This window comes from Anomaloglossus baeobatrachus, chromosome 1 (assembly GCF_048569485.1).
Source record: "Anomaloglossus baeobatrachus isolate aAnoBae1 chromosome 1, aAnoBae1.hap1, whole genome shotgun sequence".
NCBI classification, from domain to species: domain Eukaryota; kingdom Metazoa; phylum Chordata; class Amphibia; order Anura; family Aromobatidae; genus Anomaloglossus; species Anomaloglossus baeobatrachus.
Window position 1 is genome coordinate 72,407,887 of NC_134353.1, and position 72,089 is coordinate 72,479,975.

Genomic DNA, 72,089 nt, shown 5'->3' on the forward strand with positions numbered 1-72,089 from the left:
TATGTAGGACTATGTGGGGCCCATTATTCTGTATGGAGGGCTATGTGGGGCCCATTATTCTGTATGGAGGGCTATGTGGGGTCCATTATTCTGTATGCAGGGCTATGTGGGGTCCATTATTCTGTATGGAGGACTATGTGGGGTCCATTATTCTGTATGGAGGACTATGTGGGGTCCATTATTCTGTATGGAGGACTATGTGGGGCCCATTATTCTGTATGGAGGGCTATGTGGGGCCCATTACTCTGTATGGAGGGCTATATTGGGCCCATTATTCTGTATGGAGGGCTATATTGGGCCCATTATTCTGTATGGAGGGCCATGTGGAGCCATTATTCTGTATGGAAGACTATGTGGGGCCCATTATTCTGTATGGAGGACTATGTGGGGCCCATTATTCTGTATGGAGGACTATGTGGGGCCCATTATTCTGTATGGAGGGTTATGTGGGGCCCATTATTCTGTATGGAGGGCTATGTGGGGCCAATTATTCTGTATGGAGGGCTATGTGGGGCCCATTATTCTGTATGGAGAACTATGTGGGGCCAATTATTCTGTATGGAGGACTATGTGGGGCCCATTATTCTGTATGGAGGACTATGTGGGCCCATTATTCTGTATGGAGGACTATGTGGGCCCATTATTCTGTATGGAGGACTATGTGGAGCCATTATTCTGTATGGAGGACTATGTGGTGCCCATTATTCTGTATGGAGGACTATGTGGTGCCCATTATTCTGTATGGAGGACTATGTGGAGCCCATTATTCTGTATGGAGGACTATGTGGTGCCCATTATTCTGTATGGAGGACTATGTGGGGCCCATTATTCTGTATGGAGAACTATGTGGGGCCCATTATTCTGTATGGAGGGCTATGTGGGCCCATTATTCTGTATGGAGGACTATGTGGGGCCCATTATTCTGTATGGAAGACTATGTGGGGCCCTTTATTCTGTATGGAGGACTATGTGGGGCCCATTATTCTGTATGGAGGACTATGTGGGCTCATTATTCTGTATGGAAGACTATGTGGGGCCCATTATTCTGTATGGAGGACTATGTGGGGCCCATTATTCCGTATGGAAGACTATGTGGGGCCCATTATTCTGTATGGAGGACTATGTGGGGCCCATTATTCTGTATGTAGGACTATGTGGGGCCCATTATTCTGTATGGAGGACTATGTGGGGCCCATTATTCTGTATGGAGGACTATGTGGGGCCCATTATTCTGTATGGAGGGCTATGTGGGGCCCATTATTCTGTATGGAGGGCTATGTGGGGTCCATTATTCTGTATGCAGGGCTATGTGGGGTCCATTATTCTGTATGGAGGACTATGTGGGGTCCATTATTCTGTATGGAGGACTATGTGGGGTCCATTATTCTGTATGGAGGACTATGTGGGGCCCATTATTCTGTATGGAGGGCTATGTGGGGCCCATTAATCTGTATGGAGGGCTATATTGGGCCCATTATTCTGTATGGAGGGCTATATTGGGCCCATTATTCTGTATGGAGGGCCATGTGGAGCCATTATTCTGTATGGAAGACTATGTGGGGCCCATTATTCTGTATGGAGGACTATGTGGGGCCCATTATTCTGTATGGAGGACTATGTGGGGCCCATTATTCTGTATGGAGGGTTATGTGGGGCCCATTATTCTGTATGGAGGGCTATGTGGGGCCAATTATTCTGTATGGAGGGCTATGTGGGGCCCATTATTCTGTATGGAGAACTATGTGGGGCCAATTATTCTGTATGGAGGACTATGTGGGGCCCATTATTCTGTATGGAGGACTATGTGGGCCCATTATTCTGTATGGAGGACTATGTGGGCCCATTATTCTGTATGGAGGACTATGTGGAGCCATTATTCTGTATGGAGGACTATGTGGTGCCCATTATTCTGTATGGAGGACTATGTGGTGCCCATTATTCTGTATGGAGGACTATGTGGAGCCCATTATTCTGTATGGAGTACTATGTGGTGCCCATTATTCTGTATGGAGGACTATGTGGGGCCCATTATTCTGTATGGAGAACTATGTGGGGCCCATTATTCTGTATGGAGGGCTATGTGGGCCCATTATTCTGTATGGAGGACTATGTGGGGCCAATTATTCTGTATGGAGGGCTATGTGGGGACAATTATTCTGTATGGAAGACTATGTGGGCCCATTATTCTGTATGGAGGACTATGTGGGCCCATTATTCTGTATGGAGGACTATGTGGAGCCATTATTCTGTATGGAGGACTATGTGGTGCCCATTATTCTGTATGGAGGACTATGTGGGCCCATTATTCTGTATGGAGGACTATGTGGGCCCATTATTCTGTATGGAGGGCTATGTGGGCCTATTATTCTGTATGGAGGGCTATGTGGTGCCCATTATTCTGTATGGAGGACTATGTGGAGCCCATTATTCTGTATGGAGGGCTATGTGGTGCCCATTATTCTGTATGGAGGGCTATGTGGGGCCCATTATTCTGTATGGAGGACTATGTGGGGCCCATTATTCTGTATGGAGGACTATGTGGGCCCATTATTCTGTATGGAGGACTATGTGGGGCCCATTATTCTGTATGGAGGACTATGTGGGCCCATTATTCTGTATGGAGGGCTATGTGGGGCCCATTATTCTGTATGGAGGACTACGTGGGCCCATTATTCTGTATGGAGGGCTATGTGGGGCCCATTATTCTGTATAGAGGGCTATGTGGGGCCCATTGTTCTGTATGGAGGACTATGTGGGGCCCATTATTCTGTATGGAGGACTATGTGGGGCCCATTATTCTGTATGGAGGACTATGTGGGCCCATTATTCTGTATGGAGCGCTATGTAGGACCCATTATTCTGTATAGAAGACTATGTGGGGCCCATTATTCTGTATGGAGGGCTATGTAGGGCCATTATTCTGTATGGAGGGCTATGTGGGGCCCATTATTCTGTATGGAGGACTATGTGGAGCCCATTATTCTGTATGGAGGGCTATGTGGGGCCCATTATTCTGTATGGAGGACTATGTGGGCCCATTATTCTGTATGGAGGACTATGTGGGGCCCATTATTCTGTATGGAGGACTATGTGGGCCCATTATTCTGTATGGAGGGCTATGTGGGGCCCATTATTCTGCATGGAGGACTATGTGGGGCCCATTATTCTGTATGGAGGACTATGTGGCGCCATTATTCTGTATGGAGGGCTATGTGGGGCCCATTTTTCTTTATGGAGGACTATGTGGGGCCCATTATTCTGTATGGAGGACTATGTGGGGCCATTATTCTATATGGAGGACTATGTATGGCTCATTCTTCTGGATGGAGGGCTATGTGGAGCCATTATTCTGTATGGAGGACTATGTGGGGCCCATTATTCTGTATGGAGGACTATGTGGGGCCCATTATTCTGTATGGAGGACTATGTGGAGCCCATTATTCTGTATGGAGGACTATGTGGGGCCCATTATTCTGTATGGAGGACTATGTGGGCCCATTATTCTGTATGGAGGACTATGTGGGGCCCATTATTCTGTATGGAGGACTATGTGGGGCCCATTATTCTGTATGTAGGAATATGTGAGGCCCATTATTCTGTATGGAGGACTATGTGGGCCTATTATTCTGTATGGAGCACTATGTGGGCCCATTATTCTGTATGGAGGGCTATGTGGGCCCATTATTCTGTATGGAGGGCTATATGAGGCTCATTCTGTATGGAGGACATTGTGGGCCCATTATTCTGTATGGAGGGCTATGTGGGGCCCATTATTCTGTATGGAGGACTATGTGGGTCCATTATTCTGTATGGAGGACTATGTGGGTCCATTATTCTGTATGGAGGACTATGTGGGCCCATTATTCTGTATGGTGGACTATGTGGGGCCATTATTCTGTATGGAGGACTATGTGGGGCCATTATTCTGTATGGAGGACTATGTTGGGCCATTATTCTGTATGGAGGGCTATGTGGGGCCCATTATTCTGTATGGAGGGCTATGTGGGGCCCATTATTCTGTATGGAGGGCTATGTGGGGCCCATTATTCTGTATGGAGGGCTATGTGGGGCCATTATTCTGTATGGAGGACAATGTGGGGCCCATTATTCTGTATGGAGGGCTATGTGGAGGCCATTATTCTGTATGGAGGGCTATGTGGAGGCCATTATTCTGTATGGAGGGCTATGTGGAGGCCATTATTCTGTATGGAGGGCTATGTGGGGACCATTATTCTGTATAGAGGGCTATGTGAGGCCTATTATACTGTATGGAGGACTATGTGAGGCCCATTATACTGTATGCAGGAGTATTTGGGGCCTGAGACTAGGCTTTCATTGCTGCTGTTAGAGGCATTTGATGTCTCTTTAACCAGCCCTGTATGGAAGGAGCGTTCTTAGCTTTCTTCATCTCGTAAAAGATATGTCCACACAGTTCCTCTGTGTGGCGGTTTTTCCCATTGGTTTTATGCAAATCAATGCTATTAAAATGCTGCTTTTAGGGAATGTGCGCACGTTGCGTTCTGTGCAATGCGGAAAAGAACGCACCCTCTAGTAGACTGGACAACTGTAAACACTCCATTTGTCAAAACAAAATGCATCCAAAACGCATGCATTTTGGATGCATTTTGCATGCGTTATGCATGCATTTTTTACAGTGCGGTCCCACGGCAATTCAGCTCTATTACATGCCCGCTGACAGCAGACACAGATAGTCGCGCGATGAGAATGAACTCGGATGAACTTCACCTGACTTCATTGTCATCCTGTGGCTCTGTCTGTGTGTCACGTCCTGATTAGCGGTCACCCGTGAAGTAGTGATGGGCAGTCCGGCTCTTTTTGGTGATCCGGTTCACATGGCTCCATTCACCAAAAAGAGCTGGCTCATTCGGATCGTTCTCAGCTCCTTATTAAATATATGTGTTCACCCCAAGGTGAACACATATTTAAGATTATAGTGACTCCGCTGAAACCACGCCCACCCGTGGCTAAACCATGCCCACTTACAATAGACCAATTAGATCGCTGAGTGGGCAAGGTTTAGCTGTGGGTGGGCGGGGTTTAGCGATTTTAGTGGCTCACTTTGATGATCCGGCTCCTGTCAGTCACAGCAGGGAGAGGATCGTTCGCGACCGACACATCACTACCGTGAAGGACTCACCGGTGACCGCAAATCCCCTGAGTGAGCAGCGCGATCAGCGGTGCCGTCACTCGTTACCCGTGGCCAGCCTGAGTCCTCCACCTGTGACGTCATCGCTGACCGCGCAGCTCACTTCAGTCACTCGGGCGACTTCCTGTTACAGTTGGAGGATCCAGCGGTAGCCGCGGGTAACCTGAGGGACGTCATCACTGATCGTGCGGCTCACTTCAGTTGCTGCATTGAGCTGACAGAGAGCGGTCGTGGTCTGTGGTCGCTCGCTGTCAGCTTCATGTAGCAGAGCTGAAAGCGTTGTGGGACCTCATGTGGAGATGCCTGCCATGATTAACCTAAGACTTAGTGGCAGCTATGGGATGCCACTTATTACCCCGATTGCCACCGCACCAGGACAATTCTGGATGAGCCGGGTAGAGTCCCGGGACTGTCTCATCTAATGGATGTGGCAATACCGGGCAGCTGCTCGCTGATATTGTTAGGCTGGGAGGCTCCCCATAACGTGGGGCCCCCAATTGTAAAGGCCGCTTTACATGCTACGATATCGTGACCAATATCGCTAGCGTCGGTACCCGCCTCCATCGGTTGTGCGACATGGGCAAATCGCTGCCCGTGGCGCACAACATCGCCCAGACCTGTCACACTACTTACCTGCCCTGCGACGTCGCTGTGACCGGCGAAACGCCTCCTTTCTAAGGGGGCGGTTCGTTCAGCATCACAACGACGTCACAGCTGCGTCACTGAACCGCCGCCCAATAGAAGCGGAGGGGCGGAGATAAGCGGGACGAACATCCCGCCCACCTTATTCCTTCCGCATTGCGGGCGGGAGGCAGGTAAGGAGAGGTTCCTCGTTCCTGCGGTGTCACACGGAGCGATGTGTGCTGCCGTAGGAACGAGGAACAAAATCGTTAGTGCTGCAGTAACGATATTTGAGAATGGACCACCCATGTCAATGATGAGCGATTTTGCACGTTTTTGCAACGATGCAAAATCGCACAAAGTTGTCACACGCAACGGCATCGCTAAAGCGACCGGATTCCGTGACCCCAACGAGATCGCTTGAGCGATGTCGCAGAGTGTAAAGCGGCCTGTAGAATACCAGCCTTCAGCCGTGTGGCTTTATCTTGGCTGGTATCAAAATTGGGGGAGGACCACACGCCGTTTATTGTTAATTATTTATTTATTTATTTTACTGCATGATATAAACAGGCGGCTGTGATTGGTTGCAGTGAGACAGCTGTCACTCAGTGTGGGGGCGTTTCTGACTGCAACCAATCATAAACCCAGCCCCACTCACACCTATTGCCAGTCCACATTATACGCATATAGCATATATAGCCTGGGTCTCAGCTTCCCATACACAGTAAGTTTTTTAACTGCATGAGAGGACACACAGGCTGGGGACCCCAACGTAGAGAAATACTTTGACGTAGTGTTGGGGCTCTATTGCATTGATCAATTAAATGGCTAAAATTCTCTTTATTCATATGTTCATGGCAGTAATGCAGATTCCATTTTCATATTTTCACTCTTACATATAGCTATTGGATTTTTCATGTCAGTATTCACACAGCAGTTTCTGCTTTTCATATATTCCCCTTACATAGTCACTGGTGTGCATACCTTCTCTCCATATAGTGTAGATTTTTTAGGTTTTTGCACCCAGTTCAGACTCAGAATTGGTGTTCCAGACGTTATTTCTTGATTGATTTGCAACCAATCATAGGCGCCGGTGTGCGGGAGAAGCAGGGAATACGAGATGGAATAATGAGCGGCCTGTATTTTCAAAAGAGGAAAAGCCGCCGGAGCAGTGTGACAGCCATGCAGCGCCGCGCCGGTAATCGGTCAGTGATCGGTGAGTATGAGAGATTGGGTGGGAGAGACCGACAGAGAGAGAATAGAGACCGAGAGGGAGAGATCGACTGACAGAAAGAGACCGACCGACAGAGAGAGAGAGACTGAAAGACCTGCGTTTTGTTTGTCAAGAAAGCATGCGGAACGCAACAAAAATACAGTCCAAGTGCATTTTGGTTGTTTTGACCCACATCATTGATTTCAATGGGTGGAGAACGCAGCTACAACCAGGGCTGTGGAGATCGTAAGCCAAACCTTTTACTCCGACTCCGACTCCTCAATTTCCCTTGCACGGACTCCAACTCCCACATATATTGCTTATAGTTAAGTGAAAAATGTATTTTAGTACAATGTGAACATCAGACATTTAATAATTTTTATGATACCATAATCAAAATATTTAGATGGAACATAAAATATATTTATTGGAATACAACTTTAGAACACAAAAAACTGTAATAAATTGTAAATATTTAATGCACTATGTAATATACATTAGATTGCATATATATATCTTGTGTGTATATATAAATATTTATATATATATTACATATACGCGGTGTTGGATGTTGATCTCCCTAAGGTAACTATCCTTGGTTATGTAGTCTTCTACTAGGCAATGCTCCCACTAGCCAGTTTCCTACTCCACACTGATGAGGGGCAAATACCCCGAAACAGCTGTCTGTGGATGGATACTATGTTTGGCATAGGTGGTCTCCTTGACTGGAGACTGCCCTTCCCGTGGTTGTTCCTTCCCGGTGAAAGACCTGGCTAGTTTCCTGCCAGCGTTGAGAAACATGTGATGGTGTCTCCGCAGGCTTTCTTGTTTTGAAAGAGGCTTTATGTAGGAGACGACATGAACAAAACTAGAATTATGGCCTTAATTATTATTATTATTATTGATGCCGTTATCATGCCAGATAAATTAGGTGATAGGTGTATACTTTGGGTTGTTGCTCTCTTTGCTTTCAATTATGTTTCATTTTAATTTTTGTTATTATTTTGTTACTATTTATTTTTTTTATTATTTTTTCTTTAACCCCTTCACGACTGAGGACGTAAGTGTAGATCCTAAATCATGAAGGGGTAATCACCTCAGGCTGCGGCGGTGATCCCTGCACATGTCTGCTGATTTCTACAGCAGACATGTGTCTTACCACGTCAAAGTAACAGTAGCGGATACGTAATACGTATATACGAGCCCTTACTTACGTAGCGCTCACTAATATACAAATTAGGCACACTGAATACAGTTTTATGGCAAAACAATAATGTAACAATTTATTAAGATAGCATCAGGATAATGTTCAATTATGGAATCACAGAAACAATATTACCCTGTTCTATTGATTCAATTCATTTAAATCATAGTATATAGAGAAATAAAGCATCAATACATTACCAAGTATTGTAGCATCCCTTCCCCACCGGAAGGACCACGGTCAGCGAGAAGGAAATACTCTGGTATCACCATCACAGAAGAAGTGTGTCCACTAACTCTGGAACGTCTCTCCCTCGCTGAACAGGGTCCCCTTTTTTATACACAGCTCTCACATCCTCCTCCATCACTGCTGCGTAGTTTTAGTAAAATCATCAGTAACTTTAACAAAGTTAAAGTTTTACTTAAGTTTTATGATTAACCACCACACAATGCTTTAAGGTTTACTCTTAGGCTATGTGCGCACAGTGCGTTTTTCGCGGCGTTTTTGCGCGTTTTTCGGTGCGTTTTTGGCCTCAAAACTGCAGGACTTTGCTTCCCCAGCAAAGTCTATGAGTTTTCATTTTTGCTGTCCGCACACATCTGTTTTTTTTACCTGCGTTTTTGAGTTAAAAAAAAATGGACATGTCAGTTCTTTCCTGCGTTTTTCTGTGTTTTCCGCCCATGCAATGCATTTGAAAAACGCAGCAAAACGCAGAGATCAAAAACGCAGCAAAACGCAGCTAAAATGGCACCAAATCGCGGCAAAAACGCATGCGTTTTTTGATGCGTTTTTTTCGATGCAGGTGCGTTTTTGTGTGTTTTTAGCGGCCAAAAACGCACAAAAACGCAGCGTCAAAAAGACGCAGTGTGCGAACCTAGCCTTACTAACATAACCCAAAGTTTGTTGGTAAGGTTTGTTTGCTATTGTCTAACATCTCAAAGTTCACTGGTATGTTGTTTTCACCAAGTTAACTCCTCATGTTCAGGCATAACGCTCTAAGGCTCTGTGCACACTAGAAAAGTGATTTTTCTCAAGAAAATTTCTTGAGAAACTTCTGGGAGTTGAAGATTTCCGCACCTGCGGAAAAATCCGCGGGAAAAACGCATGCGGATTTGCCGCGGATTTGCCGCGGATTTACCGCGATTTTACCGCGGATTTACCGCAGGTTGGTCCCTGCGGTTTTGCAATAAATAATATAGATAATCGATAGACAGATAATGGATAGAGTGAAAGATGGATAGATGAATAGATAGATAGGCCTGTTTCACACGTCAGTGATTCTGGGACGTTTGTGCTTTTTTTAAACGTACCAGAATCACTGACATACGCAGACCCATTATAATGAATGGGTCTGCTCACACATCAGTGATTTTTCACTGCACGTGTCTCCGTGCGGCGTACCCGCGTGTGCGTGATTGCCGCACGGAGACATGTCCATTTTTTCTGGCATCACTAATGTCCCACGGACCACGCAGTGGTGTGATCCGTGAAACACGTGCCAGAAAAAAACGTGCTTTTAAAATAAAAAACATTTTTACTCACCCGGCTTCAGCGGCGCTCTCTGCAGCCTGTTCTCCCTGCTGCTTCTGAGCTGGCTCATTACTGTCGCGCATATTCATGATGCACGACACAGCCGACCCGGAAGCAGCTGCTGCGGGGGTCAGCGCCGCCTGGATGCTGCACCGCGGGAGCGATCAGCACCATGGAGAGCCGGAGCGTGCACAGGTGAGTTGATTTCTAAGTGCAATCACAGGCCATGGAGAACGGAGCCTGGATTGCACTTAGACAACCCACGAGTGCCGTAATTCACGGCACACGGAGGGACATGTGCGTGTTTTACACGCCAGTGAAAAACGTCAGTGTTTTTCACTGACGTGTGAAACGGGCCATAGATAGATAGATAGATAGATGAGAAAGACCTATAGAATGTCCCACCTCCCTGCATTTTCTAAGCTGGCACCCTTTAGTGACTTTCATGTGGCACTAAAGGGTGCTTAGCCTTGTATTTAGCCATAAAATAAATAAATAATTAAAAAAAAACCGACGTGAGGTCCCCCCATCTTTTGTAGCCAGCTAGGGTAAAGCAGACGGCTGCAGCCTGCAAACCACAGCTGGCAGCTTCACCTTAGCTGGTAATCCAAAATAGAGGGCACCCCACGCTGTTATTTTACATTAAATAAATAATTTAAAACAAAAAACGTGGGGTCCCCCCCAAATTGGATCACCAGCCAAGGTAAAGCGGACAGCTGTGGTCTGGTATTCTCAGACTAGGGAGGTCCACTGTTATTGGACACTCCCCAGCCTAAAAATAGCAGGCCACAGCTGCCCCAGAAGTGGCGCATCCATTAGACCTGCCAATCCTGGCGCTTCGCCCCAGCTCATCCCGTTGCCCTGGTGCGTTGGCAAACGAGGTAATATATGGGGTTGATGCCAGATGTGTAATGTCACCTGGCATCAAGCCCTGGGGTTGGTGAGGTCAGGTGTCTATCAGATACCCGACATCACCAACCCAGTCAGTAAGAAATAAAAAATAGACAACAAAAAAAGTTTTATTTGAAAAAACACTCCCCAAAACATTCCCTCTTTAACCAGTTTATTGAAAAGAACAATCAATTCCACGTCCGGCGTAATCCAATAAGGGGGGGGGGGAGGGGGGCACGGCGAGCCATACCATAGTCGCTGTCCCAGTCAATGAAGAACAGAATGTTCCCCATTGGCTGGGAGAGCAATGCAGTGACCTGAGCTAACATCAATAGGTCAGCCCAGGTCACTGCAGGGGATGCCGAGCGCTGCCATCAGGAGCATAGATGAGATCATTACCTTCTGTGATCATCTCCTGTACTGCTGACGTCAGCGCTGTCACTGGCTTCTATGCCCGCCGCGTTGTCAGAAGTATCGCGAGAGCCCGTGACGTCACCGCTAGTGACAGTCTCGGGCCGCTCGCGAGATGGGCATAGACAGCAGTGACAGCGGTGACGTCAGGAGGCAGGAGATCATCACAGCAGGTAATGATCTCACCTCCTGACAGCAGCGATCGTCATCCCCACGGCTCCCAGCACTGCAGGGTGTCAGTGTCTGCCTGCGCTGCCGCGTGACAAGCTGCTGACACTGCGGGCAGACACTGACACCCTGCAGTGGAGTGTCAGTGTCTGCCTGTGTCAGTGTCTGCCTGCGCTGCAGTGTGACAAGCTGCTGACACTGCGGGCAGACACAGACACTGCAGTGCAGGCAGCCGCGAGGCTGGAGCAGGACAAAGACTGCACGGGCACCTGGAGGTCGCACGGAAGTGCTTCTGTGCGGCGTCCAGGGAGTGTAACGTCTGTGTTTACTCTGCTCCGCTTCCTCTTCCTGGCATAATGACATCGCTTCCTGCAAAACCGCAGGCAGTGATGAGCATTACCGCAGGTAAATCGCGGCTATACCGGGGGTATACCGCACATCATTTGCTACCTGCGGTATACCCCCGGAATTTCACGATTACATTACAGTGAATGGAGTGAAATTCCGGGGGTATACAGCAGGTACCTGCGGAAAATAATGGACATGCTCATTTTCTCAAGAAATTTTCTCAAGAAAATTTTCTCAAGGAAATTTCTTGAGAAAAATCCGCACAGTGCGCACAGCTATTTTTTTTTCTCATAGGATTTGCTGGGAAATGTCTGCACAAAGATTGCAGACATTTCTCAAGAAATTTCCGCAGCAAATCCGCGGGTAAATCCGCGGGCAAAACGGCCTAGTGCGCACAGAGCCTAAGATGGTAGCATATGGACATCATGACCTCCATAATCACCTATTCTGAAGACTGGATACCTATTCTAATCTAATCACACACTCATATTTGTCTCATTTGTATCACAATCGGTCCTTGATTATTGATGTTATGCATGACCATTGCTACATGAAACCATCAAAACGTTTTGGTCTCTTTTGTCTCCGAGCATCATACCATTATTGAACACAAGACCCACTTGTTCAAACAACATAAACATTCATTGTTCATACAGTTTTTATCTTTTCTATTAATGTTGCAATATTAATCGATGAACTAAATCACACCAACCAGGACTTTGACCTTTTGACTTTGACAATAACCCACATCTGGATTAGCACAAGTTTCTTGTCCTGGTGTGTATTCAGACGACTCAGTACACATCAAATTCCCTTGAATATTACTACAAGATTCATTAGTCCTGTTCACAAACATTTTAGTAAATGTCCATGAATTATTGTGAATAAACCTTGCCAGCAATATAGGTTTAAAAGCATCCGCCGTATTTAAAGTTGATTTGAAACTTATTTGAATGTTGTCCGTGGTTACAGTTCCCAATTTAGTCAATCCTGTTTTTTTTTTCTTGGCACCCATGATCCTCCTTTGAATGCCAAGTATTGTAAGTTTGTATTAGTTCCGCTCATGTTTCCTTGCCACCAAGGAAGATTTACCCATCCGGAGAGTGGGTGCATATCCAGCAATTCGTATGTTGACTGCTGTTCAATGCCTCAAAAATCACTTGATGATGTATTAAGAATCGATTGGCCATTGGCTACTCCTGGTAGAAATTCTTCCATCCATCCATCCACAAAAGGGAGTACCAGGACCCATAGCCACTACATCTGACACTTCATTTTCTAGATTGACCAACAATTCTGCACCAAGGATTCCATAAACTGATTTTCACTTCTGTAATCAAGAGACACAAGTATTATTCCCGCAAATAACATTTTTCTTGAGGAACATACTCCCACTTCTCAACCCGAGATCTCATTACTAATAGGGTACGATCTTTCCCTACTGCAATGACCTCAGCCTCAGAAGGCGGTCCTTGAACATTTTGGATCCAGATTTTGGCACCTACATTCGTGATATTTGAGGACCCAAAGCCTTTGTCTCCTCTAAGGGTTAATTCAGTAGGAGCGCTTCCTTCCTGAGGCTGGGCTAAAGATACAGGTATCAGCAGCATCTGTGCCATTCGCTGATCCTTTTCAATAATCAAAGGTTCTTCACCCACATTGATCATTATTACTTTAATTTCACCTTGATAATCTGCATCAATTACTCCACCCACCACCACTGCTACTTTTAAGGCAAAACTAGATCTTGTAGCTATTTTCCCATAATGTCCTTTCGGAATATGACATCCCAAACTTGTGGGAATAACCCCCACCTTACCTGGTGCTATTAACACAACCTTAGAAGAATGAAGATCCAACCAGGCAGACTAAGGGGTAGATCTCTCTGGTACTACTGCTTTTTCTCCTTCAGTGGTTGTTTTGAGTATTGCAGCTGCTTTATCTGCTTTGGAATTAAACAGATGTTCAAGTGAGTCAATAGGTACATGTGCATCTACAGGAAATACAGTTGTTTTGGTATTCTGAATTAGTTCCTCAAGAATTTGCCATACCTCTTTGCCCCACACCTTTTTACCATAGATCAACCAATTATGTCTTTTCCACCCATCATCCAGGTGGCTAATCTATTTGCCACTGACCAGGAGTCCGTGAACAAATGACATTCATGTCCTTGCTCAAAACTTACAGCAAGGAAGACAGCATACAATTCAGCATACTGACTGCTCTCGCCCTCTCCCTCCATGGTAATGTGTTTTTCCAACTTTGGATAGTATGCTACATACACTTTTCCACTGTCTTTTTCCATTGACATACCTGGCAGATCCATTCGTGAACCAGGCGTGCCTCTGTTGATCTTCTGACAAGTCAGAATAGCTTTGTCCCCATTTGACTGGAGATTCTTCCATTTGTGCTGGTTGGAGAGGATTCACTCCTAAATCCTCTGATATTTCAGCTATTTTTTAATGTAAGGTGGCAACTCCACCTTCTCCTTTCTTTGCCCTATATGAAGTGTATCATTTCCATTTAATGATACTTTGTTCCTGGGCATGTCCGACCCTGTTGATTTTAGGTTTTGATAATACCCATTGCATTATGGGCATCTGAGGTCTTAATAGGACTACATGTCCTATTGTCATTGTTCAGTATCCAGTAGCGCCCAGTAACACGCTAGTACCTGTTGCTCGAATGAGGTATATTTTTCTCCTGCATTTGGCAATTTACGGTTCCAAAAGCCAAGGGGAACTCTCTTTGCCCGTTGCTTTTTCCACAATGATCAATTTGCATACAGGTGTTGCACGGAAACATGTAATTCAATATCCCCTTTCTTAATTGGCCACAAGTCTACAGTTGTTGAATGGCCTCTTTGGCCATTTCAAAAGCATTTTGTTGTTCCTCACCCCATTCAAATTCATACTTTTTCCGAGTCACTTTGTACAATGGAGCCATCATTTGCCCCAAATATAGGATATGCTGTCTCCAGAAGCCAAAAAGACCAATGTATGATTGGGTCTCTTGTTTTGACTTTGGAATAAGGAAATTAATTATTTTCTGTCTTGCCTTGGGTAAAATTTCCCTATGTCCCTTGTTCCATTGGATACCTCGGAACTTGACCGACTGAGCCGGTCCTTGGACCTTAGCATCATTAATCTCCCACCCTTTGGATCTCAGTGAGAGTAATTTGGTCAGCTGATCTTTTACAGACTACTCATCTTTTCCCTGTATCATTATATCATTGATATAATGAGAAAACTGCATTTATGCAGACAATGGGAACTCATCTAAGTGTTCAGCCACCATCCGGTAACAGATAGTTGGACTATGAATCCAACCCTGAGACAACCTAGTGAAAGTGTACTGCCTCCATAGCCATGTGAAGGCAAACTGATCTTGCGCCTTCTCCTCTATGGGTGTTGCAAAAAAGACATTAGCCAAGTCTATCACAGCATACCAGGTACCATCATGACTTTGAATATTTTCAACAATAGTGATAGTATCAGGAACAGCAGCGGTCAAGGGAGGAGTATGCTTATTCAACTCTCGGTAATCCACTGTCATTCTCTATGATACATCACTTTTTTTACTGGACAGATTGGGTTATTCCATGCAGTGGTTGTAGGACACATTACTCCTACTCCCACCAATTCTTTCATGGTTTCCCCAATTTCTTTATAACCCCCTGGGATCCTGTACTGTTTCATAGCCACCATTTTAGTAGCTGGGGGAACATGAAATGGTGGCATTTTTACTTTGCCCACCTTTATTGTATTACAATGTACAAGATCCTGTTTTTGGACCCCAAAGGAAAATTTTCCTTCCTTCAGATACAGGGTCATTCCCTTCAATATATCTATGGACCAAGATATATTCAGGGATAGGGACAACCAACGCACTGTATTTTCTGATGAGTAAATTCCCTATTTTTAAAGCAACCTGGGTTTGTACACCCATTGTCACTTTTCCTCCTAGCCCAGCAATTTTTTTTTTTTTCCAAAACGTTTTTTATTGATTTTTCAAATTTGTAAAAACATGACAAGTATCATTGCAAAAGAAGAACATTCGTCTGACAAAATGTGACATAGAGGTGGGTGATACCCCAATTTGGAGTTCCATGTTGCTGTTCGATTTAAGATAGTATACAGTAACATTAAACCAAAACATAGGTAATGAAATATAATATAACATATGCAATACAATTCGTTAAATCTCTGTGTCGTCCCTGAATGATTTCAATTTTGCTAGCGTGTCTTGGTATTCCCAACCGTCTCGTCTCCCCCTCCCGCCAGAGCCCCCTCCTAGGTGATTCTCAGTTTACCCAGGCTGTCCTGAATATCGCTCAGGATATACCACTCCGAGTGAACAAAAGGTGCCATCAGGTTAATTATTTCTCCCTGTGTGAATTGGCTTTCAATAAAATGTCTCCATCTCACAAAAAACTTGGCTGTCAACCCATCTTTATCCCTCTCCGCTTCTAGTTTTTCCCACTTCAGAAGGTTGTGTAGTTCGCCCACAACCTCCTTTATGGATGGGCCCTCCCTTTGAATCCAGTGTTTTAAGATGCAACGCTTAGCTATCATGGCTATGTCATGCATTATTGCGTATTTCCTCTTTTCCTGCGTGCTCGGTCCTCCTCCTACTCCTCCCTCAAAGGAGTGGAAAATCCACACCATTAAGTCTAGTTTGCTGAAAATTCCCCATGTTGACTGGGCAAATAGTCTGACTTGGTTCCAGAACCTAGCGATTGTCTCACATTCCCATAGCCCATGCAGCATATCCGTTTTCTCTTTTTGACACTTAGGACACCACCTATCCCTACCTGGTATGTTGAAACCTATAATGGCCCTATGTAGAATTCTGAATTGAGTGTCTCTCCATCTCTCATTGGTAATATGTTTCCGCACTTGTACCCATCCTCTCAGTATATCATCCACCACTTCTTCCCTTCCCAATTGTTTCCCCCACGCTTTTAAAGTCCGACTATCCTCCCGTGAGATAAGCACCCCCCTTAGCGATCGATAAATTTTAGAGACATTTATACTTGTTACATCACATTCCAGTAACTCATCAATCGAACTTCTGTTCAGCTCTCTTCCAACCACACCCAGGTCTCCTATTATTCCATGTTTCAATTGTTCATACTGGATGACATGTGAGCTATTAAGGTTGTACTTATCCAACACTTCCCGACCTGTCATCCACCTCCTGTCCTCCACATTCATAACATCTATCATTCTCCTGACTCCCCTCTCTTTCCATCTAGTAAATAGCTTGTTTTCTCGTCCCAGGGGAAAATTTGGGAATGCCCAGGGGTTCAAGTACTTGGACACTTTCCATGAGAGCCCCAGTTTTTTCCTTACCGACTTCCATGTTAGCATGGTGTCTCGGAATATAATTGAGTTCCTTATGTGCCCTTCAACCCTGGATAGTGGGGAGTGCAGAATGGACGTCAGATCCCACGGTGACGCATATTTAGTTTCCATCGCATGATCTGAGTGCCTACTCGTTCCTCTCACCCAATCGATTACATGCCTCATGATACATACAAGATTATACCCTTGGACATCTGGAAAGTTTAGACCTCCCTCCTCTGCTGACTTCATCAGCGTACGCAGCTTTATTCTGGGTTTCCTTCCCCTCCACAGAAATTCTGTATACGCGGAGTTGAGCTTATTCACATCCTTTAGTTTTAGCAATAGCGGGATTGTCTGGAAGGGATACAGCAGCCTAGGAAAGCTCATCATTTTTATCAGGTGGCATCTTGCCAGTAATGGAAGTGGCAGACCTTTCCATCCCTTTAATTGAACTATAATTTTCCTGATTAGCGGTCCATAATTCAAGTTATAGATTGTTTCCACCGATCTTCCTATATGCACTCCCAGGTATTTAATTGAAGATTGTGCTATAGGAATTCCACATAGACAGCCATCCCTTATTTGTCCCCCCATTGTCCCATGATGCCCCTTTAGGAACATGATCTCGCATTTTTTTTTGTTCAGAGAAACCGGAGAATGAGCCAAATTTTTCAATCAAGGCAAGAGTCTGTGGCAAATCCGCACCGGGGTCCCCCATATAAAGTATGATGTCATCAGCAAAAAGCGCTGTCTTTACTTCTGAACCCCTTATCTTGATTCCTTTAAAGCTATTTTGTCCCTGTAGTATTCTTGACAACGGCTCGATTGCCAGGTTGAATAAAAGAGGAGATAATGGGCAGCCCTGTCTTGTTCCCTTCATCAAAGGGAACACGTCTGATAGAAAGCCCGGAGTGTGTACCCTAGCTCCCGAGTTGGCATAAAGGTTTCTAATGTAAAGTCTCATCTTGCCTACAATCCCTATGGCCTCCATTACCCTGTCTAACCACCCCCAATTTACATTATCAAACGCTTTTTCTGCGTCAAGTGTAACTAGGGCAGGTCTAGCCCCTCCCTCAGTGAGACCCAGTCTAACCGCGTCTACCACTAGAATTGTCTTTCGGATATTGGTAACGGCATTTCTCCCCTTGATAAACCCCACCTGGTGATTCGTAATGATCCTAGGTAAGATCTCGGCCAGTCTATTAGCCATGATCTTGGACATAATTTTTAAATCCTGATTTATGAGCGATATAGGTCTATAACTAGAGGGATCATCCAGGTCCTTGGTTCCCTTGGGGAGTAATTTAATATATGCTATGTTGGAATTTTTGGGTATTTCCGCCCCTCCCAGGAAAGCATTAAAGACTGAGGTTAGATCCGGCGAGATCAGATCCTTCAGAGCCTTATAGAATTCACTATTGAAACCGTCAGGTCCCGGTGCCTTGTTGGTGTTAAGCTCCCCAATTGTTCTCGTCACCTCCTCTACTGTGATATCTGCGTTTAAGGCACTCAAATCTTCCTCCGTCAAGCTAGGCATTTGGGCTTGTCTTAGCCACTCTGCCTCATCAGTCATGTCGTTATTCCCTGACCCATATAGTTTTCTATAGTAATCTCCCAACAGTTTATTAATGTCCTTAGGATCCGTAGTCACCTCTCCCCCCTTTGTTTTCAGTTTAGAGATCACTGTCATCTTTCTGCTGCCCCTTGCCAGATTGGCCAACATCCTTCCCGCCTTGTTGCCAAACCTATGTAAGTCAACCTCCTTGTGCGACCAGAATAGTTGTTCCTTTTTTTTGGCCCATTCGTCAAATCCCTCTTTTGCCTCCAACCATCTGCCTTTTGTCATGGGAGATCTATTTGTCACATAATTTGTATATGCTACCCGTACTGCTTCACTATGGAAATTATAATTCTCATTGGTTTTCCGTTTGATCATGGCTGCGTACCCCACCAGACGGCCCCTTAGGACCGCTTTTGCCGTTTCCCAAAATATCACTGGGGACTCTCTATGTTCCTTATTGTCCTCTGCGAATTCTCCCCACCACTCCTGTAGCACCTTATGGAAATTATCTTGCCTGAGAAGGAACGATGGGAATCTCCATATGATATCTGTACCTCTCCTGAATTTCTCTCTAATGCCCAATCTCACCGGACTATGATCAGAGATCACCATATTCTCTATCACACAATCTTGCGTTCCACTCAGTAAGTCTTGCGAGATCCAGAACTGATCAATACGTGACCAGCTATCATGAGGGTGAGAGAAGTGTGTATACTCTCTGTCATGTGGGTGAGTTAGTCTCCAGATGTCTTTCAGTCCTACGTCTTCTAATGTTACATCCCTATTGTCTAAACTCCTGCCCACATTAGCTGTCCCCTCCTCGCCCCTCCTCCTATCTTCAGCTGAGTCTGGGACAGTGTTAAAATCGCCTCCCACTATAATGTTAGCCTCCCCATCTGCTAATATGGTGGCCTTTATGTCATCATGAAATGTGATTTGTTGTGAATTTGGGCCATAGACATTATAAATACTGAGTTTACCCGCTGGACTAACGATTGTTAAGTGCTGCCACCTTCCATGGTCGTCTGCCTCATGTGCCACTACCTCATGACTGAATTGTTTATTTATTAGAATCATAGTGCCCGCTTTTCTACCTTGTGCCGCTGCCCCGTAAACGGTGCCCACCCAATGTTTCTTCATGCGGAAAAAGTCCTCCCCCCCCAAGTGGGTTTCCTGTAATAAGGCAATGTCTGTCTTTAGTCTTTTCAGATGTCTCAATATCATTGCTCGTTTGTTAGGTGATCTCAGCCCTTTAACATTCCACGTAGTTATCTGTATCATGTTAACCTGTGTATTCTGCTTTTACTACTCCCTCCCCTATGGGCCCCTGCATCAAGGAAGACGAGATGTTCGACACTAGAATCACAGTTGGTACCACAAAATCGACACTCCCTTTCCCCACCTTGCAAATATAACAAATACAACAAAAAGCATGTAACTGTAAAACATATTTTCCCTTCCGAGAAATCCACGGCGCTTCCCGCCACGTTGGTGAGCTCCCCTATTCCTAGCCAAAATATGTAGCTCCCTAATCACCCCCCAAAAAATATATGTTCTATCCCCGGACTAACTTGAATAAGCCTTTGAAAATTATGCAAAAATTAGCACAGTATGTCAAAACCTCAGCAAGATTCTCCAGTCCTACTTATCTCTGACTCCAGGTAGCCATCAGTCCGCCCAGAACAGGCCCACTTCATTTGAATTTGGATGATGTTCCTGGACAAAGGAGAAAAAGAAAAAAATAAAAAAAAAGACCAAGGGGAGAGAAGATGGAGAAAGAAAGGAGAAGAACAAAAAAAAAAAAAAGAGGGGGGGAAGAGGACCCAGACTTTGGGATGTTTTCCTCTCTTTTCTCCCTTCCCCCTCCTCCTCTCACCTCCCCAACCCTCTCTCCGTAATGCATCCTCCTCAACGCCTCTCCCTGTTTGGGAAGAGAGAAAAAAAAAAAAAAAAACAGGCAAAAAAAGGAAAAACAATGAGCGAGTTCCAGTTCAGGTATCATGGTTTCTCTCCAAGGGTTGGTTCCTGTGTTCCAGGCGAGAATTATGCTGTCGACCCGGGCTTGGCCTCCTTTCCTCCCTGGTCTCGACTTGCTTTTGTCCCCCAAAACGTCCCACATCTCTTCCTGAGCTTGTGGGGGATCTTCTTCTATTATTCCCTTCTCCACTAGCTCCTTTTTCTTGCCTTTCTGACTAGTGATGAGCGAGTACTAAAAAGCTCGGGTGCTCGAAGCTCGGGCCGAGCCTCCCAAGATACTCGTGTACTCGGCCCGAGCAACGAGCCCAATGTTATCCTATGGGAGACCCGAGTATTTTTGTGAAATGACCTCCCGGCAGCATGGAGAAACCCTAAAAATGTCACAAAAGTCTCAGAAGAGTGCTCAAATGACATGGCAACAGCATGGGGAAGACCCCTTGAAGCATTTATCACTCAAAAGTCACAGCTGTGAACAATTTTGTCCGCGTTTTACGCCATTTTTACGGACTCACCAGAAAACCTTCCAAAATGACCCCAAAATGATTTTTCATGGCGGAAATGTTAAGGGCACATACCCAATAGTGAGATAGAGCTGGTGTATGTTACTTTTTGAGATCAATACATGAAAGATTTTACGTGAAAACATTGTGTGGCACTCCGATGTCCCTGAGAAGAGACGTACATGAAGGCCTCTTGAGTCTAATGTGCCCATTTTGAGGAAGTGAGTCTTTGTAGTATTTTCCTTTGCCAGGGCAGTCCTAAATTGTGAGGTTCACCAATGCCCCTGCATACAGACGTGCATGAGGGCCTCAAAACATTAAGTGTCCATTGTCAGGAAGTGGGTGTATTATAGTATAGCCCTTAGGCAGGGCAGCCAAAAATTGGGAGGCTCCACATTGTCCCTGGGTAGAGACGTGCATGATGGCCTTTAAACCTGAAGTGCCCATTGTAAGGAAGTGGGTCTATTTCAGTATAGCCCTTTGCCAGGGCAGCCAAAAATTGGGAGGCTCCACATTGTCCCTGGGTAGAGACGTGCATGAGGGCCTCAAAACATTAAGTGTCCATTTTAAGGAAGTGGGTGTATTTCAGTATAGCCCTTAGGCAGGGCAGCCAAAAATTGGGAGGCTCCACATTGTCCCTGGATAGAGACGTGCATGATGGCCTTTAAACCTGAAGTGCCCATTGTAAGGAAGTGGGTCTATTTCAGTATAGCCCTTTGCCAGGGCAGCCAAAAATTGGGAGGCTCCACATTGTCCCTGGGTAGAGACGTGCATGAGGGCCTCAAAACATTAAGTGTCCATTTTAAGGAAGTGGGTGTATTATAGTATAGCCCTTAGGCAGGGCAGCCAAAAATTGGGAGGCTCCACATTGTCCCTGGATAGAGACGTGCATGATGGCCTTTAAACCTGAAGTGCCCATTGTAAGGAAGTGGGTCTATTTCAGTATAGCCCTTTGCCAGGGCAGCCAAAAATTGGGAGGCTCCACATTGTCCCTGGGTAGAGACGTGCATGAGGGCCTCAAAACATTAAGTGTCCATTTTAAGGAAGTGGGTGTATTATAGTATAGCCCTTAGGCAGGGCAGCCAAAAATTGGGAGGCTCCACATTGTCCCTGGATAGAGACGTGCATGATGGCCTTTAAACCTGAAGTGCCCATTGTAAGGAAGTGGGTCTATTTCAGTATAGCCCTTTGCCAGGGCAGCCAAAAATTGGGAGGCTCCACATTGTCCCTGGGTAGAGACGTGCATGAGGGCCTCAAAACATTAAGTGTCCATTTTAAGGAAGTGGGTGTATTATAGTATAGCCCTTAGGCAGGGCAGCCAAAAATTGGGAGGCTCCACATTGTCCCTGGATAGAGACGTGCATGATGGCCTTTAAACCTGAAGTGCCCATTGTAAGGAAGTGGGTCTATTTCAGTATAGCCCTTTGCCAGGGCAGCCAAAAATTGGGAGGCTCCACATTGTCCCTGGGTAGAGACGTGCATGAGGGCCTCAAAACATTAAGTGTCCATTTTAAGGAAGTGGGTGTATTATAGTATAGCCCTTAGGCAGGGCAGCCAAAAATTGGGAGGCTACACGTTGTCCCTGGGTAGAGACGTGCATGAGGGCCTCAAAACATTGTTCCCATTGCAAAGGAGCGGGTCTCCTGTCGTTGTAATGTCCATTCTGCAAAGAATGGGCGAAAAAATTTACCACTGGGGGTATACCTGAAACAAAGACCTAACTATTGTAACGGTCATCATGATGGCGCATGAGGAGAAGGAGGAGCAGTCCAGCGATTATCCAAAGTCGAGAAGTGTACCCATGGGTGAGTGGAGGTACATGGCAAACTTTAAATTCCGCTCTCATTTGCTGGTGGTGTGGTGAAGTCTGGCCCAATCCAACCCTTGTTCATCTTTATCAGAGTCAGCCTGTCAGCATTTTCAGTTGACAGGCGGGTGCGTTTATCTGTAATGATTCCACCTGCGGCACTAAAAACACGCTCTGACAAAACGCTAGCAGCAGGGCAGGCCAGGACTTCCAAGGCGTAGAGAGCCAATTCATGCCACGTGTCCAGCTTGGATACCCAATAATTGTAAGGCACAGAGGAATGTCGGAGTACAGTTGTTCGATCTGCAAGGTACTCCTTCAGCATCTGGGCAAACTTAGGATTTCTTGTGGCACTACCCCGCACCTCAGGGGCTGTGGTACGTGAGGGGCTGAGAAAACTGTCCCACATCTTAAAGACTGTTCCCCTACCTCTGGCGGATTGGACTTGTGCCTCTCTCGGCTGTACGCCTCGGTTGTCCACTGATTCCTGACCTATGCCGCTAGCGTTTTGTGAGGGGAATGCTTTGCCTACTTCCGTGAGTATGGCCTTCCGAAACTGCTGCATTTTGGTTGACCTCTCATCCACGGGAATAAGAGACAAAAAGTTCTCCTTGTAGCGTGGGTCTAACAGTGTTACCAACCAGTAATGATTGTCGGCCAAGATGTTCTTAACGCGAGGGTCACGAGACAGGCAGCTTACCATAAAGTCAGCCATGTGCGCCAGACTCTTAACAGCCAGGACTTCAGTAGCCTGACCAACAAGATGACTGAACATGCTGTCCTCCTCCTCCTCCTCCTCCTCCTCCTCCTCCTCATCTACCCTGTCCTCTGGCCAGCCACGCTGAATCGAGGATATGACTGGTGTGCATGTCATATCCTCAATTTGGCCGGAGAGTTGCTCCATGTCTTCATCCTCCTCCTCGTCATAGTCCTCCACTGCACGTTGTGATGAGACGAGGCTGGGCTGTGTGTTATCACCCACACCCACTACTGTTTCTTGCTGCAACTCATCGCGCTCCGCCTGCAATGCATCATGTTTGTTTTTCAGCAGGGACCGTTTTAGAAGGCAGAGTAGCGGTATGGTGACGCTAATAATGGCGTCATCACCACTCACCATCTTGGTGGAGTCCTCAAAGTTTTGGAGGATGGTACATAGGTCTGACATCCATCTCCACTCCTCAGGTGTTATGTGTGGAGTTTGACCCATTTCCCGACGGCTTAGGTGATGCAGGTACTCAACAACTGCCCTCTTCTGCTCACATATCCTGACCAACATGTGCAGAGTTGAATTCCAACGCGTGGGGACATCACACACCAGTCTGTGAGCCGGAAGATGCAAACGGCGCTGAAAGCCGGCAAGGCCGGCTGAAGCAGTAGGTGACTTTCGAAAATGTGCAGACAGGCGGCGAACTTTTACCAGCAGATCAGACAGCTCTGGGTATGACTTTATAAACCGCTGAACCACGAGGTTGAGCACATGGGCCACGCATGGAACATGTGTCAGCTGGCCTCGCCTCAAAGCCGCCACCAGGTTCCGGCCATTGTCACAAACGACCTTTCCTGGCTTTAGGTTCAGAGGTGTGAGCCAGTGATCTGCCTGCTGTTTCAGAGCTGTCCACAGCTCTTCTGCATTGTGGGGTTTGTCACCTATGCAGATTAGCTTCAGCACAGCCTGTTGCCGCTTCGCCGAGGCAGTGCTGCAGTGCTTCCAGCTTGTGACTGGTGTGGAGGGCACAGTGGATGAGGATGCGCAGGAGGAGGAGGAGGCTGAAGAGCATGACATTCCGGAGCTGTAGAGTGTGGGTGAAACACTGACTGAGGTAGGGCCTGCAAACCTTGGTGTGGGAAGGACGTGTTCCGTCCCTCGCTCAGACTGGGTCCCAGCTTCCACAATATTAACCCAGTGTGCCGTCAACGAGATGTAGCGGCCTTGCCCACAAGCACTTGTCCACGTGTCTGTGGTTAGGTGGACTTTGGGTGAAACAGCGTTGTTCAGGGCACGTGTGATGTTTTGTGACACGTGGTTATGCAACGCGGGGACGGCACACCGGGAGAAATAGTGGCGGCTGGGGACCGAGTAACGTGGGACAGCTGCCGCCATCAGGTCACGGAATGCTTCTGTCTCCACCAGCCTAAAAGGCAACATTTCCAGCGCAAGCAGTCGCGAAATGTTAGCATTTAGAACTGTGGCATGTGGGGTGTTGGCAGTGTATTTGCGCCTGCGTTCAAAGGTTTGCTCAATGGATAACTGAACGCTGCGCTGGGACAAGGACGTGCTTGATGATGGTGTTCTTTCTGCGTAGGCAACTGCAGGTGCAGGAGTGGAGGAGGCTTGTTCGCAGGCAGCATGGACAGAGGATTGGCTCGCATGCACAACCAGCGAAGACGTAGCAGTGACATCAGCAAGCACTGCTCCTCGACTCTGTTGTACTTCCCACAAAGTCGGGTGCTTGGCTGACATGTGCCTGATCATGCTGGTGGTGGTCAGGCTGCTAGTTTTGGTACCCCTGCTGATGCTGGCACGGCAGGTGTTGCAAATGGCCTTTTTTGAATCATCTGGATCCAACTTAAAAAACTGCCAGACTCGTGAAGACCTAACATTTGTACAGGCACCTTGTGTCGTCGTGTTGTTACGGGGAACGGTTGCCTGACTTCTGCCTGGGGCCACCACCCTGCTTCTTACTGCCTGTTGTGATGCTACGCCTCCCTCCCCCTGTGCACTGCTGTCCTCGCTCTGCATATCCTCCTGCCAGGTTGGGTCAGTTACTGGATCATCCACCACGTCGTCTTCCTCTTCCGCACCCTGCTCCTCCTCCTGACTTGCTGACAATTGTGTCTCATCATCGTCCACCACTTGTTGAGACACGTTGCCAACTTCGTGAGAACGTGGCTGCTCAAATATTTGGCTATCTGTACAGACGATCTCCTCATGACCCACTTCAATATGAGCTGGCGAGAGGCCAGAATGTGTGAATGGAAACGTGAACAGCTCTTCCGAGTGTCCAAGTGTGGGATCATTAATGTCCGAGGAGGACGTGTACTCAGCCTGGTGGTAGGAAGGAGGATCAGGTTCAGAAATGTGCGGTGCAGTATCACGGCTACTGACACTTGACCGTGTGGAAGACAGAGTGTTTGTGGTGGTGCCAATCTGACTGGAAGCATTATCCGCTATCCAACTAACAACCTGTTGACACTGGTCTTGGTTCAAGAGCGGTGTACTGCTGCGGTCCCCAAGAATTTGGGACAGGACGTGCGAGCGACTAGATGTGGCCCTTTGTTGTGGCGAAATTAGAGCTTGCCCACGACCTCGGCCTCTGCCTGCACCACCATCACGTCCACTTCCTTGTTCCTTGCCAATGCCCTTGCGCATTTTGCAATGCTGTGCACTGCTGACGTGTATATTCACTACTTGTGCGTTATATAATAGTTTGGTAAACGCACACCAGTGCACCTGTACGCTGCCACCAACAGGCACACACGTGCGGTTTTAAAAACCAAGCACGGACGCAATAATAACCTAACACAGGTTTTAGGAGCAAAAATTAAGAACTCTGACACTATCAGCCACTGCTGACTGACGTGTATTATACACTACACTTGTGCGTTATATAATAGTTTGGTAAACGCACACCAGTGCACCTGTACGCTGCCACCAACAGGCACACACGTGCGGTTTTAAAAACCAAGCACGGACGCAATAATAACCTAACACAGGTTTTAGGAGCAAAAATTAAGAACTCTGACACTATCAGCCACTGCTGACTGACGTGTATTATACACTACACTTGTGCGTTATATAATAGTTTGGTAAACGCACACCAGTGCACCTGTACGCTGCCACCAACAGGCACACACGTGCGGTTTTAAAAACCAAGCACGGACGCAATAATAACCTAACACAGGTTTTAGGAGCAAAAATTAAGAACTCTGACACTATCAGCCACTGCTGACTGACGTGTATTATACACTACACTTGTGCGTTATATAATAGTTTGGTAAACGCACACCAGTGCACCTGTACGCTGCCACCAACAGGCACACACGTGCGGTTTTAAAAACCAAGCACGGACGCAATAATAACCTAACACAGGTTTTAGGAGCAAAAATTAAGAACTCTGACACTATCAGCCACTGCTGACTGACGTGTATTATACACTACACTTGTGCGTTATATAATAGTTTGGTAAACGCACACCAGTGCACCTGTACGCTGCCACCAACAGGCACACACGTGCGGTTTTAAAAACCAAGCACGGACGCAATAATAACCTAACACAGGTTTTAGGAGCAAAAATTAAGAACTCTGACACTATCAGCCACTGCTGACTGACGTGTATTATACACTACACTTGTGCGTTATATAATAGTTTGGTAAACGCACACCAGTGCACCTGTACGCTGCCACCAACAGGCACACACGTGCGGTTTTAAAAACCAAGCACGGACGCAATAATAACCTAACACAGGTTTTAGGAGCAAAAATTAAGAACTCTGACACTATCAGCCACTGCTGACTGACGTGTATTATACACTACACTTGTGCGTTATATAATAGTTTGGTAAACGCACACCAGTGCACCTGTACGCTGCCACCAACAGGCACACACGTGCGGTTTTAAAAACCAAGCACGGACGCAATAATAACCTAACACAGGTTTTAGGAGCAAAAATTAAGAACTCTGACACTATCAGCCACTGCTGACTGACGTGTATTATACACTACACTTGTGCGTTATATAATAGTTTGGTAAACGCACACCAGTGCACCTGTACGCTGCCACCAACAGGCACACACGTGCGGTTTTAAAAACCAAGCACGGACGCAATAATAACCTACTAACAGGTTTTTTTGGGGAGCGACAATTACAGTACAGACAAGTCAGACACTATCTGGACTGTTTTACACTGTGTACACCAGCCCCAGATATGAAGGCTGGTATACGGTCACCACTACCCTGCCTGCCTGCCTGCCTGTATACTGCTACAATAGTCCTGACAAGGACTCTTTTGGTCACTAGCCTGTATTCAGACCTGGCTATACCCTGCCTGTATATAGCAACAATAGTCCTGAGAAGGACTCTGCTACTGTACTCCGACCTGGCTATACCCTGCCTGCCTGTATACAACTAGAATAGTCCTGAGAAGGACTTTTGGTCACACTGTTTGCAGCCCTGCAACTGAAAAAGCTATAAAGGGCCGCAAAGCTTTCCCTGAATCAGCGACACTCTCCCTACACTCACTGTCAGAATAGCTGTGAGCAGAGCACAGCGCGCCGGCCGATATAAAGGCTCGGTGACGCTGTGCAGGCCGGCCAATCACTGCAATTCCACAACTAACAGGGCTGTGGCATTGCAGTGGTCTGCCAGCCAATCCCTGCATGAGGGCTGGCTCTCAAAAGAGCGCCAACATGCAGAAATGAAGACCACGAGTAAAGCACGAGTATCGCGAGATTACTCGGTCCCCGCCGAGCAGCCCGAGTACAGTGATACTCGTGCGAGTACCGAGTAGTGACAAGCATGCTCGCTCATCACTATTTCTGACCTAGTCTTGTCGAGCTCTGCCATGAGAATGTTTTCTGCTTCTTTGTAGTCCTTGTAGTATACAAACGAGCCATTGGGGTTTCTAACTTTCAGTGTAGCAGGGTATAATAGCTGGCACTTTACTTTTTTGTTGTACAGAAATGAGCAAATTTTGGTAAATTCTTTTCTCCTTCTGGATACTTCTGCTGAATAATCCCCAAAAATTAGCAGTCTGTTGCCTTGATATTGTAGTGGACGCTTTCGTTCTCTAAAGGCCCTCAATATTTCCTCCTTATGCTTATAATCAAGGTATTTGACAATCACCTGCCTGGCTCTTATCGGGGTATTCTTGTTTGAGTTTTGGCCCTCTCCCTTATTCGCCTCCTGGTGTCTCAGTGGACCCACTCTGTGGGCTCTTTCAACTCTGAATTTCGCCTTTATGCCCAGGGCCTGCGGTAGCTCCAACTCGCATATATTATCCAACTGTCCAATCGATACAGACTCTGGCAACCCGACTATACGTAGGTTGTTTCGTCTCGATCTGTTTTCCAAATCGTCTGCTTTATCCTTCAAGTATTCATTAGATTTTGCTAGAGCTGCTATTTGTGCCTGCATAGCCAGTATTGTCTCCTCGGAGTCAGATATTCTCTGCTCTGATTCTGCCAGTCTAGAGGCATGGGCATTTATCTGTTTTTGCATATTAGCTAATGATGTTTGTATGGCTGCCTCAATAGCCACTTTAACCTCTTTTGACAAGTGTGATGTCACTTCTTCAGCCAGTTTTTTATAGTCCACATTAAGCTTTTGTGTGTACTTGTCTTGGCCTGCAGGTGGTGCTGTTTTCTTAGTTCTCTTTGTCTGGACTGGGCCACCACCTCCATCCCCCAATAGCTTGCAGGCTTGTGATGTTGGTGTAGTAGGCTGCTTTTTGTTTCCTTTGGAAGGGGTACTATGAATTCTTGCATTTGACTTCCTGTGAGTCTGAGTGGGATTAATCTCCCTGTGCTGTTTGTCAGTTTCATCCTCCAACACTGCTGTGTCTCTGAGCTGCCCTGCTTTGTCTGCATCTTCTCTCCCCTCTGCCTCCATATCTCCTTCATCCTCCCATTGCGATCCACCGTCATCAGTCCCCTGCATCCACCTCTCTCCTGCTGTGTCCTCCTGTGACTCCTCGCTCATATCTTCCTTATCTCCTGTCTCCTCGCTCATATCTCCCTTATCTCTCCCCTTCCAGCTCTGTGTTTGCTTTTCTGTGTCTCTCACCATGCGTTCAGGCTCCTCCCCCATCAGGCTCGGCGCCATTATCTTATCTTCTCCTCTGTCCATATCAAAGCTTCTCCAGGCTGATTCACCGCTCCCAGCACTTCTCAGGAGGTACCTTTCCATAGCTGTCTGCTTTAGGTAACCTCCTGTGCTGCTCTCTGTTTGGTGGCTCGTCCGGGGGGTCTGTTTTTAGTCGGTTTCTGTGAGGGGTGGCAGGAGATTCTCCTCTAAGCTTCCACCTCAGCCAGGACAGGAACAGGAAGTCCAGCCCAGCAATTTTAACCTTGGGGCTTTTATACTTCTGTGCATTTCCATAAATCAAAGTAGCCTCCGCCCCTATATCAATTAAAGTGGGGACTCTTTGAACATCCCCCCTTTCCAATGAATTTGCAAATTTACATAGGGACGTTCATCACTTTTTATCCAAATAGGGGCTTGGCTGGCTACCTATGCATCACTATCTGATGCAGACTATAGCTCGTGAGTAGGGGCAGATTCTGCCACACTCTTCCCCACTTGCTCTGTACCCAAGCGCTTCAAGATATCATCTATCTCATTTTGGGAAAAATCTTCCACAGTCATTCGACTGCGAATATGAGGTTTTACATCCTCTACCTAGATGGGCTGTCCATCCTCATCATATTGAGGATTTCCCCCACCGTCCCGTGCTTGGACTCGTGTTGTTTCATATTCTGCTCTTTCAGATCTCTTTTTAATGGATTTCACAGTAATCCTCCCGGGTGGATCAATAATAGGATCTGGGAAAGCTTCCCAGTCCTCATCAGAGAAGGTGGTATTCCACACATCCCCATCCCAATGATCCAGATCCCAGGCTACAGAGGCTGATGCAATACTTTTATGCACCTTTTCTTTGTTAACTCTACCTCTTCATTTTTTATTCTTGTTTTGAGCTACCTTTACTGCAGCTTTTTCTGCAACATTCTGATAATGTTCCAGCTTGTCACAGAGTAAGCGAGTATTACATTCTAACACCACTTTTTGTTCTCCGATCTCAACTACTTTTTGTTCCATTTGTGAACTCTTTCTTTGTATATTAGTATTCCGCTCATGCATAACTCGGTAGGCACTGAGTAAAATCAACATACATCGTTGTAAAGACACTACATCACCCGCCTTGCGGGGACCCGAATGAGTACAGAAACAACATCATGGGGTTCTGAGGCTGACGCCCAATTGTGTCTCCTCAATGAAACTGCATCACCTGCCTTTGCAGGGAAACTCTCGAGTAATTTAACAACATTGAGAGGCTAATTGCGTCTCCCCAATAAAACTGCATCACCTGCCTTTGCAGGGACCCCCCATGAGTACAGAAACAACATCATGGGGGGTTCCATCACCTGCCTTTTGCAGGGACCTCCATGAGTACAGAAACAACATCATGGGAGGTTCCATCACCTGCCTTTGCAGGGACCCCCATGAGTACAGAAACAACATCATGGGGTTCTGATGCTGACGCCCAATTGCATCTCCCCAATGAAACTGCATCACCTGCTTTTGCAGGGACCCCCATGAGTACAGAAACAACATCATGGGGGGTTCCATCACCTGCCTTTGCAGGGACCCCCATAAGTACAGAAACAACATCATGGGGGGTTCCATCACCTGCCTTTTGCAGGGACCTCCATGAGTACATAAACAACATCATGGGGTTCTGATGCTGACGCCCAATTGCATCTCCCCAATGAAACTGCATCACCTGCCTTTGCAGGGACCCCCATGAGTACAGAAACAACATCATGGGGGGTTCCATCACCTGCCTTTTGCAGGGACCTCCATGAGTACAGAAACAACATCATGGGAGGTTCCATCACCTGCCTTTTGCAGGGACCTCCATGAGTACAGAAACAACATCATGGGAGGTTCCATCACCTGCCTTTGCAGGGACCCCCATGAGTACAGAAACAACATCATGGGGTTCTGATGCTGACGCCCAATTGCATCTCCCCAATGAAACTGCATCACCTGCTTTTGCAGGGACCCCCATGAGTACAGAAACAACATCATGGGGGGTTCCATCACCTGCCTTTGCAGGGACCCCCATAAGTACAGAAACAACATCATGGGGGGTTCCATCACCTGCCTTTTGCAGGGACCTCCATGAGTACATAAACAACATCATGGGGTTCTGATGCTGACGCCCAATTGCATCTCCCCAATGAAACTGCATCACCTGCCTTTGCAGGGACCCCCATGAGTACAGAAACAACATCATGGGGGGTTCCATCACCTGCCTTTTGCAGGGACCTCCATGAGTACAGAAACAACATCATGGGAGGTTCCATCACCTGCCTTTGCAGGGACCCCCATGAGTACAGAAACAACATCATGGGGTTCTGATGCTGACGCCCAATTGCATCTCCCCAATGAAACTGCATCACCTGCCTTTGCAGGGACCCCCATGAGTACAGAAACAACATCATGGGGGGTTCCATCACCTGCCTTTTGCAGGGACCTCCTTGAGTACAGAAACAACATCATGGGAGGTTCCATCACCTGCTTTTGCAGGGACCCCCATGAGTACAGAAACAACATCATGGGGGGTTCCATCACCTGCCTTTGCAGGGACCCCCATGAGTACAGAAACAACATCATGGGGTTCTGATGCTGACGCCCAATTGCATCTCCCCAATGAAACTGCATCACCTGCCTTTGCAGGGACCCCCATGAGTACAGAAACAACATCATGGGGGGTTCCATCACCTGCCTTTTTCAGGGACCTCCTTGAGTACAGAAACAACATCATGGGAGGTTCCATCACCTGCTTTTGCAGGGACCCCCATGAGTACAGAAACAACATCATGGGGGGTTCCATCACCTGCCTTTTGCAGGGACCCCCATGAGTACAGAAACAACATCATGGGGGGTTCTGAACCTTTGAGCTTATTCTCCCAGGGTTCTGCCAATCCACAACAACGCATCTCCTGTGCCAGAACAATTATTCCAGCCAGGGATCTCCACACAATCGTCCTCCTTCTTTTTCCCTTTCTTAAACATTTTTCCTGGCTTTGTGCCAACAAATTATTCTCTTGCTTGAAAATAAATTAGGAAAGGAGGATTATTTCTTATAAAAAATTTTCTTGAAAATTTTATACTTCTGGAATTATAAAGATCTGGATTGGTGCCAAAAGGAAACAACCTACAAAATCAATCTATTCCATGGATTATATTACATAACGTTCACCTTCTTCTAATATACCACTCAAATGCACCCTTCCAGATATTCACTATCCTGCCGACTACGCCAATTTATGTCTTACCACGTCAAAGTAACAGGGCAGATACGCCCTTACTTACGTAGCGCTCACTAATATACAAATTAGGCACACTGAATACAGTTTTATGGCAAAACAATAATGTAACAATTTATTAAGATAGCATCAGGATAATGTTCAATTATGGAATGACAGAAACAATATTACCCTGTTCTATTGATTCAATTAATTTAAATCATAGTATATAGAGAAATAAAGCATCAATACATTACCAAGTATTGTAGTATCCCTTCCCCACCGGAAGGACCACGGTCAGCGAGAAGGAAATACTCTGGTATCACCATCACAGAAGAAGTGTGTCCACTAACTCTGGAACGTCTCTCCCTTGCTGAACAGGGTCCCCTTTTTTATACACAGCTCTCGCATCCTCCTCCATCACTGCTGCGTAGTTTTAGTAAAATCATCAGTAACTTTAACAAAGTTAAAGTTTTACTTAAGTTTTATGATTAACCACCACACAGTGCTTCAAGGTTGTCTCGTACTAACATAACCCAAAGATTGTTGGTAAGGTTTGTTTGCTATTGTCTAACATCTACTTAAGTTTTATGATTAACCACCACACAATGCTTTAAGGTTTACTCTTACTAACATAACCCAAAGTTTGCTTGTAAGGTTTGTTTGCTATTGTCTAACATCTCAAAGTTCACTGGTATGTTGTTTTCACCAAGTTAACTCCTCATATTCAGGCATAACGCTCTAAGATGGTAGCATATGGACATCATGACCTCCATAATCACCTATTCTGAAGACTGGATACCTATTCTAATCCAATCACACACTCATATTTGTCTCATTTGTATCACAACATGTGCGGCTATCTGGTGCATCCACCCGCACCTGTTAACCTCTTAAATCGTGCTGTCAAAATGTGATTGGGCATCGCACCTTTCCTCGCCACCATCTGAAGCCCCGTGATGCGATCACAGGGAGCTGATGGTTGCCATGGTAGCACACGGTCATGTGATGACTCATGTCACTATCATGACATAGTTTCTGTTAGAGCCGGCAAAGCAGCGGCTGTAACAGCAATGCAGCATTTCTGCTGATCAGAGCTATGCAGCCCCGATCAGCAGAAATTAATCTTCAATCAGACTGCTGATCCTTATAGTCCCCTAGAGGGACTAGTAAAATAAAATAAAAAACTAAAAAAAAATACAAAAGTTCAAATCACCCCCCATTTGCCACATTGAAAATTAAAAGGTTCAAAAATTAAAAATACACACACATTTGGTATCGCCGCGTTCAGAAACGCCTGATCTATCAAAATATAAAATCAATTAACCTGATCGGCAAACAGCGTAGCAGCAAAAAATTCCAAACACCAAAATTAAATACACCTGTAAGATCCACCCATAACAATATAGCAAAGGAGTCACTAAATACGCCAGAATTAGGTGAGGCTGGTCCTGACCCTGAGATTATGGATTTAATGAACTCCTCCATTTTAACTCTTCATGACACCCAAGAAATAATTAGATCTGATTCCTCAACTTCCCAGGGAGATCTAAAGGTGGCTTTACACACTGCAACATCGCAAACGACATCGCTGTAACGTCACCGGTTTTGTGACGTTATAGCGACCTCCCCAGCGACATTGCAGTGTGTGAAACACATCAGCGACCTGGCCCCTGCTGTGAAGTTGCTGATCGCTACAAATCGTTCAGGACCATTCTTTGGTCCTTTGTTTCCCGCTGGGCAGCAAAGTCTCAGTGTGTAAAGGGGACTTTACAGCGACTTTGTTAGCGACTTCCCTTTCAAAAAGCTGCTTTACAACGTCCCCAATGACTAGCTAGGTCGTTCTGCAGGTCCGGATCACTGTTGCGTCGTTGGCCAGGTCTGCCTGTTTGACAGCTCACCAGAGACTTTGTAGCGATCCCGGCCAGGTTGGGATCGCTGGTGGGATCGCTAGAAAGGCTCAGTATGTAAAGGGGCCTTAACATCCAGTAATAGGGTCACATCACCTTTATCTTCAAAAGGTCCCATTCAATTGCGGAGGGAAATAAATCACATTATCATGGAACCACCCCAAACTAACGTACAGTCATGGCCAAAAGTTTTGAGAATGCTACAAATATTAATTTTTACAAAGTTTACTGCTTAAGTTTTTCTAATGGCAATTTGCAAATACTCCAGAATGTCATAAAGAGTGATCAGCTTAACAGCAATTACTTGCAAAGTCAATATTGGCTAAGAAAATGAACTTTAACCCCCAAAACACATTTCAACATCATTGCATTCCTGCCTTAAAAGGAGCAGCTAACATTGTTTTAGTGATTGTTCCATTAACACAGGTGTGGGTGTTGATGAGGACAGGGCTGGCGATCAATCAGTCATGATTAAGTAAGAATGACACCACTGGACACTTTAAAAGGAGGCTGGTGCTTGGTATCATTGTTTCTTTTCAGTTAACCATGGTTATCTCTAAAGAAACACGTGCAGCCATCATTGCTCTGCACAAAAATGGCCTAACAGGGAAGAGTATCGCAGCTACAAAGATTGCACCTCAGTCAACAATCTATCACATCATCAAGAACTTCAAGGAGAGAGCTTCCATTGTTGCCAAAAAGGCTCCAGGGCGCCCAAGAAGGACCAGCAAATGCCAGGACCGTATCTTAAAACTGTTTCAGCTGCGGGATCGGACTACCAGCAGTGCCGAGCTAGCTCAGCAATGGCAGCAGGCTGGTGTGAGTGCTTCTGCACGCACTGTGAGACGGAGACTCTTTGAGCAAGGCCTGATTTCAAGGAGGGCAGCAAAGAAGCCACTTCTCTCCAGAAAAAACATCAGGGACCGACTGATATTCTGCACAAGGTACAGGGAGTGGACTGCTGAGGACTGTTGTAAAATCATTTTCTCAGATGAATCCCCTTTTTGATTGTTCTGGACATCTGGAAAACAGCTTATTAGGAAAAGAAGAGGTGAGCGCTACCACCAGTCTTGTCTCATGCCAACTGTTAAGCATCCTGAAACGATTCATGTGTGGTGTTGCTTCTCAGCCAAGGGAAATGGCTCACTCACAGTCTTGCCTAAAAACACAGCCATAAATAAAGAATGGTACCAGAATGTCCTCCAAGAGCAACTTCTCCCAACCGTCCAAGAGCAGTTTGGCGCCCAACAATGCCTTTTCCAGCATGATGGAGCACCTTGCCATAAAGCAAAGGTGATCACTAAATGGCTCATGGAACAAAACATTGAGATTTTGGGTCCATGGCCTGGAAACTCCCCAGATCTTAATCCCATTGAGAACTTGTGGGCAATCATCAAGAGACGGGTGGACAAACAAAAACCAACAAATTCTGGCAAAATGCAAGCATTGCTTACGCAAGAATGGACAGCTATCAGTCAGGATTTGGTCCAGAAGTTGATTGAGAGCATGCCAGGGAGAATTGCAGAGGTCCTAAAGAAGAAGGGTCAACACTGCAAATATTGACTTGCTGCATTAACTCATTCTAACTGTCAATATAACCTTTTGGTACTCATAATATGATTGCAATTATATTTCTGTATGTGATGTAAACATCAGACAAACACAATTAAAAACCAGAGGGCAACAGATCATGTGAAAATATAATTTTGGTGTCATTCTCAAAACTTTTGGCCATGACTGTAGGGGTAGAAACCACTAAACAGATCACAAATCCATCTATGACCTCCCAGGGAGCCATTGAGAAAAAAATCACAGAGTTTCTTCAAGTAGTACCTTCAAAAACTCGACTAAAAAGAAAAATAAGAGAAGAGGCTGCCGAGGGGGAGGGAGGGGTGGAAATAGGGATAAATCCAACCCCATTGAAAAAGTCAGCGATCTAACCAACTCAGAGCAACAGGACATTGGAATCTTTAACCTTTCCTGTTATCGGTTAAACCAAGGGGAAATTGCATTACTGAAGCGGGGTCTATCATTCTGTCCATCCAGTAATACTAATACATTCCGCCTTTTTTTGGATATAAATGAGTTTGTACGGAAACTCACCCTACAGAGACATTTTATGATCCTATCCAAACAAAAGAGCCTAAATAAGGCAAATACAGACGGTGAAACATTGGACACCTTTGTACATGTACAGGTAAAAGGGAATAAGAATTTTTATCCTCACCACCATAGAGGCAACAGTATAGATACATATCATCAGCTGCTGCTTAAAGACATTAGGGAATTCCGCTGCAACTACAAACAAGACAACTTATCAGGGGAAGAGAGGCTGGCCATAAAATCCCTTAAAAACAATCGTAATTTAGTAATAAAAAGTGTGAATAAAGGGGGGGGGGGTGTGGTGTTGATGGATAGGGATTGGTATGTTAATGAGGGGACAAAACAATTGAAGGATAACAAGTACTATGAAGCCTTAATCAATGACCCGTCCTCTGAGTATTATAATCTATACAAAATCATGATTAAAAAAGCATGTAAGGAGAAAATTCTAAATAAGAGAGAGAAACAATATCTTGATACCAAACATTACTCTCTACCCCATTACTATTTCCTCCCAAAAATCCATAAATCCCTAACCAATCCACCTGGTAGACCGATCATCTCGGGAATTAACTCTATCAAGGCCAACCTATCACATTATATTGATCCTTTTCTGCAAAAATATGTTGGCAGGTTAGATTCCCATCTCAGAGACTCCTCCCATCTTATCAGTCTCCTAAAAAAAACTTCCCGCAACCCCAAACTGCCTTTTCTTTACTTTGGATGTATCCGCACTTTACTCAAATATAGATCATGAACTAGGGTTAAAAAGTGTGGACTCTTACCTGGCTGCAGATGACATCCTTCCAAATCTACAGAGGGATTTTATCATGCAATCTATTGATTTAATTCTAAATCATAACATCTTTACATTTGAGGGCAAAATATACCGCCAGCTGAGGGGCTGTGCGATGGGGACGAGATTTGCCCCAAGTTATGCTAATCTGTACATGGGGTGCTTCGAGTCCCTACACATTGCACAGTCCCCTTTAGCTGTGGAGAATGTGGTCTTCTACCGCAGATTCATAGACGACCTGTTTTTTATTTGTTCAGGGTCTGAGGAGAGTGCGATAACCTTCATTAATTTCTTAAACTAAAACAAATGGGGATTAAGTTTTACAGCAACCTTATCCCGAGAATCTATTCAGTTTTTAGATCTTAATATAAAATTCAACGAGAGAGCCATCATTGAAACATCAACCTTTTTCAAAAAGGTTAATGTAAACAGCTACTTAGAGTTCTCCAGTAGTCATCTCCCCACCTGGATCAGAAACATTCCCATTGGCCAATATTGGCGCATTAGGAAGATTTGTACCAATGTAAAATCCTTCAGAGCCGAAGCAAAAATATTGCGGAGTAGATTTATGAGCAAAGGTTATCCTGGAAAAATACTGGCTGATGCCTTCCAGAAAAATCTAAAATTGGACCAGGACAAATGCTTGGCCAAAATTGAAGGAATGGCTTCGGAGGATGGGAAGACAAATATTGGATATGAAAGCCACCTAGTGACCACCTATAGTGATTCCTACAAAAAGGTAAAGGAATTGGTGGGTAGATACTGGCACATCCTGAGAAGTGATAAAATCCTCTCAGGGATCTTACCTAATAAACCTAAGGTTGTATTTCGAAGAAGCAGAAATTTTAAAAATATGATTGCTCCCAGTAAAATACCGAATAAGAAATCTGTTGTGCCCCAAAAGGGGTCAGATACCATGAAACCAATAGGTAATTATCGTTGTGGCCAATCTAGGTGTCTGTGTTGTGAAACTTTAAAACAGGGCATACAATCATTCAAGTCCAACATTACGGGGGAGGAATTTTTTATAAAACAATATCTTACTTGTACCACCTCCTACGTGATTTATTTGTTGGAATGCCCTTGTGGCCTACAATACGTAGGTCGCACAACACAAATGCTACACAATAGGTTAAACGGTCATAGATATAACATCCGTCATGGTACAGTTACCCATAGTTTATCGAAACATTTTTTATGCGAACACAATAAAGATAGGGACATGTTCAAAACAGTGATCATTGAACAAATTATGGCAGATGATATAGACAGATACTGGAAACTAGTGGAACGGGAATCCTTCTGGATATTTAAATTAGGTACCCTATATCCAGAAGGTCTAAATATTATGACAGAGCGAATTAAATAAAATGAAATAGAATAGTATTATCATATAATAGACTTGAGAATCAACAAATTGATAATTTATTTCTGAAACCACTAGATTCCCCCATGTATGTATAATGATTCCCCTGGTCATCAATCTATTGTAATTTATTTAATTCTTCCATATTTATTCCAATCAAATGGTTCCTCTTAATTTTCACCCAATTTACAGTTGATCGGCTCGTCATAGTCTATCACATGATCATAGCTCCACCGATTTTTATCATGTATCCCATTTTTTTATATTATATATATATATATATATATATATTGTGAGGTAGCACGGTCGGCTGCGCAGCAGAAGACACGGGATCCAGGCATTAAGGTTCACAGCACACGGTTTTAATGTCCAAACAAAAGTCCATAACACAATACATGTGCCTCTCCAGCAGAAAACTCAGGGAGTTCTGTTCACTCCCTCACACCCGGCACACCTGCCCTCGTTCCTGATTCTATTTAACCCTTCCTTCAGCCTGTAGGGAAACAGCATTAACCCTAGAGTGGATTTACTTTCTATCATGGAGTGAGCACAACCGGGGCGAGACATACCGGCCGTCATAGATAACCCCGGTCACAGTCTCACATACCCCCCCCCCTCAGTTCAAGCGTGCGGGGTTGAACTCCCGCCATCAAACACGGGCCGCGGGACAAGGCATCGGCGTTGCCCTGCAACCTACCGGCCCGGTGTTCAACCGTAAACCGGAAGTTTTGCAGAGAAAGGAACCACCGGGTAACCCGGGCATTCCGTTCCTTGGCGGACCTCATCCAGACCAGTGGAGAGTGATCCGTCACCAAGCGAAACTGCCGTCCCAGCAGGTAATAGCGTAGGGACTCCAAGGCCCACTTAATCGCCAGGCACTCCTTCTCCACTACGCTATAATTCCGCTCGGGAGGGGTGAGCTTCCTACTCAAGAAGGTGACGGGGTGTTCCTCCCCCTGAACCACCTGAGACAGCACTGCCCCCAGGCCGATCTCCGAGGCGTCAGTCTGTACTATGAACTCCTTCCGGAAATCAGGGTGTACAAGAACGGGCTGTCCGCACAGGACCTCCTTCAGGGCCCGGAAGGAGTCCTCGGCCTGCGGAGTCCAGCGCACCATGACGGACTTCTTGCCTTTGAGAAGGTCCGTCAAGGGGGCTGATAGTCCCGCAAAATCCTTTACAAACCTCCTGTAGTACCCCACGATACCCAGGAAGGCCCTAACCTGCTTCGTGGTCAGGGGACTAGGCCACTTCTGGATCGCCTCAACCTTGTTAATTTGGGGCTTAATCACTCCTTGGCTTATCACGTAGTCCAAGTAGCGGGCTTCCGTGAGTCCAAATGCACATTTCTTGGGATTGGCTGTCAATCCGGCTGTTCGAAGCGCGTCCACCACCGCTTGTACCTGTTCCAAGTGGGTCTGCCAATCGGAGCTGTAAATAATGATGTCATCCAGGTACGCTGATGCATACGCCTGGTGGGGTTCCAGCACTAAGTCCATCAACCTCTGGAACGTGGCCGGAGCGCCATGTAACCCAAAAGGCAAGACAACATAGTGGAAGAGACCCTCCGGCGTAACAAAAGCGGTTATCTCCTTGGCGGACTCCGTTAGTGGCACCTGCCAGTACCCTTTGGTCAGGTCGAGCGTGGTAAAATATCGCGCCTGTCCCAGCCTATCAATCAGCTCATCCACCCGGGGCATGGGGTAGAGATCGAACTTGGATATTTCGTTCAATCCCCTAAAGTCATTGCAGAACCTTAAGGAGCCATCGGGTTTTGGTATTAGGACAATCGGACTAGCCCATTCACTCCGGGATTTTTCGATGACCCCCAGGCGTAACATTGTCTTTACTTCCTCCGATATGGCTTGTCGTCGAGCCTCCGGTACCCGGTATGACTTCAGGCGTACCTTCAGGTGGGGCTCGGTGACAATATCATGTCGTATCACACTGGTCCTACCGGGCAGCTCGGAGAAGACATCGGGGTTCTGCTGAACCAACCGTCTGGCCTCTCGGCTCTGTTGCTTGGTGAGGGCTTCTCCAATCCTTACTTCCGGTTCGTCCTCTCCGGAGGTCGTTGGAGCCGGATGTGAACGACCCGAAGAGGAGGGAGGTGGGGAAAAAACAGCCATCAGGCTTTCCCGTTCCTGCCAAGGTTTTAATAGGTTGACATGGTATATTTGTTCAGGTTTCCGCCTATCGGGCTGCAATACTTTATAGGTAACCACCCCTACTCTTTCCTTTATCTCGTAGGGGCCTTGCCACTGAGCCAGGAATTTGCTCTCCGCCGTGGGGATCAATACCAACACCCGATCCCCGGGTTTAAAGGTCCGCACGGTGGCTTGTCTATTGTAGCGGCCGCTTTGCGCGGCCTGACCCTCCTGTAAATGCTCCTTCACAATTGGCATGACCGCGCTTATGCGGTTCTGCATACCCAAAATGTGTTCAATCACACTTTTATGGGGGGTGGGCTCTTGTTCCCATGTTTCCTTTGCCAGGTCCAACAATCCCCGGGGATGTCGCCCGTATAACAATTCAAAAGGCGAAAACCCCGTGGATGCCTGTGGCACCTCTCGTATGGCAAACATCAAATAGGGAAGCATCATATCCCAGTCTTTCCCGTCTTTTGAAATCACCCTTCTTAGCATGGTTTTCAGGGTTTTATTGAAACGCTCGACTAAACCGTCCGTTTGAGGATGATACACAGACGTACGCAACTGCTTGATCTGGAGTAGCCGGCATAGCTCTTTGGTCACTTTAGACATGAATGGGGTCCCCTGATCCGTAAGGATCTCCTTGGGCAATCCCACCCGGCAGAACACAGCAAACAACTCCCGAGCTATAAGCTTTGCTGCAGTATGTCTGAGAGGTATCGCCTCGGGATACCGGGTGGCATAGTCAACGATCACTAGGATGTGTTGGTGCCCTCGAGCGGACTTTACGAGGGGCCCCACCAGATCCATCCCTATCCGTTCAAAAGGGACTTCTATAATGGGTAACGGTACCAACGGACTGCGAAAATGGGTCAGGGGTGCAGTAAGCTGACACTCCGGGCAGGTTTCGCAGAACCGTTTTACCTCCCCAAAGACCCCGGGCCAATAGAACCTTTGCAATATTCTCTCCTGCGTTTTCTTGACCCCTAGGTGGCCACTCATCAGGTGTTTATGAGCCAAGTCGAGGACCCGCCGGCGATGCTACTGGGGCACCACCAACTGTTCTACCCCTACGCCCCGTATTTCATCTACCCGGTAGAGTAAATCCTGCTTAAGAGCGAAATGGGGGTACCTTACCTGGGCACCGGGCAGCTGTGCCACCCCGTCAACTACTGTCACCCGACTCCGGGCATGTATTAACGTAGGGTCCTGGAGTTGGGCTGTCCCAAACGTATCCAGGGACGCCTCCAACTCCGGGATGGGCTCGACCGTCTCAGCCTCTCCTGCCAATACCTCTAGGGGCGACCTATCGGGTTCACACTCTGTCCCTATCATGGTGACCCCTACGGCAGGTGTCCCGGATTCAGGATTGTAGGGCTCAGGTCCCGGACCGACCAATATCTGAGGGGACTTAGGGGGTCCCCTCCATAAAGTCCAAAAATAGGGCAGATCCCTTCCTAGGATCACGTCATAAGGAAGAGTGTTAAGAAGTCCCACCTCATGTTGCACCTGACCGCAAGGTGCTGTGATGGTGACAATCCCCGTGGGATAGTCGCGGCGGTCCCCATGTATGCAAACCACCCCCACGGTGTGTCCTGTGGCCTTTACTTTAGCTCTCAAGGTGGATCGCACAAGGGTCACTAAGCTTCCGGAATCCAACAATCCTGTAACCGGACATCCATTCACCTGTATTTGGCACAAGTGGGGCTCCGTCTCTGGGGAGACCAGGTCAGCGGTACACACCACCTGAGCATACATTGAACCCCGCCGGGTAACCCCACAATCCATGGGCTCCGTGGTGAGTGGACACTGGGCTTTCATATGTCCCACCCGCTGGCACCGCCAACATCTAATGGGGACGGAAACCCCCTTGACGGGTTGTCGTTTAGGGTACAGAACCTTCCGGACCTCAGGAATGGCGGCCGCGGCCTCAGACGGGACGGTAGGGGACTCCTGTACCGTTGTCAGCTGTGGGTCCTTGGCCCTAGGTTTGGAGGGGCCGGACCGACGGGCGGTACGCAAAGTCTCAGTGTCCCGTATCAAGTCCTGCGTAGCCACATGCCGCTCTACCAGGGACACTAATTGGTCCAGGGTACTCGGGTCACCCTGTCCGACCCACCGTTGAACGGTGACGGGTAAAGTGCGCACAAAACGATCCACTACTACCCTTTCCACCATTTGCGCCGGGCTCAGAGTGTCAGGCTGCAGCCACTTTTTTACAAGATGCAACAAGTCATAGGCCTGGGAGCGTACGGGTTTGGCTTCCTCATAGAACCACTGATTTACCCGCTGAGCCCGTACATAGGTATTCACCCCCAACCGAGCCAGTATTTCGGCTTTCAGGGTCACATAGTCAATGGCGTCCTCGGCACAGAGGTCCAGGTACGCTTTTTGGGGTTCCCCCGTCAGATAGGGCGACAATACCTCAGCCCACTGCGGGGTCGGCAGCTTTTCCCGCTCGGCCACCCGCTCAAACACCGCCAGGAACGCTTCCACATCATCACCCGGGGTCATCTTTTGCAACGCTTGTCTCACCGCTTTCCGGACGCTGCCGTCGTCACCCGGTCCCGGGGTTGTTGCTGCCGGTCCGGCACGGATCGACTTGGCCAGGAGAACCATCTGTTCTTGGTGCCTTTTTTCCTGCAATTGCAAGGCTTGCTGCTGACGTGCATTGGCCTGCTCCATCTGTTCTTGGTGCCTTTTGTCCTGCACTTGCAAGGATTGCTGCTGACGTGCATTGGCCTGATCCATCTGTTCTTGGAGTTTTTTTTCCTGCACTTGCAAGGATTGGAGCAGGTGTGCATTGGTCTGTTGCTGCTGTGCATTAGCCTGAGCCAAATGATTTAGTATGTCCTCCATGGCGTCGCCGGGTTTGGGCTGTAGTATAGCCGCTCGAATCCAGGACATGCGCAGCTGGGTCACCAGGGATGGATGCTACACCTCACCGGCTGTCATGCCCGCCGATTCTCCACCATATGTGAGGTAGCACGGTCGGCTGCGCAGCAGAAGACACGGGATCCAGGCATTAAGGTTCACAGCACACGGTTTTAATGTCCAAACAAAAGTCCATAACACAATACATGTGCCTCTCCAGCAGAAAACTCAGGGAGTTCTGTTCACTCCCTCACACCCGGCACACCTGCCCTCGTTCCTGATTCTATTTAACCCTTCCTTCAGCCTGTAGGGAAACAGCATTAACCCTAGAGTGGATTTACTTTCTATCATGGAGTGAGCACAACCGGGGCGAGACATACCGGCCGTCATAGATAACCCCGGTCACAGTCTCACATACCCCCCCCCTCAGTTCAAGCGTGCGGGGTTGAACTCCCGCCATCAAACACGGGCCGCGGGACAAGGCATCGGCGTTGCCCTGCAACCTACCGGCCCGGTGTTCAACCGTAAACCGGAAGTTTTGCAGAGAAAGGAACCACCGGGTAACCCGGGCATTCCGTTCCTTCCTAGTTATGTAATTTTACTCTCCCACGGGAAACTAATTCTTCCACTGATCAGTTTACCAGTAATTTATTCCCATTAGGCATACAAACTCCTATGGGAAGGGAGTGGGGATTTATATTAATCATTTTTTATGCCAATCATTTTTTACACTAATCATATTTTTAATCCATTTTTTTATTTATTCATCATTTTGATTGTTAGGACTTTTTATAATGACAATATAGTAATATGTACATATAATTATGTTGGTAACACACAATTCTTTTATAGCTGCAGTAAATTGATTTATCATTATGTTTAATACATATTTTAGTATGAACTATAGTTTTTATGAACCTATGTATGCAATTGTCTTTCACCATGAATGTACAGTTAGATCCAGAAATATTTGAACAGTGACACAAGTTTTGTTATTTTAGCTGTTTACAAAAACATGTTCAGAAATACAATTATATATATAATATGGGCTGAAAGTGCACACTCCCAGCTGCAATATGAGAGTTTTCACATCCAAATCTGAGAAAGGGTTTAGGAATCATAGCTCTGTAATGCATAGCCTCCTCTTTTTCAAGGGACCAAAAGTAATTGGACAAGGGACTCTAAGGGCTGCAATTAACTCTGAAGGCATCTCCCTCGTTAACCTGTAATCAATGAAGTAGTTAAAAGGTCTGGGGTTGATTACAGGTGTGTGGTTTTGCATTTGGAAGCTGTTGCTGTGACCAGACAACATGCGGTCTAAGGAACTCTCAATTGAGGTGAAGCAGAACATCCTGAGGCTGAAAAAAAAGAAAAAATCCATCAGAGAGATAGCAGACATGCTTGGAGTAGCAAAATCAACAGTCGGGTACATTCTGAGAAAAAAGGAATTGACTGGTGGGCTTGGGAACTCAAAAAGGCCTGGGCGTCCACGGATGACAACAGTGGTGGATGATCGCCGCATACTTTTTTTGGTGAAGAAGAACCCGTTCACAACATCAACTGAAGTCCAGAACACTCTCAGTGAAGTAGGTGTATCTGTCTCTAAGTCAACAGTAAAGAGAAGACTCCATGAAAGTAAATACAAAGGGTTCACATCTAGATGCAAACCATTCATCAATTCCAAAAATAGACAGCCCAGAGTTAAATTTGCTGAAAAACACCTCATGAAGCCAGCTCAGTTCTGGAAAAGTATTCTATGGACAGATGAGACAAAGATCAACCTGTACCAGAATGATGGGAAGAAAAAAGTTTGGAGAAGAAAGGGAACGGCACATGATCCAAGGCACACCACATCCTCTGTAAAACATGGTGGAGGCAACGTGATGGCATGGGCAGGCATGGCTTTCAATGGCACTGGGTCACTTGTGTTTATTGATGACATAACAGCAGACAAGAGTAGCCGGATGAATTCTGAAGTGTACCGGGATATACTTTCAGCCCAGATTCAGCCAAATGCCGCAAAGTTGATCGGACGGCGCTTCATAGTACAGATGGACAATGACCCCAAGCATACAGCCAAAGCTACCCAGGAGTTCATGAGTGCAAAAAAGTGGAACATTCTGCAATGGCCAAGTCAATCACCAGATCTTAACCCAATTGAGCATGCATTTCACTTGCTCAAATCCAGACTTAAGACGGAAAGACCCACAAACAAGCAAGACCTGAAGGCTGCGGCTGTAAAGGCCTGGCAAAGCATTAAGAAGCAGGAAACCCAGCGTTTGGTGATGTCCATGGGTTCCAGACTTAAGACAGTGATTGCCTCCAAAGGATTCACAACAAAATATTGAAAATAAAAATATTTTGTTTGGGTTTGGTTTATTTGTCCAATTACTTTTGACCTCCTAAAATGTGGAGTGTTTGTAAAGAAATGTGTACAATTCCTACAATTTCTATCAGATATTTTTGTTCAAACCTTCAAATTAAACGTTACAATCTGCACTTGAATTCTGTTGTAGAGGTTTCATTTCAAATCCAATGTGGTGGCATGCAGAGCCCAATTTCTGGACCTAACTGTATGTATACTAGTACCCTGTATGGGGGAATGTTCTTAATTGATCAAATGATTTCACCCTGTCGGGGATTTAATCTAATTGTGGGAAAAGGTTTGAAATTTTTTTTTTTTTCTTTCCCAATTCATGTATATAAGATCCAATATCCTGCCTTTTTATTGCTACCTGAGGAAGTGGGAGGATGTACCCCCGTAACACGTAGTGGCATATTAATCCTTAATAAATCTTCATCACTACCTTCTTCTGAGCAGCGCGGCCGATACCGTGGTATTTTCCCCTTTTTTTTTTTTTTTTTATTTGTTCTCCAACAAACACCAAAATTACATTTTTTGGTCACTGCCATATTGCATTCAAATGTAATAACAGGCGAGAAATACATCACATCTACCCAAAAATGGTACAATTAAAAATGTCATCTCAAGATGCAAAAAATAATCCATCACTTACCCCAGATCCTGAAAAATGAGAACGCTACGGAAAATGGCGACAAAAGCGCTAGTCTCTTTTAGGCCAAACGTTTAAATTTTTTTAACCCCTTAGATAAAAGTAAGCCTATACATGTTTGGTGTCTACAAACTCGTACCGACCTGAGGCATCACACCGACCCATCAGTTTTACCATATAGTGAATGTGGTAAAAAAAGGATATCAAAAACAATTGTGCTAGTGCACTTTTTTTTTGCAATTTCACCGCACTTGGACTTTATTCCCATATTCTAGTACACTATTTGGTAAAACTCATGGTTTCATTCAAGAGTACAACTTGTCCCACAATGAACAAACCCTCATAAGACAATATTGATGGAAAAATAAAAAAAGTTATGGTTCTTGGAACAAGGGAAGGAAAAACACAAGAAATGAAAAAAAATCTCCGGGGTGTGAAGGGGTTAATAATTTGCGCACATACAGCACTCTCAGTTTGCCTCCTCCATATTGCCACATTCATAGTCTCCTATCAATAATTGTCAGGTCCTGAAGTTCTGTATTTTTGTCCTTCAGGTCCTCTCTGTAGGATCATAGCAGATGGCAGACCGGCTTCAGGGGCAGCAGGACGACAGGAGGCTCATCATGTCCCCAGAAGACCACAACACTTCATCTATCAAGCTGCAAAGTGTCGCCACGTGACAGAACCACAGCAAGTGGCGTCCATAGTGTTACATAGGACTGCAGGTGACATCTACTACATTATCTGTCCTCAGGGAGTTATTACTGCATACCTCCCAACCGTCCCGGATACAGCGGGACAGTCCCTCTTCTGAGCCTTTGATCCCGGGTCCCGCCCGTGAGGCTGTTTATCCCGGGCTCCACCCACCCACTGTAGCCCCGCCTCGCTGTTTCTCCCTTCTATTCATTACAGAGCCGACCGCGCACCTACTCCTGTGACTGCTGCTGAGGTATGAATCACCCCCTGCAGCAGAGCGATCCCCCCTCCCCCAGAGCCGACCCCCCCAGTCCTGGAGCCTGCGTTTCTCTGCAGCTGTTCTCTGACTCCCCCTGTGCGGCTTCTCACTGCTGCAGATACACGGGGAGTCAGGACGCTGAGGAGACCGTGCAATCAGCACTTCTCTCTCCTGCAGATAGCACTGGCCAGTAATAACCTATGCAGAGTGACATCTGCAGGCTTCTATTAGCTTACCGATCAGTGGTCTCCTGCCTGTAGAGCTGCTGGGTCCTAGCTTCCCAACAACTTCAGCTCTGCTTTATCCTGGCTGCCCTACCAGTTAAAGGGAACATGTCAGCAGAAATTTCACAATAAAAGTAATAGATTCCCCTCTGCAGCTCCTGGGCTGCTTCTAGAAAGGTTCCTGTTGTTATTGTGCCCCCTTTGAGACCTACAAAAATACTTTATGAAGTCTTACCTTTTTGTATGCAAATGTGTTTTTATGGTCACGGGGGCGGGCTGTCTGGCGTCCGTTATTCCCCCTCCTGCCGCTTTACGCAGTCCCCCATTGCTCATTTACATACACAAGAACGCCTTCCTCATGTAACTGTCCTCCCGAAGATTTGCGCATGTGAACGCTTTTTCAGGTGATTGCGCAGGCACGAGATTATGGGCGGCGCTGTGATTGTCATCAACAGCGTTAACCAAGTACCCGCCCATAATCTCGTGCCCGCACTTTTCCCTCTGACTCCACCGTTATGCGCAAGTGCTGGCCATATGAACCATGTTACCTATTACCGCTTGCACGAGATTATGGGCGGGTACTTGGATGACTTTGCTGATGACAATCACAGCACCGCCCATAATCTCGCGCCCACGGTAATAGGTAACATGGTTCATATGGACAGTGCTTGCGCATAACGGTGGAGGCAGAGTGAGAAGCGTGGGCACGAGATTATGGGCAGGTACTTGGATGACGCTGCTGATGACAATCACAGCGCCGCCCATAATCTCGCGCCCATGGTAATAGGTAACATGGTTCATATGGACAGTGCTTGCGCATAACGGTGGAGGCAGAGTGAGAAGCGCGGGCACGAGATTATGGGCGGGTACTTGGATGACGCTGCTGATGACAATCACAGCGCCGCCCATAATCTCGTGCCCATGGTAATAGGTAACGTGGTTCATATGGACAGTGCTTGCGCATAACGGTGGAGGCAGAGTGAGAAGCGCGGGCACAAGATTATGGGCAGGTACTTGGATGACGCTGCTGATGACAATCACAGCGCCGCCCATAATCTCGCGCCTGCGCAATCACCTCAAAAGCGTTCACACTTTGCACAGTGCTCAGTCCCGCGAGAGTGGCACTGGGCATGCACAAAACTTCAGGAGGACAGTTACATGAGGAAGGCGTCCTCATGTATGGAAATGAGCAATGGGGGACGGCGTACAGCGGCAGGAGGGGGAATAACGGACGCCAGGCAGCCCGCCCCCGTGACCATAAAAACAGATTTGCATACAAAAAGGTAAGACTTCATAAAGTATTTTTTTAGGTCTCAAAGTGGGCACAATAACAACAGGAACCTTTCCAGAATGCAGCCCAGGAGCTGCAGAGGGGAATCTTTTATTTTTTTTGCTAAATTTCTGGTGACAGTTTCCCTTTAAAGGGAACCTATCAGGTGCAATCTGCACTCAGAGCCAGGAGCAGTTCTGGGTGTATATTGCTAATCCCTCCCTAACTGTCCCTGTATACACCAGCATAGATAAAGGCATCTATAGAAAAAGTATTTTTAAAGAGCTTATATCTTATGCTAATTAGCGCGGGGACTAGTCCCAAGGGCGTTACTTCACTTGGCTAGTCGGCTCACATAGCGTATTAGTACTCACACAGGGGCGTAATAACATGCTAACATGCTATGCGAGCCGACTAGCCAAGTGAAGTAACGCCCTTCGGACTAGTCCCCGCGCTCATTAGCATAAGATATAAGATCTTTAAAAATATTTGTTCTTGATCTCTTTATCTATGCTAGTGTATACAGGGACGGTTAGGCAGGGATTAGCAATATGTGCCCAGAACTGCTCCTGGCTCTGAGTGCATATTGCACCTGACAGGTTCACTTTAAAGGGAACCTGTCACCAGATTTGGGGCCTATAAGCTGCGGCCACCACCAGCGGGATCTTATGTACACATTCTAACATGCTGCATACCTCCCAACCGTCCCGGATACAGCGGGACTTTCACGCTTTACGTTGTTTGTCCCGTTGCCACGGGCGGGACGGCCGGCTCCCGGGCTCCGCCCACCCACTCTCTCTCCGCCTCCCTGCTTTTCCCTCCTACCATCCTAGTAGACGTGGCATAGAGAGGAGCGCTGCCTGTGCTGCTGCTGGTACAGTAAACTAATCTCCCCAGCGCTGATTTCCCTCCCTCCCCCCTCACCCCCGGCCGGAGCCTGTCTGTGCGGTCGGCCGGCCGCCTGTCTGTGCGGTCGGCCGGCCGCCTGTCTGTGCGGTTGGCCCGCCACCTGTCTGTGCGGGCGCCCCCCTGCCGCCTGTCTGTGCGGGCGCCACCCGCCGCCTGTCTGTGCGGGCGCCCCCCGCCGCCTGTCTGTGCGGGCGCCCCCCTGCCGCCTGTCTGTGCGGGCGCCCCCCTGCCGCCTGTCTGTGCGGGCGCCCCCCTGCCGCCTGTCTGTGCGGGCGCCCCCCTGCCGCCTGTCTGTGCGGGCGCCCCCCGCCGCCTGTCTGTGCGGGCGGCCCGCCGCCTCATTGTGCGGGCAGCCGGCCGCCTCTCTGTGCGGGCGGCTGGCCGCCTCTCTGTGCGGGCGGCCCGCCGCCTGTCTGTGAAGGCGGCCGGCCGCCTGTCTGTGAAGGCGACCGGCCGCCTCACTGTGCGGGCGACCGGCCGCCTCACTGTGGCTGCCTGCGTGTCCGTGCTGGAGGCCCGCCGGCTGCCTGCGTGTCCGTGCTGGAGGCCCGCCGGCTGCCTGCGTGTCCGTGCTGGAGGCCCGCCGGCTGCCTGCGTGTCCGTGCTGGAGGCCCGCCGGCTGCCTGCGTGTCCGTGCTGGAGGCCCGCCGGCTGCCTGCGTGTCCGTGCTGGAGGCCCGCCGGCTGCCTGCGTGTCCGTGCTGGAGGCCCGCCGGCTGCCTGCGTGTCCGTGCTGGAGGCCCGCCGGCTGCCTGCGTGTCCGTGCTGGAGGCCCGCCGGCTGCCTGCGTGTTTGTGCTGAATGGGTGTGGATGGGGAGTGGATATGGACGTGACTGTGAAATGGGTGTGGTTAGGGGGCGTGGCCTAAAAATTTGCCGCGGCGCAAACTTTGTCCCTCTTTTCCTTCTTTAAAAGTTGGGAGGTATGTTACTGTGTTATCTGTGGTGTTACATAGGACTGCAGGTAACATCTGCAATGGTGTGTCATGGCAGTCAGGGGCTGGATAAAGACCCCCATGGCTGCTATTGTGTCCTCCTGTGACGCTCAGCCTATAGCCAGGCTTTATGGGAGAACATCATTTTGTTTGTATATTGTAATAGTGTAGTATCAAAGTATTACAAGTTTAAGTCCACAAAGGCACTAAAAAAACTATATATATCAGCCTCCAAATAACCTATCTAATAATGTCTCTATTATCTCATAATGCTATATTTATGTGTTTAATAACCATGTAGTCCCTCGTCCCCTCCATCCTGCACACATGCTGGGGGGTCATTTACACTCCAGGGGGCGGCCCCCACCACACAGGAACCTGATTGACAACAGTCCTGAACTACTGTTTACTGACCGCAGGCAGGGACTATTAAGCATCGTTATTACACCCATACATTTAGCATTTTAGGCCGGGGCGGACACATGAATCGTGCAGTAAGTTCAGCCGCACATGGGCCTAGTAGGGTCGGGAAGCCCCAGGAGGTAGGGGAAGCCCAGTTGCACTACCGGTTGCTCAGACACTGCGATTGTTTCACTTTCTACCCATGTAGATCTCCTTCTATAAGTTAGGAGAAGGATTTTCCTGTGTGTGTCTCTCTAGTCAGTAGTTTCTTAATATAAGTAGTTATTTATTAAGTCACATCTGTCCTGGCTCCCAAATTCAGAGCTTTAGCTGTAATCCACAGGCTGTGCTCCTGTGCAAAGAGCTAAATGGTATTCTTCATTACAGGCACATTGTCCTGGTACATAGAGATATGTCTATATATATATATTAGTACATCTCTATATAAGGCCTGTTTCACACGTCAGTGAAAAACACTGACGTTTTTCACTGGCGTGTAAAACACGCACACGTCCCTCCGTGTGCCGTGAATCACGGCACACGTGAGTCGTCTAAGTGCAATCCGGGCTCCGTTCTCAGTGGCCCGTGATTGCACTTAGAGATTAACTCTCCCGCTCTCCATGGTGCTGATCGCTCCCGCGGTGCAGCAGCTGCTTCCGGGTCGGCTGTGTCGTGCATAATGAATATGCGCAACAGTAATGAGCCGGCTCAGAAGCAGCCGGCAGAACGGGCTGCAGAGAGCGTCGCTGGAGCCAGGTGAGTAAAAATTATTTTTATTTTAAAAGCACGTTTTTTTCTGGCACATGTTTCACGAATCACACCACTGCGTGGTCCGTGGGACATCAGTGATGCCAGAAAAAAATGGACATGTCTCCGTTCGGCAATCACGCACACGCGGGTACGCCGCACGGAGACACGTGCAGTGAAAAATCACTGATGTGTGAGCAGACCCATTCATTATAATGGGTCTGCGTATGTCAGTGATTCTGGTACGTTTAAAAAAAGCACAAACGTCCCAGAATCACTGACGTGTGAAACAGGCCTAATGGTAATTTTACTAACAATTGCAGTTATAATACACTTTTTAAAAATAACTATCACTAATTAGGAAATAATATTTGCATCCTTTTAATAATAATGACATGTACAATACAGTTAATAAATAGTATATTAATGGAATCTAAAATAGTGTAAAAAATTTTGATTTTATGTTTTTTCTCCGTTACATTAATAAAAAAGTACAGCCCCTACCCCCACCTCTGATGCATCTATGTGGCTCCCCCGAGGCTTCAGGCGCCACAGGGTACTGCACCTCACTTAGGGGGTAGTACTTAACCCGATCCTAACGGGGGTCGATGTCGGTTACACCACCAAAACACATACAGTCACAGTGGGTTGCCCTCCCCAATGGGGACTGGGCCAGGGTCGGGTCATATTAGGCGGTCACTACAGCGGTTGGGTTTTCAGGATGCCACCGCACGAGAGGCTTCTTGGATCCACTGAAACCGAGAGCCATAGTCAGGGATAGGCAATCATCGGGAAGTTAGGAGTACACGGGAGGGCAGCAGGTTGACCTAGAGAGAGTAGTGAACCAGCCGGTGGCAGCGGCTGGGGGCAACAGCTTCCTGAACGCAGAACACAACTACAACTAGAGAGAGAACAGCTTCCGGCACAGAGCTGAGCAGACACAATACGGGCAGCTCCATGAGCCAAGGTGGGTTTTTTACACGGTCGCTGGGAAAAGTAGGGATTTGCTTCTACAGGACCGGCGCTTCGGAGTACAGAACCCTAGGGCAGATCTACTTCCTTTCTCGCCTTTTCATTGGGGGACACAGACCGTGGGTTATATGTTGTCTCCAGGGGAGGCTTGACACTAGATTTAGAAAAGAGTTAGCTCCTCCTCCCACAGCATATAACCCCAGCTAGGCGGGTACTAGCTCAGTTCTTTTTAGTGTCAGCAGGGAGGCTGACACGTCTGGCCTGAGCCCCAGGCCAGCTTATATTTTTTGATTATTTATTTCTTTTTCTTTGTGATTTATTCTATTTTTGACTATGGGGCAATACCAGGGTGTGCTCACCCTCGTTCCCCCCGCTTACGGGCAGAGGAAACCTGGCGTGCAAAAGCCGTCAGTCTTCCCTCGCGCCCAAGTGGTCGGGTCTGCGTACCCCTACAGGGTCCCTGGAAGCACCTCACAGAGGTAGCTCCAGAGGGCTAGGCAGATAGCCTTGAGCCGAAGATGCGTCCCCGAGATCTCCGCATCCCAGGACCGACGCGTCTTCAGACGGAGCAAGAGCAGGTAGGGAGACGACGTGTACCCGTCCCCTGCATCCAACCGCCGCCTGAGGAGGCCCCGGTGGAGCGATGCAGGCCGTGTTCCCGGGGAAGCATCATAAATTTAGCTCCCGGCGTCGGCCTGCATGTTTAGCAACGCCCCCTCCACTGCTCCAGAAGCCGCTCCCTCTAGTGGGCCGTCTCTCCCCTCCATGCTGCCAGAGGATACTGGACGCCATTACACGTGGGGAGCAGACACGGGTGAGATCGCCTCCTTGGCTCTGCAACTCTGCAGCACTATATACCGCTCTGTTCAGTGGTATATCGCTGTCTTCCTAGCGGTGTGTGTTATGATCCGGAACCATGGAAGACCACCACAAATCATTGGAAAAAGGTGACAAGAGCATTGGCAACTAATCTGGCCGCCATCCCCTTACTAACCATCACAACTAGAAGTAACCGAGGGGTGAACTAACATCCTGTGCACCGCGAACCCAGCCGGAGAACTAACTATCCTAAAGGTAGGAAAGATGAATAACTCTCTGCCTCAGAAAATAGACAAAAATAGCAAGCCCCCCACATTCAAAGACTGCGGTGATATAGGAAAAACACAATACACAGGTAGATGACAGGATTAGCAAAAGGTGAGGCCCCCGCTGACTAAAATAGGAAAGGACAGGAAAGGGACTGATGGTGGCCAGAGAAAAACCCTGCAAAATACCAACTTCCTGATAGTACAAAAAGTCCCTCAGATCGCTCGATCTGAACTCCGTCCTATACCAGGTGCCCTTGTCATACCAATGAACAGAAAACAAGAATTATAACAAATTCAACAAGCCACAAACACATGGACCCAAAGGAGCTATACTCCACACAGAACTGCAGGGAGTTCCTCAACAATCCACTGAGGGGGAAAATCCCTGGAAGGAATTAAACTGAAACCAACCACAACAAATGACAAACCCAGATAAGCAAAAGAACCAGACAATAAATAAAGAGCAAGCACTTATCTGGAGTAGATGTGGTGTAGAGCAGGATTAAGCAGGCTAGAGATACAAAGAACTGACATCCGGCAACAGCCTGCAATCAGACCAGGACTTAAATAAGCAGAGAGTTAGCAAAGGAAACACCCACTGCACAACACACCTGGTCTCTGTCCAAACCATTCCTGGCCACCAGAGGGAGCCTCCCAGCAGCCAAAACATAACTAACATTCACAACAGGTGTGTGCCTGCTGGCTGGCAGTGTATATCAGCTTTCAGCGGTATATACTAACTGTGCCTGCAGGTATATACTGACTGTTTGGCAGTGTGTGCCACTTTACTATTGGTATATACCAGCTCTGTATAGCAGTCCCTTTCTAATACTGCTAGTAGCTCCTCACCCACAGTAGTGTAATACTGCTAAAGGCTCACAGTATAATTATACGTTTGTTGCTGACATGCGTAAAAACCGCAAGGGTGATAAAGCTTCCCAGGCATCCTCTATGGACCTGTACTATGCTTGCACCACCTGTGGAAGCTCGTTTCCCAATGGGCGAAGCTACTCACTCTGCCGAGGCTGCGATGCCCCTACTACAATGTCACAACAGGCGTTGCCGGACCAGGGGGTCGTGCAATTTGTGGGTTCGGCCCCGGCCACCATTCAGGCAGCACCCCCGTCTGATGAGGCTATCCCTGCATGGGCTCTCCTGATGTCTAAAAGGTTAGATGACCTGGCCACTCAGATGTCTCAGCCTCCCACAGCCTCCCCCCCGGCTCAGCTCCCTCAGAGGAGCCCGCTTTCGTCTGGTGTATCATCCCCAGTACGTAAAAAGGCTGTCTCCAAAAGGCGCCATTGCGACCGCTCCGCCTCATCTGACTCACACGTTGGTCAGTCTGACTCAGACTCCGTGACCTTTGGTAGTCACGATTCCCGAGACTCTGACTCTGATTCAGATGTCCCTTCTGAGTCTAGGCATATGGAAGACACTCTGATAGCGGCTGTCAATCACGCTCTGTCGATTTTTGATCAGCCCTCGGACCCGACTTCTCAGTCGGCAATCAAGCGAGCCAAGAAGCCTCCTAAGTCCTTTGCCCAGGATCCGATTTTTCATCAAATCGTATCTAAACGGTGGGATCACCCTGATAGGAGATTTAATAAAAAATCCTCCTCTTCATTCGCTTATCCCTTTCCCCCGGAAATGGTTAAGCCCTGGTCGGTACCCCCCGTTGTGGATCCGCCAGAATCCAGGCTGGCTAAACACACGGTTATGTCTGTTTCAGACAACGCGTCTCTTAAGGACTCGTCTGACCGCGCAGTTGAGGCTGTGGTCAAATCTATTTTTCAGGCTTCGGGCTCCTCTCTGCGCCCCCTGTTTGCCATAACATGAGCTATGAGTGTGTGGAGTAGGAACCTGCGCAAGTTGCTTCGCCCTTGCAATATTCCTCCAGAGGCTCTTGAGATTCTTGATTTGTTCTCTCTCACCTCTAATTATCTTCTTCACGGCTCTCTAGATGCAGCCAGCTGGTCAGCCCTAACGGCAGCCAATGCTGTCTTCGCCCGCAGGGTTCTGTGGCTAAAGATCTGGAATGCGGAGAGTGCCTCCAAGAAGTCCCTGTCCACACTTCCCTTCCAGGGTCTTCGTCTATTTTGTGAATCCCTGGACAAGCTCATATCTGAGGCGACGGGTGGTAAAAGTACAATTCTACCACAAAAGCGGCCTGTAGCCCGAAATTTCAAAAAATCTTCTTGGCGCAGGCAGTCCTTTTGGCCTGCCCCCCAAAAGACGTCGGCCCAAGGACCGTCCCAACGCTCAGATCAAGGATCCGGTCCCTCAAGGGGCTCTTCTTGGCGTTCCCACTCCAAGCAGCCTAAATCCAAAGGACCTCGTTCTGTACAGGCCCCCTCAGCATGACGCCAGGTATCCCGCAGATCCGACTCCTGTGGGAGGGCGGCTTCTGCTTTTTCGGGATATCTGGGTAGATCACACGATGCCTGGGTTCGAGAAATCGTCACCTCAGGTTACAAGATCGATTTCCATTCCCTGCCGGCCAACAGGTTTCTGCGTTCTCGTCTCCCAAAGTCCGAAACGCAAAACCAGGCCTTATTTCAGGCCATAGCTTCTTTACAAAAAGCAAACGTCATCATTCCAGTGCCCCTGGAACAGCGCGGCGAAGGTTTCTATTCAAACCTTTTTGTCGTTCCCAAAAAAGATGGCTCTGTCCGCCCTAACTTGGACCTCAAACGGCTGAACAAATTCGTACGGATTAGAACTTTCCGAATGGAATCATTGAGAGCAGTACTAGCCGCCATGGAACCTGGAGAATTCCTGGCTTCCATAGATGTTCAAGATGCTTATTTACACATTCCCATATGTGTCTCCCACCAACGGTTCCTTCGCTTTGCCGTAGGACACCGTCATTTCCAATTTAGGGCCCTCCCCTTTGGGCTGGCCACTGTGCCTCGGGTCTTCACAAAGGTCATGGCGGCCGTCATGTCCATTTTACACCCCAGAGGCATCCTGGTCATACCCTATTTGGACGACCTTCTTGTCAAAGGGAGCTCTCCTCACGTTTGCTCAGAAAGCGTGCAGATTTGCCTAGACACGCTGTCAAGGCTAGGGTGGCTTGTCAATTTCAACAAGTCATCCCTCATTCCTCATCAGCGCATCACCTTTTTAGGTATGCTGATAGACACGGCTCAGTCCCGGGTTTTCCTTCCAGAGGACAAGAGGTCTTCTCTGATCCGGGCTGCCCAATCCCTCCTCTCTCGCCGTCACACATCCCTTCGGAACGGAATGAGAGTGTTAGGTAAGATGGTGGCGGTCATAGAAGCCGTGTCCTTTGCCCAATTCCATCTGCGCCCTCTATAACTGGATCTTCTATCCTCCTGGGACAAGAATCCAGCTTCCCTAGACCGGTCAGTCCGCCTGTCTCGGTCTGCGCTCAGCTCCCTCGTCTGGTGGACTCAAGCCTCATCCCTATCTCAAGGGAAGTCCTTCCGCCCGGTCCACTGGCAGGTAGTCACGACGGATGCCAGCCTGATAGGCTGGGGGGGCGGTGTTTCTCCACCACACTGTTCAGGGACGCTGGTCTACTTCCGAGCGCTCTCTGCACATCAATATTCTGGAGATCAGAGCCATATTTCTGGCCCTTCAGAATCTTCAACCCTTATTACTGGGCCTCCCTGTTCGGATCCAGTCAGACAATGCCACGGCCGTGGCTTACATCAACCGTCAGGGAGGAACTCGCAGCAAGGCAGCGGTGAAGGAGGTATCCAGGATTCTTCTTTGGGCAGAGAAGCACATCCCCATCATTTCAGCTGTCCATATCCCAGGGGTAGACAACTGGGCCGCAGACTTTCTCAGCAGGGAAGGTCTAGCGGCAGGAGAATGGTCCCTCCACAACGAAGTGTTCCGTCAGATCACTCTTCGTTGGGGACTCCCGGATGTGGACCTCATGGCGTCTCGAATGAATGCCAAGATACGTCCCTTCATATCTCGGTCGAGAGACCCGCTAACGCTCGGCTCCGACGCTCTAGTCTTTCCATGGTCGCAGTTCCGCCTACCCTACATCTTCCCTCCGTTTCCTCTCATTCCAAGAGTAATGAAGAAAATCAAAGCGGAGGGAATCCCGGTGATCCTCGTGGCCCCGGACTGGCCCAGGAGAGCCTGGTACCCAGAGCTCCTCCAACTTCTCAGCGACACTCCCTGGCGTCTTCCCGACTGCCCGGATCTTCTGTCGCAATGTCCAATATTCCACCAGAATACAGCACAGCTGCATTTGACGGCGGGGCACTTGAATCCCTGATTCTAGCCAAATCGGGTTTTTCTTCCAGGGTAGTTCATACCATGCTTAATGCTCGGAAGCCTCCGCCAGCATTTACCACAGGACCTGGAAGACCTATCTGTCCTGGTGTGACCGTCATAATCGGTCACCCCTGACCTTTTCAATCCCTAATGTTCTTGCCTTTCTGCAAGACGGTCTGGACTCGGGCCTTGCTCTCAGTACCCTTAAAGGACAAGTTTCTGCCTTGTCGATTTTTTTACAGAAGCAGCTGGCTTCTCGCACTCAGGTCCGTAACTTTCTTCAAGGGGTAGCGCATTTGGTCCCTCCTTATCTCCACCCCTTAGATCCCTGGGATCTGAATCTGGTTCTGGGAGTCCTTCAACTTCCTCCCTTCGAACCTCAGAGAGAAATCTCTCTTCAACAACTATCTTGGAAAGTTGCCTTTTTAGTCGCTATCACCTCTATCAGGCGAGTATCCGAACTGGCAGCTCTTTCCTGTCGTTCACCTTACCTGATATTCCATCATGATAAGGTGGTCCTTTGGCCTTCCCCTGCCTTCCTTCCGAAGGTCGTATCCTCTTTCCACCTGAACGAGGACATTGTGTTGCCGTCATTCTGCCCGGCCCCGGTCCACTCCTTTGAGAAAGCCCTTCACAATCTCGATCTTGTCAGGGCTCTGCGAATTTACATCTCCAGAACAGCGCCGTTGCGCAAGTCCGATGCCCTTTTCGTCCTCCCAGTAGGACACAAGAAGGGCAACCCGGCGTCTAAATCCACGATTTCTCGATGGATCAGGACCGCCATCTGTGAGGCATACAAAGCACGAGGTGCCGTTCCCCCTCAATCTGTGCGGGCCCACTCTACACGAGCAGTGGGTGCCTCCTGGGCTATCCGCCATCAGGCCTCGGCGGCCCAACTTTGCAAGGCCGCTACCTGGTCCAGTGTGCACGCGTTCACAAAATTCTACAGAGTGCATACGCACGCCTCCGCGGATGCTGCTCTTGGAAGACAAGTCCTTCAGGCAGCAGTGGCCCATTTATAAGTGGCCACTGCTCGGTTCTGACAGTGTTTTTTAATATGAGTTCACTGCAGTTGTAGTTGTTAGTCAGCTCTTAGGCGGGCTTTGCACACTACGACATCGCAGCCCGATGCTGCGATGCCGAGTGCGATAGTGCCCGCCCCCGTCGCAGCAGCGATATGTGGTGATAGCTGGCGTAGCGAAAGTTATCGCTACGCCAGCTTCACACACACACTCACCTGCTGTGCGACGTCCCTGTGGCCGGCGACCCGCCTCCTTGTTAAGGGGGCGGGTCGTGCGGCGTCACTGCGACGTCACACGGCAGGCAGCCAATCAGAGTGGAGGGGCGGAGATGAGCAGGATGTAAACATCCTGCCCACCTCCTTCCTTCCGCATATCCTACGGAAGCCGCAGTGAGGCCGGTAGGAGACGTTCCTCGCTCCTGCGACTTCACACACAGCGATGTGTGATGCCGCAGGAGCGAGGAACAACATCGGACCGTCGCGTCAGCGTAATCATGGATTACGCCGACGCTGCACCGATGATACGATTACGACGCTTTTGCGCTCATTAATCGTATCATCCAGCTTTTACACACTGCGATGTCGCATGCGATGCCGGAAGTGCGTCATTTTCAATTTGACCCCACCGACATCGCACCTGCGATGTCGCAGTGTGCAAAGTGCCCCTTAGTCTGATGTTATACACTGTTTTTAGTTCAGTTCCCACCCAGGGACTGCTTTGGGACGTCCCACGGTCTGTGTCCCCCAATGAAAAGGCGAGAAAGGAAAGTACATTTTTGTGTACTCACCGTAAAATGTCTTTCTTGGAGCCTTTCATTGGGGGACACAGCTCCCACCCTTGTGGTTTTGGTTATCCTTTTCCTACTGCTTTACACCAAACTGAGCTAGTTCCCGCCTAGCTGGGGTTATATGCTGTGGGAGGAGGAGCTAACTCTATTCTAAATCTAGTGTCAAGCCTCCCCTGGAGACAACATATAACCCACGGTCTGTGTCCCCCAATGAAAGGCTCCAAGAAAGACATTTTACGGTGAGTACACAAAAATGTCCTTTTATGTGTTCTACCAACTCGGTAAGGGTCGCGGGAACTGGCTGAACAGCCACCGGACCCGTCCCAACGAGCCTGCAGCCAAATAGTATAGAGGATCCGGGGCCAAAGTCAACGGTCGGCCCCACTGCATAACCGCGCTATCAGCATACAGGAGGGGACACTGAACTGACACCGGGATCCTCAAGTGCTTCATGCCACGGGGATCCGATTCTTAGAGCAACACAGGAGGAAGGGCTCACAAGCTGACACACTGGCATTGACTTTTTGTGGGATCGGGATCGGCTGGAGCCCATCGTGGTACAGACTGGTACCCTGGGGCAGCACCTGTAAGAACTGTGAATAAAGCCTTGGAATCGCAGCCCTTGCCTCTGCCTCCTATTTACTGGTGCCATCGCTAAGCGGTATGGCGCCTGTGGGTACTACGACCACCACCGTCCCTGTCCTCCATCATCCCACCCAGGGTAATCCAGCTACGCCTACAGGGAGCGGCACCATCCCGGCTGCAACCCTCGCCAGCAGCCCCGGAGAGCAGTATTCACAGCGGCGACCATACCTTGCCGTGTACCGCAAGTGGCGTCATGATCATCTAGAGATTTTCCTCACCCGTCACCCCCATCCTCTTCCACCAACTACCACCTCCATCCTTCCTACCGTCCTCCACCATCCCTTTCTGTACACCTCGTGGCAACGGAACCGGGCCAGGCCACCCCGTGACGATGCAGAGATTCTGCACCCCCAGCCCGGTAATGAGTAGGTTAAAACACCTGCCCCGTGGGGCGCTACATCTACCTCTACAATGAATGGTTTGGTAACATCAGGCTGTATGAGGACCGGAGGACCGGTGCAGAAGCAAATGATTTCTTAAGAGTAGCAAATGCAACACGGGCAGGATTAGACCATCTCGAAAAGTCAGTCCCTTTTCTGGTCATATCAGTTAATGGTTAGACCACTACCAAAAAATTCTTTCTGAACTTACGGTAATAGTTGGCGAAACCAAAAAAACGCTACAAAGCCCTTTAAATTTTCAGGAAGATCCCAATCCAGGACTGCCCGGACTTTAGCAGGATTCATACGAAAACTGGTGGAAGATAATAGATACCCCAAAAATTGAATCTCCAGAACGGCGAACATGCATTTTTCCAACTTTGCATACAGTTTGTTGTCCCTAAGTACCTGTAACACCTGCCTCACATGTACCTGGTGTGACTCTAGATCCGGGGAATAGATTAAGAAGTCATCCAAATATACCACCACAAATCTACCTGCCAGATGTCGGAAAATGTCATTAACAAAATGTTGAAACCTTGAAACACAGCAGGAGCATTGGTTAACACAAATGGCTTGAAGAGGTTTTCATAATGCCTCTCAGGAGTATTGAATGCCGTTTTCTATTCATCCCCCTCCTTAATCTGGATAAGATTGTATGCCCCCCTCAGACCCAGTTTGGTGACCCATTTAACTCCAACAATCTGATTAAAGAGATCTGGGATAAGATCGAGGCAGCCCCCCATCTTTTTCCTTAACAAAGACAAATCCTGCAGTTACTGTAGAACAGGAGGGTGTGATATGTCCCTTAACAAGGCTTTCTGTATTGTATTGTTTAATTGGCCTGCCTCTCTGGACCTGAAATGTTGTTATAATAGTCTGCTCTTAGGCAACATTGCCCCTGACATAAGATTGACTGAACAGTCGTAGCAGCGGTGGGGTGGCAGCTCCTGACACCCTTGCTCAGAAAATACATCCTTAAAGTCAGACAGATACTCAGGCAAGAAACTGGCAGCAACCATTGAAATACAGGAGCTCATGCAATTGTTTTCACAATACTTACTCCACCTTACTACCTCTCGTATCTGCCAGTCCACCACATGATTGTGTAGTGACTCGCCCACCCGAGGGCTGTGGGACACCCGGTGCCGGGCCGGACTAGTCCGGTGGTAGTCAGTGGTGGCTGGGCCCGGCTCCGTGGCCCTGGTGGGTGTCAGTAAAATATGTGGCTAGATGAATAAAGTTTGTGTTCGTGACGCCACCTGTGGTATGCGGCTAATAGGCCGCCGCTGCTGTATGAGGCCTCCGGGGGATGTTATAGCAGCAATGGTGGTACTGCTCCCCACAGGTGGAGCGGAGCCCCGGGGACACTGTTAGTGCTCATGAAAGTCTATGGGGTTGTGTGGCTAACACGGTGCAGGGCCGACAGGCAATGAAAGAACCAGGCACAAACAACAGTCTCTTTACCTTTTCCTCTTTTACTTTGGGAAACAGTCCAGTCCTGGGAGACCGTTACAGGTGGTGATGGGGATCCGGTCGGCCTGGAAGTATTTGGGGTGATCTTTCTGGCCAGCTGAGTATGAGGCCTACTCCTGTACTTTTCTTGGTTATGATAGGACCCTGCTTCTCTGAATCCAGCAATGGCCCTCTTTGCTGCTGGGACTGAGGGTACGTCCCTTTCCCTCTGTAGCAGGCTGCGCAGGCCCTCTCTCTGGTGCTTCTCTGCTGGAGTCCACACCGGGCCTTGATGCTGCAGCTGTGCCTTCGAGATGTTTATGGGCCAGGTGCTTGCAGCTCTCCTGCCCTTCGGATTCGGCTACCAGGGAGTATGTTTAAGCCCTGGTGGCCACAGACTCCGATGTCCGAGTCTCTCCGCTGCCTCTCAGCTATTCCTGCTTCTCTGGGCCAAGCTACTCTAGCTCTAGGCCCCAGATTCACAGGACAGCTCACTCTGCGTCTGTTCACTTCTACTGCTCTCTACAGACTTACCACTACTTCCTCCCTCAGATCAGCCTTAAGGGATGCTCCCTGGAGTCCCAGGTTCAGAGCTCCCCCTGCTGGCCGGAGGGAGGACTGCGTTGGATGTTAAACTTGCTGGCCAATGGACCTCCCAATTACCTCCAGGCTCAGCATTAACCCCTTGGGAGGGCAATGCTGTTGTGGCGACCAGGTCCTGGGGCGCCACACTCCCCCTTAGTTAAATTCAGTACTCCCGGACTGTGGAAACAAACATAACATGTTACAACATTTCATCCCATTATGGGAGGCGTATTCCTTAAACGTTACAAACTTAAACACTACTATAAGAGTCCAGTGTGGCTCCCTGCCGCGTGTCCATTACACTGCTCCATGGTGGACCCGCCGCGATCAAACCCCCAACGTAGGCTCTGGGCGTGCGTCAGAGCATTGATGACCCCACTCTATGCACGCCGGACGGGTTTTTCTTCAGGGGTGTTGAGCACACTGGTGCTAACTATGAACAATTTAGGTGTTGGCCACCTGTAATACTTATATATGTTCTGAGGATTTCGATAGCGTAGGGCAATGACAATCAGAGACGAGTTCTTGGTACAAGATATTTTATAATATGTAACCACGGATACACAACGGAAAACACAGCAGTACAAATACACACAATACTTTCCCAAAACGGAGCGAAGGGAATTCCCGGGGCCACGCACCGGACTCCCCCAGGGAGACCACCAGAGCGAACCCCTATACAGGGACTGTCCGGCAATCACCCCGGAAGGCCTAAATGCGCAGCAGCCGGGACACAAGGGGCAAACGGTAAAAGTCCAGGAGTGTCCGTACGGGATGAATGTCCAGAGTGGTTACGAACCAGAGAGAACCGGGCAGAGTGCTAACCGAAGATGGCAGACGGAATCCGGGCACAACTTGAGAAACCGGGTAAGGTCCAGAGTCGGTCGGTCGGTAGTCTTTAGGAGGATCCAAAGGCTAACAGGATTAGCAGCAGCAAAGCAGGAGCACACAGCAAGCAGTATACTCAGGCACTGGACTAGGTTTAGAGGTGGCCTTTTAAGCAGCTGGACAGGAAGTAGGGCAACAGAACAGTAAACTCCATGTTAACTGAGGGCAAGCTTTTTCAACAGAGAACTGGAAAACCCGGAAACCTGACACCACCCATAGTCCAGTGGCCCAATTGTCCATTTACTTAATCGCCTAAGACAAAAAAGCATTTTATACACAACATTACAGACATTTCACATAACTATTTACATTCTGTTAGGTATTTTACTTTCTATGTTCTATACCTTGGAGGGGGCTGTCCCCGAGTGCTACGTTGGGACCGGCGTAGCTCTGGGGTTTGTCCCTGACTACTTAGGGTGTCTGCCCCCCCCCCCGTGTGATTGGTAGGCCTAACCCTGACAGGGATACATGTCGGTTGCCTACGGGATCTCAGATTCGCCAAGGGTACGGCAGGTTCACCACTGGCAGGGGGTTGAACCTCCTGTTCCACTGCTGGCGTGTCACCTCGTGTTGGAGCGGACGGTTCTTTAGGTGGATCTGGAACCTCTTCTGTTTCTGGCTCGACCAACTGCGGGAACTTCAAGACCGGTACCACTATGGCATTGTTTATTCGGGTCCAAGTTTTGGGGAATTTTCCAAGGATTGTTTGGATCATCTCTTCCTCTTTTTCTTGACTTTGGGACTTTCTTGTACTTCTTCTACTTCTTTTTGGGTTCTGCACCATTCAGGGCACGCTTTCAGGCGGTCCCGAGAAACTGCTTGATAGGTCTTGCCTTCATCCTTGCTTATGAGGCATACCTTACTATTGTCAAAGTTGGAGGGGATAATGGTGTAGGGCTCGTTCTCCCACTGATCATCCAATTTATGCGTCCTTCGCTTCTTCTTGAGGACTTGTTCTCCAGGTGCTAAGGGAGTTGCTGGGGCTGTTTGATTGTAATGCTGCTCTTATCTCGTTCTTGCTTGAGACAGGCTCCTCTCTACGCATTCCTGGACCTTACGGTACCGCTGCTGCCGCTCTGTATCCCAATCCTCTATTTCCTGAACCGCCTCAGGTGACACAGTCCCCATCTCAAAGTCTACAGGCAACTTGCCAGGTCTGGCTCGCATCAGGTAAGCAGGGCTGCAGTTGGTCGAATTTACCGGGATATGGTTGTACAAGTCTACCAGATCTGGTAACTTTTCTGGCCATTGGTTTCTTTCTTCCAAAGGTAGAGTCTTGAGCATATCAATAACCACATGGTTCATCTTCTCGCACAATCCATTGGTTTGGGGGTGGTACGGTGTGGTTCTGATTTTCTTACAACCGTACATGTTACAGAACTCTTGGAACACTTCTGCCTCGAATGCAGGACCCTGATCAGTCAGTACCCTTTCAGGGTAACCGTGAGGTCGACAAAAGTAGGCCTGAAATGCTCTCGCTGCTGTTCTGGCTGTCTGGTCCTTCACGGGCACTACTACCAGGAAACGAGAGTAATGGTCCACAATGGTGAGAGCGTACACATAGCCTGACCGACTTGGTGTTAACTTCACGTGGTCCAGGGCCACCAACTCCAGGGGCTGCTTCGTGACAATTGGCTGTAGGGGAGACCTCTGGCTGGCATCATCTTTCCGCCTCAGGTTACACGGACCACAGTCTCGGCACCACTTCTCGACTGTCTTTCTCATGTGCACCCAGTAGAACCGATCACGGAGTAGGATCTCCAACTTCTTCCATCCGAAGTGTCCTGCGTTATCATGGTAAGCTGCTAGGACCATTGGAGCATCCCTCTGTGGGACCACTATCTGCCAGACGAGTTCATTCGTTCGCCAATGGACATATCTCTTGCAGAGCTTGCCTTGGTACGTGAACAGTCGTCCCCGCTCCTTCCACAGCTGCTGGGCTTCTTCTGGAGCATCTGGGCCAAGATGGGTCTCAGCTTGTGCTAGCTTTTCTTTGACCAATCGCATGGCCGGATGACCGTTCTGTGTCTCTTCCCAATTATGGTGGAGTAATGGGTTGACCGAGACCTCGTGCTGGCTCGAGCGCTTCACTCCTACAGCATGCTCACACTGGGAAACACCTTGGTGATGGAAAGCCGGTAACTCTATCTCTTCGAGTTCATCCAGGTCTTCTCCAGACTCGGGTAAGTGAGGCATTCTGGACAGCGCATCAGCATTGTTATTCTTCTTGCCAGCCCGGTACTTGATGGTAAAGTCAAAGTTGGACAGCCGGGCCATCCATCGCTGTTCCAACGCACCTAACTTGGCTGTTGCCAGATGCATCAACGGATTGTTGTCCGTGAAGATGGTGAACTTGGCCGATGCCAGATAGTGCTTGAAGCGTTCAGTCACTGCCCAAACAATAGCGAGGAAGTCCAGCTTGAAGGAACTGTAGTTTTCTGGATTCCTTTCTGTGGGCCGAAGCTTCCTACTGGCGCAAGCTATCACCTTCTCTCTGCCTCCCTGCACCTGGGACAGAACTGCTCCCAGTCCCACGTTGCTGGCGTCTGTATACAGTACAAACGGCTGGCTGTAGTCAGGGTAGGCCAGAATTTCTTCTCCCGTGAGAGCCCCTTTCAGCCGGAGAAAGGATGTTTCTAGTTGGCTGCTCCATTCAAATGGAGGGCTCTGCTTCTTAGCCTGCTTTGGCTGGCCCACCAGGAGATCTTGAAGGGGCGCTGCTATCTTTGTGAAACCATCAATGAATCTTCGGTAGTAGCCCACCAGCCCAAGGAACTGCCGCACCTCCTTTACCGTGGTGGGTCTTGGCCAGTCCTTGATTACGGTGACTTTCTCCGGATCAGGTGCCACACCTTCTGCGCTGACCACATGACCCAGGTACTGTACCTTTGGCTTCAAGAGGTGACATTTGGACGGCTTTATCTTCAGGCCATATTTCGACAAGGACTCAAACACTTCTGCTAAGTGCCTCAGGTGGTCTTCATAAGTCTTGGAGTAGACTATGACGTCATCCAGGTACAACAGCATGGTTTTAAAGTTGTGGTGGCCCAAGCAGCACTCCATCAACCTTTGGAATGTCCCTGGGGCGTTGCAGAGCCCGAATGGCATACAGTTGAACTCGCAGAGGCCCATTGGTGTCGTGAATGCAGTCTTCTCCTTGTCCGCCTCTGCCACGGGAACCTGCCAATACCCACTGGTGAGATCCAAGGTGGAGAAATAGTTAGCTGACTTTAAGGCTGTTAGTGACTCCTCTATTCTGGGTAGTGGATAAGCGTCTTTATGTGTAATGCGGTTAATTTGCCTGTAATCTACGCACATTCTCATTGTACCATCTTTTTTCTTTACGAGCACTAGTGGAGCTGCCCAGGGGCTACAACTATCTCTGATAACCCCAGCCTCCTTCATTTCCCGTAACATCTCTTTGGCACGTTGATACTGTGCAGGGGGTACAGGGCGGTATCTCTCTTTAATGGGATGATGATCACCCGTGGGGATTTGATGTTTAACCCCTTTCACCTGCCCAAAATCTAGGGGGAGTTTGCTGAAGACCCGCTCGTACTCCTGTACCACCCGGTAAACCCCATGCTTTTGGTGTGAGGGGGTGGAGTCGGTGCCCACATGTAATTTTTGGCACCAGTCTTCCAGCTGCCCCTTGGAGCCGTTGTCTTCCGCCTGGTCGGACGGGATCAAGGGTTCCACTGCTTTGATGGTATTGTTGCTGACAGTGTACAGTTTTGCTACAGTGGCGTACCGGGGCAATTTGGCTTCCTCCTCCCCACAATTCAGGACACGGACGGGCACTCTCCCCTTGCGGACGTCTGCTACCCCTCTGGCTATCAGGACTCCAGGCCTACTGTCTGAATACACCGGTTCTACCAAGGCATGGTAGTCCTGACCCTTGAGGCCTATTGCTGCCCGACACCATATCAACATTTCACTTCTTGGGGGTATTGCAATGGGGAGGGGGTCACTTACCCTCACACTGCCAATTTCTCCTCCGGCCAGCTCTACCTGCTGCCTCCTCATCAGGGCTCGGATCTCCCTCTGTAGGGCACGCTGCAGCCCGGAGCTGGCAGTTTCAGACGCCTGTTGCAACAAAATTATCACTTCGGCAATACAGTTTTCTATCACATTTGTACCAATGGTTAGCAGTGGGTCAGATTCTTTGCGATCAATATCTACAATTATCATCCCCTGACATGGCAATTCTACCCGCCCCACTTTAATGGTTACTTCTTTGTACCCAATTTGAGGTAAGGGCTGACCATTACTGGCCACAATTGTTAAATCATCACCTGGGCCATGGTCAATGTCTGAATCAGCCCAATATCTTTTGTACAGTTTATAGGGGATGGTTGTTACCTGGGACCCCGTATCCAGGAGGGCATTCAAAGGGATCCCATCCAGCACAATAGGAAGGACCGGTCGTCCTCCCACATACTTGCTACGGCTGGGGGTTGAGCCGGGCTTCCTTACACCTGGGGGTCGGCTCCTGGCCCCAGGCTCGGCCCATTTAAAGGACAGTGTCGTGCAATGTGGCCCGCCTGGCTGCAGCGGCGGCAGATCGGTTGTCCCGTTGAATCATACCGGTCTGTGTCTCTGCCTCGGGTCGGTGGAATCCTCCTCTGTCGCATCCATGGGACGTCATCTGGGCTGGAGGCCAACTCGATTCTTGCAGGTGATGGGGTCACCTGTAGAGACTGCACGGTCTTGGCAAGGGCAGCTACAGTCTTGGTCAGCTCCCGGACCTGCTGTCTGAGCTCTGCAGTGGGATCCTTTTCCAGGGACTGCGCCTCGGCCCCTGCAGCAGCTGGTGTTGCAGGCACCACCCCGGGGTACGTGATAGCAAGAGGCCGGAGGGATACTGGGTCATTCGGTGTAGATTCTCTCAGTACCCGGATGGCCTGGTCCTTAAACTTTGCAAAGTCCAGAGCAGGGTTCTGCAGGACCATGATACGCAGCTGGGTCCTGTGGGCATCTGACAGGAGCCCTTCTATGAACTGCTCAGTTAGGAGTTTGTGTTCTTCAGCTTGGCTAGTATCTAGGTTACTGTCTCTTTATCTGTATCAGGCCAGGACTTCAGTTCACGCTGGGCCGCGCCGGCTAGCTGCCCCATTAATATGCCCACCTTCTGGCTCTCAGTCAGCGGATACACCCGGAACAAGCTGTGCAGACTTTCTCTGAAGTCGCTCAAGGTATGGGACTCCCCGGAGTACTGCGGCAGCCACTCCGCTCCCGGGATGTACGGCATCGTGATCGGCATTACCGGCGCTACAGCGGGGGCTGGGGCGACGGCGACGGGGATTGCGTCGGCTGGTGCTGCGGCGTCTCGGGCTATGGCAGCCACTTGCCCTCCCTCCGAGTCGGACATCTTCCTCCCCCTTAGTGAACCTTACCAGGCTCCGTTCACTTTTCGAATTCCCTTCTGGGTCGCGCGGAGTTAACAGCGCTCTGCTCGGATGGCGCGCTCCCTTCGCGCTCTTTGTCAGGCACGCCCCCCTTCTTCCTGCGCTCAGCGGGGCTAATGGCGACGGTAGTTTGCAAACAGTAACACAGTCTTTTAAGCACAGTTTCTGCAGGCGCACAGTACCCGGTGGGAACGGGCACGAAATCCTGTTCATGACGCCAAAGTTGCCTCGCCCACCCCAGGGCTGTGGGACACCCGGTGCCGGGCCGGACTAGTCCGGTGGTAGTCAGTGGTGGCTGGGCCCGGCTCCGTGGCCCTGGTGGGTGTCAGTAAAATATGTGGCTAGATGAATAAAGTTTGTGTTCGTGACGCCACCTGTGGTATGCGGCTAATAGGCCGCCGCTGCTGTATGAGGCCTCCGGGGGATGTTATAGCAGCAATGGTGGTACTGCTCCCCACAGGTGGAGCGGAGCCCCGGGGACACTGTTAGTGCTCGTGAAAGTCTATGGGGTTGTGTGGCTAACACGGTGCAGGGACGACAGGCAATGAAAGAACCAGGCACAAACAACAGTCTCTTTACCTTTTCCTTTTTTACTTTGGGAAACAGTCCAGTCCTGGGAGACCGTTACAGGTGGTGATGGGGATCCGGTCGGCCTGGAAGTATTTGGGGTGATCTTTCTGGCCAGCTGAGTATGAGGCCTACTCCTGTACTTTTCTTGGTTATGATAGGACCCTGCTTCTCTGAATCCAGCAATGGCCCTCTTTGCTGCTGGGACTGAGGGTACGTCCCTTTCCCTCTGTAGCAGGCTGCGCAGGCCCTCTCTCTGGTGCTTCTCTGCTGGAGTCCACACCGGGCCTTGATGCTGCAGCTGTGCCTTCGGGATGTTTATGGGCCGGATGCTTGCAGCTCTCCTGCCCTTCGGATTCGGCTACCAGGGAGTATGTTTAGGCCCTGGTGGCCACAGACTCCGATGTCCGAGTCTCTCCGCTGCCTCTCAGCTATTCCTGCTTCTCTGGGCCAAGCTACTCTAGCTCTAGGCCCCAGATTCACAGGACAGCTCATTCTGCGTCTGTTCACTTCTACTGCTCTCTACAGACTTACCACTACTTCCTCCCTCAGATCAGCCTTAAGGGATGCTCCCTGGAGTCCCAGGTTCAGAGCTCCCCCTGCTGGCCGGAGGGACGACTGCGTTGGATGTTAAACTTGCTGGCCAATGGACCTCCCAATTACCTCCAGGCTCAGCATTAACCCTTTGGGAGGGCAATGCTGTTGTGGCGACCAGGTCCTGGGGCGCCACAGTAGCGTCAGCCAAGGGAGAGCTAGAACCACAGGGGAGGGTAGACCCTTCAGCACAAAACAATCAATGGATGCCGTGTGCATGGCCCCAACCTGGAGACATAAACCATGGACGACCAGAGAGAAATGCCCCTTACTCAGCGGGGCAGAATCAATGGCGACAATGGGAATAGGTTTAGGTAGCTTATGTTGAGTAAGGCCCTGGGTCCAGACGAACTGGGTGTCCACCAAAAAGGCGGATATATTCACCTTCTTTCCACCTAATAGGACTTCAACAGACAGAAAAAATTGCGACCTACCAGTAAAGGAAATATATGCACCCTGGTTGCGATCCTCAACACAAACTAGGCTTGATAGTTTTTTCGTCGGCTAAGTACAGTTTTGTACTGAGGGACAGGTCTCTACAAAGTGGCCTTTATGTCCATAAAAGAAACAAGCCCTCATTTTGCGCTGATCTATAGGTGGACCAGTGCTCCGGGTTGCCCCTCGCAACTGCCCAGGGTCCCCAGTGGGTACACAAATAAGTTCAGTAAATACAGTATCCCTGGTAGGCAATGGTATCACCTTTAATCACAGAAACAACGGTCAACACAGATAGCCAGGGACAGGGCAGCTTCTAGGGTCCTCGAAATCACATACATAACTAGCGCATCCTTAACTTTTTCAGAGAAGCTTTAACAGAAATGGCTCCCGGGATCATTCTATCGGGTGTACGTGGACCATGTGCAGAACTCGGAGCAGAAACCTTCAGCTAGTCGGTCGTCCTGGCTGAATCTGACATTGCAGATTCTGATACTCCACCCGATGGTTTCTCCAGTGCCTGGGATAAACACAGGGAGACTCGATTGTCGACCTGCTGTGTGCTGAATCATAGACAAA

The 72,089-nt window shown here is 48.4% G+C and overlaps 1 long non-coding RNA gene across 3 annotated transcripts; it reads right to left on the minus strand.

The window, feature by feature from the left end:
• Positions 1 to 11,062: 11,062 nt before the first annotated feature.
• LOC142284868 (uncharacterized) lies at positions 11,063 to 33,285 on the minus strand. Of its 3 annotated transcripts, none has more exons than XR_012746457.1 (4): positions 33,034 to 33,285; positions 20,108 to 20,178; positions 13,373 to 13,498; positions 11,063 to 12,883 (listed from the first exon to the last, which is right to left on the minus strand). It is a non-coding gene; the product is annotated as an uncharacterized LOC142284868 (long non-coding RNA). The 3 variants fall into 3 exon arrangements; XR_012746366.1 differs by having other exon boundaries at positions 20,084 to 20,178; XR_012746416.1 differs by lacking the exon at positions 20,108 to 20,178.
• Positions 33,286 to 72,089: the final 38,804 nt, after the last annotated feature.